This window comes from Pempheris klunzingeri, chromosome 9 (genome assembly GCF_042242105.1).
Source record: "Pempheris klunzingeri isolate RE-2024b chromosome 9, fPemKlu1.hap1, whole genome shotgun sequence".
Classification (NCBI taxonomy): domain Eukaryota; kingdom Metazoa; phylum Chordata; class Actinopteri; order Acropomatiformes; family Pempheridae; genus Pempheris; species Pempheris klunzingeri.
In genome coordinates, this window is record NC_092020.1 from 4,723,056 (window position 1) to 4,795,144 (window position 72,089).

At 42.7% G+C, this 72,089-nt stretch overlaps 3 protein-coding genes across 4 annotated transcripts; 2 read left to right on the plus strand and 1 right to left on the minus strand.

The window, feature by feature from the left end:
• The first annotated feature begins 329 nt into the window (after positions 1-329).
• On the plus strand, positions 330-6,898 carry zc4h2 (zinc finger, C4H2 domain containing). The gene is made up of 5 exons (XM_070836479.1): positions 330-452; positions 1,191-1,362; positions 1,589-1,761; positions 5,641-5,803; positions 6,156-6,898. The coding sequence occupies exons 1-5, from the start codon at positions 400-402 to the stop codon at positions 6,267-6,269; spliced, it is 675 nt and encodes a 224-aa protein (XP_070692580.1). The 5' UTR covers positions 330-399; the 3' UTR covers positions 6,270-6,898.
• A 2,676-nt stretch (positions 6,899-9,574) lies between these two features.
• LOC139206880 (ankyrin repeat and SOCS box protein 12-like) lies at positions 9,575-13,669 on the plus strand. The gene is made up of 4 exons (XM_070836478.1): positions 9,575-9,758; positions 10,112-10,435; positions 11,284-11,812; positions 11,910-13,669. Exons 2-4 carry the CDS (start codon positions 10,151-10,153, stop codon positions 12,053-12,055), a joined length of 960 nt encoding a protein of 319 aa, XP_070692579.1. The 5' UTR covers positions 9,575-9,758; positions 10,112-10,150; the 3' UTR covers positions 12,056-13,669.
• LOC139206878 (rho guanine nucleotide exchange factor 9) lies at positions 12,995-56,241 on the minus strand. Of its 2 annotated transcripts, XM_070836475.1 has the most exons (13): positions 56,032-56,241; positions 53,047-54,705; positions 50,580-50,706; positions 50,376-50,482; positions 30,311-30,490; positions 28,234-28,434; positions 25,878-26,057; positions 25,291-25,523; positions 24,074-24,203; positions 22,948-23,079; positions 20,625-20,868; positions 19,817-19,885; positions 12,995-17,753 (listed from the first exon to the last, which is right to left on the minus strand). In XM_070836475.1, exons 2-13 carry the CDS (start codon positions 54,631-54,633, stop codon positions 17,578-17,580), a joined length of 3,366 nt encoding a protein of 1,121 aa, XP_070692576.1. In that variant the 5' UTR covers positions 54,634-54,705; positions 56,032-56,241; the 3' UTR covers positions 12,995-17,577. The 2 variants fall into 2 exon arrangements, with proteins under 2 accessions (XP_070692576.1, XP_070692577.1); XM_070836476.1 differs by lacking the exons at positions 53,047-54,705; positions 56,032-56,241 and adding an exon at positions 51,562-52,159.
• Between the last annotated feature and the right edge of the window lie 15,848 nt (positions 56,242-72,089).

Genomic DNA, 72,089 nt, shown 5'->3' on the forward strand with positions numbered 1-72,089 from the left:
TTTCTGGTTTTGAATGCAGGACTTTTACTTACAGTATTTATTCCTTGTGGTTCTGCTACTTTTCCAGAAGTAATCTGATGTGAATCATTTCAGTAGCTAAACATAACATAACATAATATAATATAATATAATATAATATAATATAATATAATATAATATAATTTACTTTATGGGGGGAGGGGTCACTCTCTGGTGGGGGGGTTCACTCTGTGCTGCTGTTCGGTCGCACGCCGTGTGAGCCAGAGGCCACGCGCGTCCGCACACGTAGCCACGGTTTCACTTTGCGGGCGCGTGCTCCTGTGCGCGCTCACAGCAGCTATTGTGTTTGTATGAACAAGGAGACCACCGGGGCCCTCCGGGTACTGAGCTGGAGACTGAGCCACAAGGGACTGCTGCACCATGGCGGACGAACAAGAAATAATGTGCAAATTAGAAAACATCCTGGAGATACGGTAAGACTTGTGTGCGGAGATAAACTGAACGGTTGTCAGCTCTTTGACACGTAACGTTGACGTTACCGAGAAATGTTATCTTAGCTAACGTTAGCCGGCCGAGACTGACTCCCCCTGGCTTGGCTTTTGTTACTGAGCTAGCTAATATTAGCCGGTCTGCCGCGGACCCCGTCTTATAACGTTATAGGTTTTTGCTTTGCTGGTTTTAACTTGTTTCGGACAGGGTTGGCGATAAATCACCACCGATAAGACTCGGTGAAGCGGTAGCTGAAGTGCTTACTGGGATCACACATGCATCAACAGTCCAGATGTGTATCAACAAAATGCCAGATGTGCGTTGCTAATTATTTCTGTGGGTAAGCTAGCTACTTAGCCAGCAATCCTGTCGGTCTGTCGTTAACTCATTAAACACCGGCGATGTCTGTATGTCCTAATGCCATGCTTTGTTACTGCGTAACAGATGTGCAGAATACATGATTGTATCAGGATTTAATGTATTTATTTTAAGGCTGTAGTAATTAGACATTGTGCTTAACATCGATGCAGAACGTTAATTAAGATATTCGTAATTGAGCGTACATTTAAACAGTGAATCTCAGATGGACAGATAAACAGTGTGTGGTGCTTTATACCTTGTTGCTTTTGTGAGAAAAATCGTGTTTTTTTTTTGTTTTTTTTTCCATCTGCGAGGCAAATAACCTGACAGCTGGTGTCTTTTGTCTGTGCCACTGGCTGCAGGAACAAGACTGTCCAGATGCAGAAGATCAAGTCTCGTCTTAAGATTGAGTTTGAGGCTCTGGAGTCTGAGGAGAAGCATCTGAAAGAATACAAACAAGAGATGGATCTGCTTCTACAAGAGAAAATGGCACATGTGGAGGAGTTGCGGCTCATCCATGCCGATATCAATGTGGTGAGCGCCTGCTGCATTCAGAGATAAGCACAGAAATCTCAGTTCAGCTGTTCAACTTAGTAACAGCATTGAGAATAACAATGTTAGACCAACATTACATAACAAGGATATCATGAATGTAATTCCAGTGCCTGTATTATTTTCAGTATACTAGATATAAGCACAAATAGCTTATACCAAGCATATTACACATCTATCTCTGAAAAACACAATTCTGCCCCCTCAGATGGAGAGCACCATCAAGCAGTCAGAGAACGACCTGAACAAGCTGCTAGAAACAACCCGTCGTCTGCATGATGAGTACAAACCTCTGAAGGAGCATGTTGATGCCCTCAGGATGACTTTAGGTCTACACAGACTCCCAAACCTGAACGAAGAAGAAGAGAAGCTATCCCTGGAGTCAGTATACACACACACACACACACACAATACATGCATGATACATTGAACAGATGCTGCTTGATATTGTTTACAGTGTGTTTACGTCTGTGTTAGGTGTCTAGTAGAGGGTTGTACAGCCAATTATTAAAGATCAGAAAACATAAGAGATTATTACTTTTTTCTAGGAAAGTGGAAATAATACAACAGCTACCAGACAATACAAACACTCAATGGTCACTGTCACGGTTTATTTAAGTTGAGCATAGCTCGCAGACTGTTTGCAGCAACAGAGGACATTTCAGTGTGCACTGATAGTGTTACTGAAAAGAATGTGTACTGTACAAAGTCCAAAGTTAATCAGACTTCCAGGAACATAACCAATTGTTGTTGTTTTTTTGTAATTTTATCTGCAGGCCGTGAGTAAGTGTAACAACACAACACAAAATTGAACCTTGTAGTACACCACATGTAATCAGTGACACAGAATCTTGGTCCAGTCAAAAAGAAAGTCCCTTAAATCCTGATCCATTGCTACGGTCTGTTATAAAGATACTTTTATGTACTGTATCAATTACTTAACTACAACCAAGCTGTAGTAGCAGCGTTAGGTTGCAACAGCACTCAACAAAGATATAATATCTGACGGCATTTGTTTCAGCGACACTGCTGGAGCGATTTAGCAGAATCCAAACTGGAGATTTATTATTCATGTGTCAGTATAATTCAAGTCTTCCAGCAATGGAAGGTAGTTATTAAATCAGCATATATGAAGTAAAAGTTTTTTGCAAGGGTTGCAAACAAGCAACCTTAAGATATCCATACACAACCAGAAGACAGAGCGCAATCTGGTTGTTACAGAATTTAAAAATGAGGTTGAAAAATGTTCACAGCGCCACAAAACAGTCTCACATTTGACATGAATCAGTCCATAGAGAGACATTGGCTTAATGTAACTTGCTGTGAAGGACAGGGACTGTTTATAAAGAAAGTTGGGTGGGACATCGTGGATCATATGTCCCTAACTTTATCTTAGAAGGTTATGAATATTTGGCTGTCAATAGCTGAGAAGACAAGGACACTAGAGGGAAATGGGTTCACCAAGCAGTCCGTGTAAAATGAACATTTTGGACTATGCTTATTAGTAGATACATTCATTACAATAGGTTGCTTTTGTATGAATTTTTTGATTGAGGAATGCCTTCATATACTCATATACTCTCTAGTGCATTGAATAGATACTTTGTATACCTCTCCAACAGTCATGCTTTAAACAATGAATGACTTATTTAGATATTTCTATTTATTTATATAAAAAGATATATTGCTTAATTTTGACTTTTGACATTGACGTTATCATGTTAGCAGCCAGAGAGGAATATTTCTGACCATTTTAGATATAAGTGTGAACAGTACATTTCAAGCGACATATGCAAAAAGAAATTTAGCTAAATGTACAATTAAAGACTATATACTTGAATCGAGGGTAAAATTACATTAACATTTACAGTTATATGCAAAACTATTTGACGCAGCATAATGTGGATATTAATAGTAGCATCAGTCTTAGTGGACGATATGAGCAAAACTTATCCTGTTTGCAGACAGAGATCAGCACATTTCTGCTTTTAGGTTAAAATGCAATTAAAACAAAGTGGTGCAACGTTGTGCAATAATGCACAAGTAATAGCAAACATGGTTATAAATAACAGCATTAATAGTTTTACTGACAGTTGTGCTGGGTGGTAAACGGTATTTGAAGGTGGGCGTTGAAATGACAGGTGGTCGTTTGGTGGTGAAGCTTTGGATCAGATGTTCAGGTCAGATTTCTCAGATGTCAAGGACGAATGGCAGTTCAGTTGCCTTTAATCCATGTTGATTAATTGATTTTTTTTTGTGTGCAGGCAACATCGTGGAATTTGGTTATGAGGCAGTTAATTTCCTATATTGCCTTAGAAGGAATATTCTTTAAGTGAGGGATAATCTTATGGTCATCAGTGGTCTGACTTTAATATTCATTTACTGGTCTTTATGTTTGTTGAACAGGTTTTCATAGCCCCAATGTAACCTGTTGACAGTGAGGTCTTTGGATTATCTCAAGTATTTATTTTTTGGAAAAATATATTTTTCAAATGCCATTTTGATGTTTTGAACACAAATCAGTGGGATGGTATGTTTTTGTGACTTGCGTGAACTGACCCTTTAAGTGCCTTAAATTGTAGTCGTGCTAATAGCTATTAGAGGCTGGCTTTAAAAACATTTCTTTACATTTTGTTAAAAAATGTCAACACTCTGTCTGTAAATCTATTCAGAAATTCAGGTCCATCCAAATTGTCCTCCATTTGTCCAGCTACTGATGCCCGTGAGCACTGAATCCCATTTTAAGCTACAACATTTCAGGCACATGAAGGGGGGCTGACAGGTAGACTCTTGGCCACATGAACTGCAGTCTGACATCCGTCAACGGTGGATGATATTGAGATAGGGCGGTTTACTACGAAGCAAATCTGAGATGATGGTGCTAGAATATAGACATGAGGTCAGTCTCAGTGTTGGTCTCGGAGACTTCTGGATTTTATTATCCACAGACATTTTCTGTGTAGGAAACTGCAGGAGGTGCAGCTCTCTCAAGCTCCAAACACAGAACAGTGCGACTGTGACTAGTTTATTTAAGGTTTGGGGTGTTTAATGACACCGTGGATCACGTTTATGTTTCCAGGTGTACGTTGGTACGATCGCCCCTGTGGTCCCTCATTCACAGGTACAGCTGTGAAGATGCGTCACTCCTGCCCACTTTCGGAAAGTCTTTCTAACTTGAGAGTTCATTGGGAAATTTGTAATTGTGATGTTTTGTAATGGTGAATTTGATGTAATTTTCCACTTTGGTTGGTTAGGATATTTTATGTACTGCAAATTGAATTTTTTCTTCACAAATAAAGAGCTTTGGTTGCGAGGAAGTGTGCTGGGCCACTGCTGTTCTGCACGCTGACAGCATTGTTGGCAGCCTGGCTTCTCATTTCGGCTGTGAACTGTGTGGAAGCTCAGATGATGAGTTCTTTTCTGTCCAGATGGTAGCAGTCTCTCTTTTCCTTCTTGGTGGCGTGCTCCTTGATGTTCCCCGAGTTTATGAGATACTTGAAAAGTTGAGGCTCATCACTGTTGTTCTTCAGGGGTTTTTCTTAGAAGACAGAACTCATCACAGACAGAGATTCATGGTGACGTCCGGGGAGATGTTATAAATCACTTGCATGTCATGCTGCCAGTGAAGTAATTCTAGGGTAATTTTACCCAACAGTAATAGTGTCCACTGTAATTGTTTTACAAGGTGTGATGAAGCAACCTCGGACAAAATTACATCACACCTCACAGGCCTGTGGGGTGTTAGACACATTTGAAAATACTCTGTGAGTGATTTCAGCATAAAAATGAGCACTCTGCACCTCAGCAATAGCAGAAAATCCAACTGAAATAGATTAACTTCTATGAAAATAAGAATGAATCCATGTAGTCCATATTAATTAATTCAATTACTTGTATTAACTGGGATTTCTTAAATGTGAATGCTAATATGGTGATTATAGGCAAGCTCTAATGTTTGCTGGTTTGTTGGATTATGGTTATAGGAAATACAACCCATTTAATTTGTTCATGAATCCTCTGATCGCAAAAGCTATTTTGAGAGAAAACAGAGTGGTTTTTACTTTAAAAGGTACGTAAAAAGAGGATGAGCGAGATTGACTGTGGTGTTGTCCAATTTAAGTCTCCTTTGTATCTGGTTTTGCCAACTCCACATCTCTTGATACACATCGTAGATGGGATAATCTCAACTGTGATATGATTCTCAAACTCCAAATAGGAATCACAGCAAGCCAGGTTTCTCTCTTTCTTTGCTTTGAACAGTTACTTTGAGAAGCAGAAAGCAGAGTGGCAGAAGGAGCCGCATGAGCCCGCCATCCCAGAATCCCTTGCTGCCGCTGCAGCAGCAGCACAGCAGCTTCAGGTGTCCAGGAAGCAAGATGCACGCCAGACGGCCACCTTCAGACAGCAACCCCCACCTATGAAGGTACTGCTGTAACATTTTTAACTAACATTACAACAACAGAGGGTGGATGGTCCCAATACCAGAGCAGCCATTTTCAATCAAGACCTAAGTTACAGTTAATTAGGCTGCACTCAATAGTTTGTTTCTCATTAATGAAAACACAGTGGGAATTTCCATGATGTAATTTGCTCATATTTGAGCCATATATGGAGAAAATTGTAGGAAGACGAACTCAGACACCACCCCAAAGTTGAGTAAATAAAACATTAGGCTTAGTCACATACGCCCAGACTGAGATGCACACTTACTCGAAAACGCAGCAAGAACATCATAATATGAAGTGATTGCTCTAAATTTCTCCCTCTCTCTCCAGGCCTGCCTGTCCTGCCACCAGCAGATTCATCGTAATGCTCCCATCTGCCCACTGTGCAAGGCCAAGAGCCGTTCCCGCAACCCAAAGAAGCCCAAGAGAAAGCCAGATGAGTAAATCCTGCTCTACCCTCCGCTTTAGTAAGGTTTAAAGGGACCTGGCCCAATAGACTCATCTAAAATCAGCCGTTTACATCTCAGTGTATGGCTGAAATAACAGATCAGTACTTCAGGACAATTTCCACAAACAGTCCCCACTTAAACAAAATTGTCTTAGTACCTTTTTCATAGCTTGTCCACGATTGACAGAGGATCTGGTGATGTCATTCTGTTTGTTTTGATCAGTGCTTTGGATGTGTTTATATGTAACTGTACGACTTCTATAGTAGGTTTACTAGCCCCTTACCATGTAACGGCAATAATGCAAAAAGGAACTTGGTAAAATGTCCCAATAATTTTACCAATGCTCCGTTCATTTATTGCCGCACATATATTGTACTGTACTTCTTAATTTTTTTGCAATGCATGCGTGCTTCCATGGCTGTCTGTTGTGTAATTTTTGTGCCAATATAAAAATCAAATAGGTTTAATTGCGAAGCTGAATTAAACACATTGTTGTTTTAATGTTTACAGTGTTCAAGTGACCACAAACTGGAGGAAAAAAAAGGGCCAGACTCATTTGCTCTCGATAGTGTTGTGTTTAACTTTAATACAGTGATGAGAAAATAAATGGCTGTTTTGTACTAACCTTGTTAGCATGTCCTTTTTTATACTCAAAACAAAGGCTAGACATTTGTTTGTTACTTAGCAGTGTGATCATAAACACAACTCTAGCCAAGCAGGGGAACGGAGGACACCATCATCATCATATGGATCAGTGTTTACTGGCAAATGGGTGGGCTTAGCCTGTGTGTCAAAATAAAGAGGTAATATGTTTGACTCCACCACAGCACTGTATTAATGCTGTGTCCGTCTTGTCTGCAGCTATCTGTCTGAGAGAGGACAGCGAGGGCTTGCTAAATGAGTTCCAGTAGCGTTTTTGTCAGGGTAACCCCTCATTTCATCTGTTGCCAGGGCAACTACACGTTCCTTTGTCGTTGCTAAGGCAACCCCAGGTTGCTGTGACCCGCATATTTCCATCTAAGTAGTTCCTCCCAAATCCAGAGAGGGGCATCGAAGGGCTTTGGGAGATTCTGCACAAACTCCACCGAGGAGCACACCACATTACGACAGAGAAAGAATACTTTTAATCCTGAGAATGATCAATCTGCTCAGGAGAGCTGACACTAGTACTAGCTGGCAGTCGGACACATGTGGCTTGTGGTTTTAAGTCACTTACTCCAGAGCTCCAGTGCGTGCTTAGTCTGCCCTTCAGTGTTTGGAACTGCAGTTGTGTCTTCTTCCTCCTGATAAAACTTTTCAAGGCCAGAGCAGCCTGCTGCTGCTCACACACACTGCAGACAGCTGGATCATGGAGCTCCACCTCCGCAGCCTGCCACAACACACACACATGGGAAGAGGAGAAATATGGCTCTTTTTTTAAAAAAATAAACCATGGCATTTTGGTAAAACTGAGCAGCACATGAACGTCACCTAACCCGTCTCATCTCCTCCTTCAAAGTTTTGAGCCTCAGCATTGAAATGAGCTGAGGGGGGACGGACCGACACCCCAGGCTGAGGGAGGCTCGGCCTCTGTCTGGTGTTGAACGCTGTTGGAGGTCACCACACCCGCTGTGAACTCTTGAGCCGCCCCCCGCTGCAACTCGTCTCTCGGACTCGGTCCTCCTCTGCCTCCCTCCGGCTCCTCCGTGTCTCCTCCTCTCCTCCTCTGGCTGCTGCTGTTTCCTCTGGACACGGCGAATCATTCTCCTGCAGTGGTTTCTTAGAGCTTCTTCCTCCTCCTCCATTTTGTACAAAATAGTTTTTAGCTTTCTGGATGAACATTTAGTTTGTGACGCAGCATGTAAATTACACGGTTGTTTTTTTGAGGGGCAAATTAAGAGTCACAGCCAGCCGTTTTCATTTAGCAAAACTAGACCTTTTGTACACAACACAACATTAAACTAGAAATAAGTGGCATTAACAATAACAGCCTTCCACTTCCCAAGCTTTTACTCGCCTTCTTCTCTTGATGTTGACTGCAGCTGCACTTCCTGCTTCACTTCCTGATATCGGCGCGTCACTACCGCCACCTGGTGGCGGACCGGGGGACTGGAGGGGGAGCACATGGACATGATTTTGATCGTATCCAGGATATTAATTATTTATTTATCCATCATAGACTCAATTATTTGTTTGTTTCACATATAAACAAGAGAACGTGACAAGAACTACTGTACTAAATCCAACTAAAACAGTGTGTATCACCAAATACAAAATGTGCAACACAAAGATACCAAAACAAAATGTGGAATATTGAGACAGCATTAACATGTGTGCTATAAAACAGGCTGTAGTGTTTTTTTAACCCACAGAGGAGAGGTATAAACACAGGGTGTAAATACATTCATGTCAGCGGTCTTCATCATCAATAATAATAAGGCAGGATTGGCTGCACAGTACGTTATCTCCTTTTCACATCCATGGAGTCACCTTTTTGATACAATATCACATGACTTTTAATCTATGATAATTATTGCACTCACAAGCAAAGTGTTCTTCCTGTGCTGCTGTGGCAAATGATCTCGCTCTCAGGACATAGTATTAGCTCTCCACATTCAATTGTTCCATGTCTGTGTGCTCAAATGAATAAATAAATAAATAAATAAATAAAGAGTCCTCATGTATTTGTTTAATGCCAGGAATCTGGACTCGTGTGCCATCTGGTGAAAGAATGCGGCGTGTCACAGGCTCCCTTCTAAACATGGGACTGTATGAAGACATGGGAGGGTTTGGCAGAGGAACAGCTGACTGGCTGCTCCTCTGAAGCCTCTGACAGTCATGCAGCTGACACATGCTAAAATGGCTGCCCGGGTGTGAATCCGGGTGCAGACAGCCTCTCTCGCTGATTATTTGGCTTTAACATCACATGGTAAACAACAACAACAAGGCAGTAGTGGGCTGTTGTGTCTTTAATATCTGTCTGACAAGCTGAAAGGAAAAGTGGAGGATCATTACAACACGCTTCACCATGGAGACGCAGGGACTCAGACGTCTCCAGTCCATCATTTTTTTTTCTTCTTGTCTTTGTTCAGGAAACAGGGACAGACAGTCGTACTCACCAATCACCGACTGAGTGTCACATTTGTATCACCTTTCTAATTATAAACCTGAGCCTGGACTCTCCAAGAATGGAAGTTTAGCTAGGCCCATCTGTGGCCTAAAATTAGCCCTCACCCTACCCACCCCCACCCCACCCCCCTCCAAGAGAGGAGCTCTGGCCCCCCTCTGTCACACACACACACACACATGAACACACACACACACACATACATGAACCATACTGCACTTTTCACATCTCAGGGCTCCTGAGGAAGCATCACACACTCCTAGCAGGACCTTTCTCTCCTTCTTTCCTCCATGTGACTTATTATGGAGTTCTGAAAGTCTCTACCTGCTCTTCTCCACTAATGTCTTTGGGAATAACATCAGCGAGCGGCTAGAAGAGGTAAGTGTCTTGTTGCACTAACTTCCATTTTGTTTTTGTCAATACAAAACCATGTTAACTTTGTTTCCACTGAGCAGATCCCGTGCTCCTTCCATCACACGAAACATTTTCACGTTTTTATGTCTGTATTGCCGTGATCCCCCTTGTGTGTGGTAATTATGTCATGTAAACACACTGCATTATGATACTACCGCATGCTTGTGGTAGGAAGCTGCATTCTTTTACTTTCATGTAGGAATCTGTAAAGTTGAAATAAAAATCCTGCTTGACAAAAACAACCCACAAGGACAGGAGAATGTCAGCGGTGCACTGGGTGTATTATCATCTTTTCTCTGACATTTTTGCCACGGCAGATGGAAGGGCTTTGACTTGCATCCGCCTGGGGTTACATTATGGTTCTGGGCCAAGCTGTCAACATGAGTTTGATGGACATCTCTAAGATCTTCTCCCTGCTGCAGCCAAAGGAGGAGGATGAGGACAACGAGCAGTGTCAGGCCCTGAACAACGCCGTGAGCGGAGACGACGCGGGTCTGCTCTCCGAGCTCCTGTCTCAGGAGACTTACAGGAGGTCTATCAATGCTCGGAGCGGGTGGGGGGTCCCAGTAACCCCCTTACGCACCGCTGCTTCTCTGGGACACCTGAGGTGCTTGGAGCTGTTGTTGGAGCACGGTGCAGAGGTGAGATACAGAGAGCGTTGAGTTGTACAGCTCTCAGATTGGAGCGGTTTCATTCATTTCATTTAAGGCCAAAACAGCTTCCTGCATTCTTTGATAGTGCTTTAGATTATAGCCTGCAAGTTACTGTGTAAATATTTTTTACATGAGCCAAGTTCCCTGTACCAAGGAACCACACTAGTCCTTTTAAATTACTGAGTACATATTGAATAATTCCATGTTCAAATGCTTAAAAGAAAAAAAAAAACTTTACAATGAACTTTAATATACCTTGTAAGTGCACCCCTGGGACCATAAACATATCTTATAAAACTCTACATTGTTTTATAGCCGTAGTTATCAAAGCACATTTCACTTCCACGGCTAAGCCCAATGCTTTACTCTCTACCAACTAGAAGAATGTAAAAGCAGAATCCCATTTTAAAAACATCGCAATTTCCAAAAGTACGCTTTTCGTGAATATGTCGTAATTCTAAACCCCGTCGTTGCTGTCTTGTTACCCAGTAATATAACTGATTAAATGGGCACTCAGTGATTTAAACATACGAATAGTATCATTTAAAGAGTTTTTAAAAGTCCCTCTTGAGCGCAAAATTGTTAACCCCTTATTTCCTTATTACCCTTTTGTCTTCTTCCCTTGTCTTTACATGTAGACTCTCAATAAGGACTTTATTAATACCTTCTATACAATAATGAACTACACAGTAACTTGTGGGCTGTAATCTCAAGCTCTTACAACCAAAAACTGGTAATGCAGCTTTAATGACACTAAGTGCACTCAAGAGACTCTCTTTAGTTCTTTGGTCTGTAAGTGTGACAACATGATGGTGTACTGCTATGTTTGAATCCAGATTGACAGCCTGGACGTGAAGGCCCAGACGCCTCTGTTCACAGCTGTCAGTGGGAAACATCTGGACTGTGTGGTCGCCCTGCTGAAGGCCGGAGCCGACCCCAACGGCAGCCCGCACAACAACTGCTCCCCGGTGCTGACCGCTGCCCGGGAGGGCGACCTGGACGTGCTCCGAGAGCTCCTGCGCTTCGGAGCTGAGGTGGACGTCAGACCCAAAGTGCCCGAGTGGGCCTCTAATGCCACAGCCTGCAGAGGGTCCCTTTATATCTCAGCCATTTATGGACACCTGGACTGCTTTAAACTGCTCCTCCTCCACGGGGCCAACCCCAACTACAACTGCACTGATGAGAAGATGCTGGCCAGGATAAAGCAGCCAAAGACAGTCTTGGAGGTGTGTCTCCGTTACGGCTGCGGAGTGGAGTACATCCAGCTCCTCATAGACTTTGGGGCAGACGTGTATCTGCCCACGCTGATCATTGACAAGACGACCAAGCAGAATGAAGCTCTGGTCCTGCTGCTCAAAGAGAGAGGTGAGGCACTGATTATGGTCCGACCGTCGCGCATTTAAGTGTGGAATGGGTCTAAAAGTGTTGATCCTTGACCTTTCTTTGTCTCTTTCTACTCTAGTTTGTCCCAAAACACTGATGTCGCAGGCTCGGCTTGCAATCCGAAGGTACATCCCCTTCACGAGTAAGGAGCCCGCCATTGACCGTTTGGACATTCCTCTGATCCTGAGGAACTACCTGAAGCACGACACCACAGAGCTCATATGATGCCCACAGTCATCAGAGTACACGGCCAGTGAGGTTTGCCTCATCGATGTGACTGGATAATCCATTTCTTCCTCTGCCATATTTTCCCAAGACAAGAAAACTGGCACTCACACAACCAACCTCAGCGTGGGACTTTTTTTTTTAACTGATCCCTTTAAAGATCACTGCACTGTCCCAAATTTTTGTTTGTTATTATTTATACATGAAGAGCGACGCTCAAGTTTAAATAGACGTTTTAGCTCGACAAAGCTCTTGGAAGCATCTTTTGTCAAATCCAGACTGAGGATCCTCCTGATGTTGGAAAGCCTGCCCCGTCCATCGGAAGTGTAGCACCACGGTCGACCACTAGAGACCACAGTAACACTGCTTATTGCTCTGGTCCAAACATGAGGCCTCTCATTGGCAATTTGGAACATCTATTAATGTCTCTTTGCATCTGCCTTTTTCACAGGTGACACTGCACAACCGAATAGTCTCACTCCAGTTATTCAGACATTCAAACACAACTGGAATAATGCGCACACCCACACACACACACACACACACACACACAGTGTCTGCATCTCACCAGGACGTCTTAGATCCTGCCTGAAAAAACAGTCTCGCATCTGTGGACTTCAAAACATTGGGAAGCGGAGCGATCAGCAAGGCCAGCTGGGAGAACACATTTGCATGAGTCTCATTATTTATTGATTTGATTACAGCAGCAGAGTTATTTGCAGGCTACAATTTGCGGTTGGAGGATTGTAGAAAATGTTCTTCATCTGCGACTTGTGACCAGCAAAACCATCACATGCCCTTAAATCTTTCCTCTGCAACACATCGACAAAGTAATGAGTCAGCGGTCGGGAATGGGGCCTACAAACAGGAGATGATGTCACGCCACAGGAAGCCAAGCACAATGCCCTCAGTCACACATTTTGACGCCTGGACGCGCAGTTCTGTAGAGGTTTTATTTTCAACAAAAGTACAGCTATATCAGATATGGATTTATTTTTACAGCAAAGTACAACATATTCCCAGTGCTTCTGATTACATCAAAACATATAATGTACATACAGTTGACATCTCCACTCTCCCATTCACAGTTTCTGGATTGAATAGGCATTATTTTTCAGGTTTTTCATTTCTACAACAAATAATCAAAACTCAAAAGGCCAGCAAGAAAGAAAATGACAAATGTTTGCATATGGTGACAAAGGATATGGATACTGTGAGTAAAATGTTCTGTGATAGGCAAAGAATCCAGACTTCAAACTAGATGGTAATATACAATGAGTAGATTCCAAAAGTGGGATGTCAGTCTTCTGTTAAGCTTGTTGTCATTGAACACCACATGGATATATGGCTCATTGAAGACTCTGTTGTACCCTGACTGTTCTGAAACAACACAGGACTGCATAACCAACTGCAAGGGGTTCCTACTGGAGATGCTGCTATGCTAAATGATATGAGTGAGCGCGGTCAGCGGCTCATTTACACCCTGGACTAAAAGGAAATCACATAAATCTGAGCAACCTCTGTTGACGGCCGGCTAATTTGGCTGTCTCCGTTTTATGACCGGAAAAAGAGAGAGAGAGAGAGAGAGAGAGAGAGAGAGAGAGAGAGAGAGAGGGAGAGAAAAAAAAAGGAAAACATCTTCAACCGCAGAGAAGGCTGTCCTCTCAGCTCTCAGTACAAGGTCAGAATGATATTTAGATGAGAAAATATATACACCCTTTAACAATGTGGCCAAAATGGTACTATTTAATACTGCATTCAATAAATACAAGTGAGGAATTAATTTGTACTGTCAAGTCATTGTACTTCAAAGAATCATTTCTTAAGTAGAAACAAGAGCATGATATGAATTGTAATGAAGTACTGTGCGTGTGTGTGTGTGTGTGTGTGTCTTCAGGATTATGTTTATTTTTAGCTCATCCCGAGAGGTTTCGCATTTATTCAGCTCTTCTGCTTGACTACAAATCTATACACACACAAACACCCATGATCAGTGTTAACTCCTATTTGGTTCACTGTTGTCATAGAAAAATTATACCCGTTTTGCCTCAGCGGTTAATGGCGCTCCAAAAGGAAAAGAAAAAAGAAATACCCAGCAGTTTGGACCGTGACAGTGTAGGTTGGCATCAAAGAATAATGTTAGAATAATGTGACAGTTTATAGTACCCATTATATCTGGGCAAAAAAAGAGAGCATCAGTGCCTTTCATATCACCTATCAGCAGTTCAGTCTTTGACTCAGCATGAGGGAAGGTGTTCCCCTCTGCTTGACAATAAATAAAAACAGAAGCTACAACCTGTAATGAGCAGTGAGCAGGAGACAGGTGGACAGAGAAAAGAACTCCCTTTAGTGAGATGGTATGGGTTCACAAATGAATGGTTCCGTGTGGTGGAAAAATCCCATTGGAAGTTAAATGAAACTAAACAATCTGCTAAGAGTTGTCTTAAGTCTCATGCAAAATATTGGATGCCACAAGCATGCATTTACCTGGTACTGAGGTCTACCGCACGCTAGAACTGGAACAACATTCGTCTCCAACGCAAAATACCAATATCCAAATATATGATCTGTTCTTTTTACATTATTTACAGTGTGTAGCTGATAAAGGTAAAATAGATGATTCTTCTTTTTGATTCATAACTCACTGTTAATAATATACTTTCAAATGTGAAACCTAACTTGACTAATGAAAATCTGTGTCCTACTACATATTCAAATTAAACCATCTGTCAGCATGTTCAGTAGATAACAATAAATGACTTCTATGTAGTTTCTAAACCTCTGAAATTAGGAGTTACTTCTTTTTGTGCAATAAAATTAGCGCTATGTGAGTGTGATATAATATAATAAGGTGTTTCAGTCAGACAGCACAGTATCTACTCATATGGAAAAGGCCTGACCTCTAAGTTTCTGTCCGAGTGAATCTCACGCACTGGGGAACGAGGAATTCCCACTGTGTATGACAGAGAGAGAGAGAGACAGAGAGAGAGAGAGTGAGAGAGAGAGATGCAAGTCCCACACTGAAGGGAAAATACATGACTAATTCAAATCTGCCTGTGAAACTGAATAGATAATCACTAGTGGAATGCTGGAAGGCACTGTTAGATAGCATCTCTCTTCTCCGCAGCAGAACGGGCCAGCAAGTGCGCATGATTATGTGTGTATGTGTGTGTGTGTGTGTGTGTGTGTGTGTGCGCGCGTGTGTTTGCCTGCATGCTTGTGTCTGTATGTCGGTGGTGGCGGTGGCGGCAGCGTGGAGTAAGGGGGATGGGGGTGGGCGTAGCACGGGACCTGAGGTTATCATGGCCTGGGAACCATATCTTTTTGCTGTGCCAGACCGAGGAATTATCTTCCAAAACGATCTCACTGGGAGCCATCTCTACAGACACCAGCAGCCAACTCACCCATTTCTCAACTTTCTTTACTGAAACAAAACATAAATTACACAACATACAAAGCAACTCTAAGGTCTTTTTTCCAATAGGTTATAAGGCCTATAAGAAGGCAAACAAATGACATAGAACGATATATAACTCTTTCATATCACGTTGTAGTGAATAGTGAAGATATATAATGATATATCACATTGCACAAGTTGTCATACTGTATATGTACTGTCCATCAGGTGATATAATTCAACACAAAATGTACTTCTGTATCCGAGGTCAAAATATGATCACAAACCATGGACAGATGTGTCACTTACATTCCAACTGTAGAAAAGAATACACCTTCATGATGTGTGCGAATTAGTAGTTCCTCACCAGCAGATCTTCTCTTTTCTAACACCTCTGGCGCGGGATCTCGCTCGCTGCAGCTTCGGGGGGACATTGTTGACTAAACAAATCAATCTGATCGGGGCGCAGTCCTTTGTAAAATCACTTAACAGCGTCGAGCTAACTGCCAGAACATGGATCAGATCTGGAAAACAACGTGACGTGGAGGAGTGCCAAGATTTGAAGCTGGAGTCTTTAGAGAAGCATGAATCTGTCGGAGGACGCCGGCGTGCTACAGATTAAATTCACCTTTTCCTCCCCATGGTATTGGCTCACACTTCCGCAGTGTGCTGTCTTTCACTACTGATTCACAACCGACTGCGATGGTTGCCGTGTTCATTTATAACTCTAGCCATTTTTTGACCATCTCCCCTCGTGCTGGTAAGAGCTCTTTCTAATTTCTCACACTGTGCATCGCTGCTACTCAAATGAGAAAAAAGTACTCATCAGACTGAATATGTGCTGTGCTTTTTTCTTTACAATGTGAGCAATACAAAATAATTAAGTCAACCGAAGAAGTCTTTTCTTTTTTTTTTTCTTTTTTTTTACAGCTGACGTGGAAAAGAGATATTATTTTAGACCTTGGCCAATGCATCAACTTCACTTTTAGCTCTCAGTGGATTTCCGGAGGTAGGCTGTGCTCTTTCCAAACACCCAGTGAGCTGCCAGCACAGTGCTACAGGGGTGGTCTCTGGGGAGAGTGGGGAGGGGCTCTGACACGAGGCAGGTGGACCGTAGCCTGCCTATCTCCTGATCCCAGCTGCTTCATCTGAGCAGCAAGCTCTCCGTCAAATGCAACCCACAGCCCCTCTGCGTGGTCGGTTACGAATACCCTGTCAAAAGTGGTTGGTGAAAGGATGTAAATATTCTACTGATGTTCCAACTATCGATTTGTTCCCTGACCCATCATGTCGTGGCCAATGGCAGCTTTCCAAAAGAATGAAGCTCTTCCTCTGAGAGCCACTGACTCACAGAGGCGGAGCGGGTGGGTGGAGAGATGGAGCGGACGAGAGAGGGATGCAGAGAGTGAGGGAGACGCTGCGAATGTCAGACTTGGCAAAGAGAGGGCTACTATATGCAAACAGCTAGAGAGAGGACTAAGGAGCGTTGAGGGTGACGAGGAGATCCAGACGCAGACATCAGTGGAGCAGAGATGGCCTGACCGGTCTGTGGTCAGTGGCGGGATGGATCTAACTCAGAGATGATGCTGACAGTCGAGCTTCGCAGGTCCTTCACACGCCACAGCCAGTGGCCGAGGCCCGTCGTTATTCAACCTCACATTCAGAAGAATGCAACAAGCAATCTCACATAGCAGCACAGCAAGATCTCAGCTTTTGGACACAATCATACAAGTGGAAATGCCCTGGGTTGGCCGTGTACTTCTTCCCAGATGATGAATTAAAAATGAAATAATATAACAATCTCAATAACTCCAGGACATTCAGATGGCGTGAATATGCAGAATCCGAGGGAGAGAGTTCATGACAGTCGACTCAGCTGGAGAAGCATGATAACTAAGAACGTTGCTAACATATATCAATTGTAAAGTTTTATTTTTTTCTCAATTTCTCAAGTCTTCAGTCCTCTTGCTGCTTCCAATCACACTCTATATTAACATTGGTCCTTAACTTCGAAGTCTCTTGTGTATGTGTGGTTTTCGTATTTTTCTTCATCATGGGACATGATCATCCAGTGTTTAGTGCTTCTAAGAAAAATAGCTGGTCCTTCAGAAGAGTCTGTGTTTCTCTATTTCTTAAATGGAGCTAATCTACTAAAATTCTGCCAGAAAGGAGCCTGGCCTCTTTTGGATTGACTGAATTCAAAAACCTCTCCTTGTGCCATGTCCTCCGTTACCTCATACTGCCCCGCACTGAGGGGGTCCTGGGGGGGCGGGTATGAGGGGGGCGTGCACCTGTTTACACCTAAGAAGGCAGGTGCAAAAAGAGCAAGAAGGGGATGCGAGGGGAGGGAGACAAGGAGGCAGTGCAGGGCACAAAGCAAAAGAGGAGAAGAAGGGAGGCAGATAGCAAACAGGAAACACTGTCAGTAATGTATCTGAAACACACACAACAACACAACATCAAGTCATGCTTCCAAAGAAAACAGGCACATAGACATACAAAAATGAGCCGTCAGTGTTAACATTCCCGCATATTAAACCTGAGATATGATACAGTATGATCATACGATGACAGCTGAATTGGGAGAAGAGTGGAATTCAGCGCTAGCAATGACACAAGGGAGACTAAAGATGCTATTCAATCAAACGCTGTAGCAGGCAAACAAGAGAACCAGCAGATTACATTCGATACAATGATGGAACCAGGCATTTGGACAAGCGACATTGTTCCTTCATGTTTGTTGACAGCACATTTGTTTGAATAGCACCCTCGACACTTGAGAACACAAGAGTGGCAAAAATAGAGCCAACAGAAAGCTGTTAATATGCATTTAACTACAGTCTACAAAGTCGTTTAGCTACAGTCTACAAGCATCACAACTATGCTAGTGCAATTAAAAATTAGATACAATCAATATTTGGAGATGAAATATTCAAAAGTTGCCATGGCATCTTAGAAAAACAATGCAAAGATGAGAAACAGTGTCTTTTGTTAACGGGTGTTTTGCCAAACACTGTTTTAGCAGTTAGAAGGGTTTGGTCTGTTTGTGTGTTTGTGGAACCTGTTTATCTTGGATTGTCAAGATAATGCTTGTAAACAGATTGGACAGTGACTGCATGCTCCAATGCCAACGTTAATCACAACACCTCCCAATGCTGCTTAGCAGTTGCCATGGCATCTTATTGTGCTAGCTCTAAGGAAAACTCTAATGCATATACCTTTATCATTTTCAAACCATGTCCATACAACATGGCCCTCTTTCTCAAGATGAAATCTATAAATGAATCTGAAATTCAAGAGAGTACTTCACCTTGTGCCAGCCATGTACACATACAGCACTTAGAAACACACAACATTTACTTCTGACAGACATCTACAGGGATCCTAACGTCAGAGAGAACATTCCAGTAGTGGTCATTGGTTAATTAATACTTTTATGGATGGTCATGCTTATTGTGAAACTGGCAATAGCAAGAACATCAGTAATGGCAAATGTACAAACATCTAGCCTCGCACTAAAATGGCTAAATCTTAAAGGGTGATTCCAGCAGTTTGGACATGTGGGTCCCCTGTCTGATGCTTTGTCAGGAACTATCTTGAATAACCTGCTTGACATGTTTTTCTGTTCAAGAGATAGCCGGTAGCCGCTGGAGATTTAGTTCGAAATATCCCACTTTCTAGCAGAGTTCGCTAAATCACACGTAACATGATTACCCTGATGTTTCTCCTGACTTCAAGGTGTCATGTTGTTCCATTGTGCCAGGTTACACAATGGGAGGTAGCGGTAAATAAAGAAGTAAACCAACTACAGAACACCTCCACGCATCAGAAGCAACTATCAACCAAAACAGGTGCTTTTGGTTTATACTTTGATCGGAGTGTAAATGAAAGTAATACCCTCCAACAACCACCCTAACTCAGTAAAAGAAAAAATGCAAACAGTTGTCTTAGGTAATATATCTTTTCCAGGCAAGCGTGACACGGGACCCACATGTCCTGAGCACTGAGCATCTCCCTTTAAACTCAAATACTTCATGCAAACAGCCCTCTGTCTTTTCATTGATGCTTAACAGCTGCTTTACAACTCATATCGTCGTCCTCGTGTACGGGCTGACAGACATTTAACTCAAAGGAAAAATATTGAAAGCAGTATAGCAGGAAGACATGAATCCACTTGACGTTTCTGGCTTACTTAGTACACAGATATCTAGGTCCATTCATAAACAAAGTAAGCGTGTTTAAAAAAGGTGTAGAAAGTAAAAAAAGAGAGCAGGTTAAAGGGAGAGTAAACAGCGATGAGAAGACAGAGCACACCAGCGAGGAAAAGAAAAGGGAAATCACCTGATATCTTCTTGTTGCCTCACCTTTCTGTTTGGTCACCTTTCTCACTGTCATGGCCGCCTGTCGCTTCTGGTACTCGGAGATCTCGAAACCTAAACAACAAACATTTATGTGTAAGTGGAAATTTGCCATCATTCAGTGAGCCTAAACAGGGCCATGAAGCTCCCTTTACCTTTATCTTTTCACTATCATGTGCATGTGTGCCTGGCTGACAACATTTTGAGCATGACCCAGCCGGTCAGAGCTGATTGTCACGCTCACTTTAGAACAACTGTGGATTGTCCACACCGAGGTTTGTGTCAACAATTCAGTATCCAACAATTCTGTTCCTGAGTTATGGCAGTGAATAAAAGCCAGAGAGAATATTATGACGCCACAGTGAAGTTGACCTTTGACCTTTTGGATATAAAATGTCATCACTGCATCATTTTATCCCATCGGGCATTTGGGTGAAATGTTGTCATGATTAGTATCTTGATGAGTCTTGAGTTGTGGCCAGAAACATGTTTTGCAAGGTCATAGTGACATTTGACCTTTGCTGATCAAAATCTAATCAGTGCATCTTCGTCCAAACGGATGTTTGTGCCAAATTTGAAAAAATTCCCTCAAGGCGTTCACAAGAGTGAGATGCACGGACATACAGATGGACGTACAGACAGACAGACAACCCCCAGCCATAATGCCTCCGGCCACGGCTGTCCCTGGCGCGGAGGCATTAAAAAGTCACCTTGTAGTGTGCTGCAGTAACTACAACACATATCTGAAGCTCCATTGCCCATTGTGAATGAAACACTTTCCAAACAGGGAGGTGCAGAGAGGTGTGTGACTAACCGATTTTCTCATCCTCCTGCACCATCTTCCTCTCCTCGTGGAAGGCCCTGAGCCAGCGGATCTTCTCCTCTGGCTTCTTGGCCAGGAAGATGTGGATCTCCTCGCTGTCTTTGTTGCACAATTTGAAGGCGTTCTTCACGCTGACGTTGAAGTCATCGTCACGCCCATCTATGGCGTCCCGCACCTCGTAGCGATCCATGTCGATGCGGCCCTTATAGTACAGGATGTCCCGGCGTATCAGATCCTGGGGAAGAAGTGGGGAGGATGTCTGTTAATGTGTGTGTGCTGAACCTTGGAGGTGTCAACAAGCATCCTTCCCTTGGTATCTTGACAGTCTGTCTTATGCAACCCCTTCCATCTGCTGCCCAAACATACAAACACCTTCCACACACATTGCAAATGCCAAATTCTGCCTGGCACTTGTCCCACAATGCAGAAAGCACCATTTCACCGGTGGAAAGTACAGCCGTTTAATAGGTACACCTGTACAATCTAATGCAGAACAACAACACTGCCATAAATTCAGTCTTTGTGAAGCAAATACTGGTCAGATTCTAACCACAGTTTGTGTTTGTGTTATTCTTCTAACTTTGACAATCGGGTGTGGTTGATCATTAAGACAGCATATTAATCACTTGGTCTATAATCTATAAAATGTAAGAAAATGTCCATCCCAGTTTCCCAAAACCTCGGGTGAGGTCTTTAAATAACTTGTTTTGTCCAAAACCCCAAAATGTCTCAGTTTACAACGGTAGGATAGGATATATATTCATTACAACAGAATATGCATTTTTAAAAAATATATCTTACAAAATACATATTTGTATGAGTGCTGTTGGAGGGAGCCTGAGAACTAAGAATATCATTGCCACTGCTTCACTGTACTTGCAGTGCAGACGACAATAAAGAGTTTGAACTAGCCTCAGTGTATAAGATACATTAGTACAGACAAACACCAGTACATGAAACTAGAATGACTGTGATTAAAAATGGTGCCGTGTTGATGATTTTCTCCTTCAGCTTCTACATTGTTCTTGTTCACATCAAACTGAATAAGGGTGGAGTGCCAGATGTGAAGTTGGTGAATCGGCCAAATGGCCGGGCCTTTTGCTGTTGGAGCTCCCAGACTGTGGAACATTCTGCCTACTGAGATCAGACAGGCTACATCATTAGCGTGTTTCAAATCCCTTCTTAAGACTTTCATTTATAGTAAAGCATTAATGAATTTTTAATATATGTTGCTGTGTTTTATCATTTCATTATTGGTATTTGTTTTGCTTACTGTTACTGTCTGCTGTTCTTCTTTTGTGATTAAGATCCCAATTATCTTTTGATAAATTCATTAATTTTTGGCCCAAGAAATGTCAGAAATTTCCCAAAGAATCTCCCACAGCAGTTCGCTCACCACAAGGAATAAGATGACCACATAAAAGACATCATTGTGACCACTGCCTTAGGACCAAATAACATCCACACTATAAGGTCAAGGAAGGTAAAAAGAGAAAATAAAGAACAGGCATCTTTTAATAAGCGTGCAGAGACAAATCTGCATCCGTGTGCTGATAAGAAAGAGATGAGAGGGAAAGATGGAAGGCTACATGCAGCGTGTTACTAACACACCCTGAGGGCTGCCATTACACATGTTGTGCTGAGGATGCTGGAGAAGGATGTGTAGAACAAAGACTAGAATTTATAATTCAGTGTGTCTTGGAGCAGGATTTATTTAGTGGACCAGAACGGCTAACACACGTGGCGATCTGCAGAAATACTGGAGTTCATTTCTAGTGTCAGAGATAGAAAAAGGGAAGACGAGGACAGAGGGAAGGCAGTCTATCTGTATCCCTTTGTTGGTTTTGTCTATGTCTGTTTGTGTAATGGTAAAATTATCGTTCCTCTGTGTGTACACGTGTGTGTCCGTGTGATGATGCAGTTATTCAGCCGCTGTGTGTGTTTGTGTGCAAGTGTCTGTCCGCATTTGTGTCTGTGTCTATGTGTGCGTGCATTGTAAAGTCTCGTCGAGCGTGAACATCCATCTGACAGGAGAGCACAGCCTCGGTGCATTAGAGCCCAAACGACCACAGCTCCATTTTGTGAAGGTGCCGAGGATTTGAACACATCTTCGCGGAGTGCTGCTCCGTCTCATATTATGTAATTTGTTTGCAGCTCTCGAGTAAGGAAGTCGTAATGTCTTCAAGCATCTCCGTCACCAGCCATGTGATACATAACTTTCAAGAAGACAGACTGAGGGTATGTTCTTGCTTAACAGCTTGTTCTCAGGCTTACAAAAAGACAGAAAATGAACAAAGAGAGAGAGTGAGCTTACCTTCTTACAGAGGACCAGCTGGTGATCAAAGAGGAAGAAGACTCGCTGCTGGCTGCGTCCATACGGCTGATAGATCCATGACAACTCCCCAGTGTAGATGAGCTCTGAGCTCCTGTCCAAGATATCATCCCCCTAGACACACACACACAGAAAACACAGATACGCAATGTACAAATGAGGAAGATGTTCAGAGAAGACAGAATAATGGAATTGATGAAAAACAGCCAACAGCTAAAAAGAAAAAGAAAATCTTGGTCAACTAAAATTCTGCCTGCTCTTCAATCAATTGACCAGTTGATGGGGGTGGGGGTGGGGGGGTCACTCCACTGCTACACGAATACATTCACTGCACTGTCAACACACACGCATTTCCTTCTTCTGTTTCATGTTCCTCTTCCGCTGTGTTTTTCTTCATGCGAGGGATGGATGGTGAAGAGGGCGATTACTCCACGCTACGCTAATTCTACGCTAACACTGAAGAAGCACAAGAAGTGCACAAAGAAGAACAAGGAGCAGATGAAGAAGCGTGTTTGTCTTCTTGCGAGGTGGGTGGAGAGCGGGGGGCAGAAAATTATTCCAGCACAACGCTATGAAGAAAAACCTGGAGGAAAGCAAAAACTGTTTTCTTCCTCTCCCCTGTGTTCTCCTTCTTCCACTCTTTCATCTCAATCCCTCGCTTCGATCCAGCACCAGTCCTCCACTAGTGGTTAATCACAGAATTGTACCATAACCAAGACATGAAGAGAAGTCTTTTCCTTTTATGAAAGTAACACCAGCGATTGTCCGACCAATGTATATATATATTTTCCATTTCTGCCAAAACATCCCCCCAAATCCTACATACCTCACCTTCAAGAATTACAGGAGTGACTTTGGTCATTTTAAAAGCATACACCCACATTAAATTAGGTGATTTCCCAAAGTAAACATGAAGTTTGTAAATGTACATGTAAAACTGTCTACATTTAGTGATAGATGTATGGAGTAAAATGTAAGTTCTTCTGTCCCAAGGCAAAATGTGACTTAACAGATGGACTCAACAGACCAGACCAGATATTTCCAGTACAAGATGATCAGTAGACATCAGGTGCTTGGTGATTCCTCCCCGGTCTGTACATACACATACCTCCCAGTCCAGGACAGAGGCTTGCCATTGGGCGATCTTATCGATGTTCTCCAGCCTCCGCTTCCTCTCGTTGATCTGCTGAGTGACGTTCCGCATTACTGCCAGTGCTGCTGCCACGTATCGATAGTCACTAAAGACACAGTACATAAATAATTACTCCTGGGGTGTTAAAGAGAAAAGTTATTGCTCTTGGAGATTGGTCTCTCTTTAAAAACAGACAAACAGCGTTGCAGTAGTGAGCGATACAGAGTGGCCTATTAAAGGACTGGGGTTATAAAATCAAGTAACAGCAGTAAGTCTGCATAAAAATCAAAATAACACACCGCTATTTAATTCTAATCAGCCACTTTCTCTATTCACAGTTAACCCTGACTGCGTCTATGCTTACTGAGCTGGATTTATCCTTCTGGCTTAGATGTGCTACAGATCCAGTCCTCACTTTGGAAGATAATGCGTGTGTGTATGTGTGTGTGACAGCGCTGTGTGTGTGTGAGTGTGTGTGTGAGACAGAGAACGGGCCTATATCTGGCAGATTCTCCACAGTTCCTAACAGTCAAACACTGTGATCTGGCAGGCTTCGCTGGCAGAGCTGGCACCTGTCCCTCTCTGGCTGAGAACGCATGGTTTGTGAATGACCTGGAGCTGGCTGAGACACGCTGAATCACTTACACCATGTTTCTGTGGGTTTGCACGCATGAGTTTGCACATCTGGATGCTCGCGTATGAGCCTGTGCATGAGAGATCATCTGCGAACGTTTATATTGTGTACTGTGCTTCTATGCTGTGCATGCAGTGTGTAGGGAGTGCTGATGCTTGTTTGTGTGCCAACAAAAGCCCAAATTCGCATTTAATCTGCAGTCTATTTATATCCAGAGTTGTATGCAGTGATCCTATGGCCATGCATTGAAAAGAAAATGATGATTATGGATTGCATTACTGAGAGCATATATTTTCAATACTATTGATATTCCTTGATGAAATGTTTTCCTCTAAAACATTCACAGAAAGCTGGGAAAACAGTGCAAAACAACATTCGTTTCGATTCATGCATGTATAATCACCGCTTCAGTAGAATAAACCCAACACCTGCAACGGCTGCTTTGCAACACAATGCATCTGGAACACAGTGATGCATCAGTAATGGCAATAAATGAACAACCATGAAAAAGCAACACATTCAGCAGATTAAATGTGACCTTGGCCAAAATGTACAGTACCTGTGCTCCTGCGCAGTGTATTTAAGAAGCTCAGCCAACTGGAGTGGATATTTGCAGATTTTCTGAACTGGGGTGAGCAAGAAGCCGTCTATGGCAATGTCAATCATTTGCTGGAGGAGGCGACAGGCCTCGAAGAAGTGCTGGTACCTGCCATCCCTCATCAGTTTGCTCAGCTCCATACATGCATCCAAGTGGTTGTTACAGTATTCTGAATAGATCCAAAAACCATCTTGCTGTGGAATAAAGGAGTAGAAAGACACATGATGAGAGAGGAAAATACGAAATGAATTTTCAACAAGATATGTTGGAGACAATAGTGCCATTGTGTACAAATGCTACATTTTTTTTTTTAGAGCCGTTTTCTCAAGATCAGTACTTAATTATCTCGTTATCTTGAGATGAACTGTTTGCCAGTGACTTATCTCCACAGCTTAACTGTTATCTCAAGATAACGAGATAATTAAGTACTGATCTTGAGATAATAGGCCGAACTAAATTATTAGCAATTATGACTGCTCTCAGCTGGACAGCGTGTATGAGTTGTTTTAAAACAGTGTTAAAAGAGGAAAAACACTTTTTGGACTCACGTGTTCTAAAAAGCATGGTCCAATTTCAGAGAGGTGAGGTTCCTCTGTGTTGTACTGTTTCTCCAAGTCTCTGACAAAGCCCATCTGGAAGCGGTAGATGTCCTCGATGTTCCCGAAGATGACCTTCAGCTGGTCATCATTGAACATGTCCACACGTTTCCTGCACTGGCGCAGGTAGCCCTGCAATAATATGGGTTACAACTACTGTGAGGCTTTGAGCCTGGAAGTGCCCGGTCCTGAACTGTGACATAGCTGCAAGGCTAAGAGTCAGAAAATGCTAAAGAAAAGTACAATGTCGGCCTTGGTTTGTTGCATCTCATCATAAAGTTTGGAAATTTTTCGTAATCAACACGTTAAGTCATTCTTTAAATAGAATTTGTTTGAATCAAAATGAACTGTGACTCTTTGGAAGCTTCTGTAGAGCCAAAAACAATCTTGTGTAGGTCAAACTGTGGCCCCAATTTGTCAGTTCAATTCTTGTGGTTAATTAAATGCCCTGAAGCTTTGGCACATTGGGAAAAGATTTGCTGTAAGAGGTAGGCTTTTGCTATTTCACACTCCACTACCCAGAATTCTCTCTGTTGTCTTTGTAAAATACACATGCTAAGCCTTATTGTTTTGTTTCTTTGACTATGCAAATAATCTGAACTGAAGCAGTATCTTAAAGCGGAGGGTCTTCCGATTTAAGAATGACGTTAAATATTTTTTTTAAATAATCTATGGTGCAAGACAAAACAAACTATTGTGTATATATTTTTTATTTTACATTAAGAAAGGATCCTACCTCTATGATAACATCCGTAGCTACTAGCACAGCTATGCTGCGATTAAGAATCAGGAAAATATCAGCAGCTTAGTGGCATTTTTACTTCATGTGCACAAGGACTCCACTACACTTTTGTCCTCTAAGTCCTTAAAGCCTCTACTTTTAACAAGGGGAAACACACAACTTGAAAATAGTCGTGACAAAGTATCAATCTCATCTTTGACCGGCTTGTCCATAGCGCTTTTTTAAAATGCTGCATACTCTCATGGGCAAAAACTGTAGAGGTGAGAAGGTGAAATTTACACACTACACTGCAACTATTTTTAAACATTAAGCTTCACCCACAATACAGACAAAAGGGTATACAGAGCATTAAGGAGAGATGATTAGATAAGCAAGAATTTGTACTAGAAAATCATGTCCACACAAAGTCATGATGCAGAGGTATTTTGTTCTGTATCCCTACATGACCGCTATGTAACTTGCACTCATGCAAAGACTGTGCTGGAGACAAACAGCCTTTAAGAAACAATTGCGTCACACGAAAAATAGATTCTGCAATTTTACTTTAACTGACTTGTATTTTTTGTGAATTTGCGTCTACATTTTTTACAGCATCAACTGGAAGACCAACTGGTTGCAATGAACTACTGCACTAAACAGTATGTTATGTTGTTACATTGTCTACTAGCATCAGAACAAACAGATGTGTATGAAGCTGTTGGTTATAACTATGGTCTCTTTCCTTTCTTAAATAAAACAAACATCTAGCTGGTTGGTCATGACAGAAAATTGTAACGCCAATTCACCAGCTCACATTATCTTAATAAAACAATCACAATAAAATATTTGTTTCTGTTGAGCCAGCTATCATGTTGCAATGCTTTCTCTTTTTTTATATCAAGACAGAGACAGGGGAGCAGGTAATGTTACCTCTGTGACACTCACAAAGACAGAACTGTTCCATGTTAGATAAAATGTTCATAGAATGAATACTAGGATACAAAGTGGACTAACACTATACCATACCAAACCAGGCTAGAGAAATAAACAATTGACATTGACATTGTTAATATATTTAAATGTCTAATTCTGAATAATACACCTACATTTCAGATTCAGATTTAAATTTGGGTGTGTCATGTTTTGAGTCTTTATAAAAGGCTCAGTATCCTGTAAATGAAACAAATGGCAAGGCGTTTGTTTGATTTTATTTGGTGTGAATTCTAGCTTGTCACTTCGGCATGATTCATAATATAATGACAAATTTAATCTGGACTGGATCCCTCCAAGTGTGGCAGCTGCCACTACTGTGTACAACAGACAAATTGTGTTTTCATATCTAACAAAAAGCGAATTATTTTTGGACTGTTTGGAAATCAGAAAAAATATGCCTTGAATGAAAGTGTGAATGTGGGAGTGTTAGGAATTCATACTAGACCTTTGTGTAGCATCAAAAGCTGCTTCTTCTCAACACATTTGTGTTCATTCAGTTAATTTACCTTTGCAATTGTCTATCTTCTTTGCATATGCCTCTGAACAGGAGTGTGAATGTATGTATGCTGGTGGATGAGTACACGTGCTTAGTACCTCACAGATGTCCTTGAGGTGTTTGATGTAGTGTCTCTCTGTGCTCATGATCTCATTGATGACGTTGGCTCTCATCTGGTCTCGGTTCTGAAGGGGCGAGCCCAGACACAGGCAGTCATTGGTTGGGTCCAGGTGCCCGTTCTGCACCTCGCTGGTCCCCTCAGCTGGCTCCGCTCCCCCATCCTCCTGGTTCACCCAAAGCTAAGTGCAAACACATTCACACACACACACACACAGCCACACACACACGTGCAATTGAATAAGACATGTGCTCAATTAAAGTGTGTAGGTCTGATGAAAAAAGTATTAGTAAACAGATACTTGATATTTATATCACAAAATCTTTGCCACGTAAGTGGAACTACTCACACCTCATGAGCATGAATGCACACGCACGCACATACGCACACACACACACACACACACACACCCACGCACATACATGAACACACTTCTCACACACACAGAGCTTCATTTAGAGGGTCTCTGGTAGTTTGGACATTAAGTAAGACTGTAGGTCAACCATATCAGAAAGGTGAGGGACAAACTGCCAAACACTCCAGAGTTTTAAAAAAAGCCTCTTTCTGAGACTGGAGCCCAGTGGAGAGTCAATGCCCAACTTCGGCCCTGTGTGTGACTCAGAAAAATCCCCTTCCTGCACATACGCATGCATATACACTCGCACACAATCTCACAATTTCCTCACATATGCATGCACTCACCAACTCGCACACGTACACACACAAATTCACACAGTTTTTTCCCACTCTCGCTCATAGAAAGGGCCAAGTGAGCGTGGTTTCAGATGTCCAGCAGCCAACACCTGATGACACACAGTTTGCCAAGAGAACATCAAAGAACCGACGGGTAGAATGCCAAACACAAGATGAGAAATGCGGCGCCACAGACAAGCAGAGTGACGGGTGGTAGAGCACTAACTGCAGACGAGAACTACTTGCGCAGCATTAAGACTGAGAAATAGTCAGAGTCAATAGTAAATTGAGTACTGAAAAAATAATCAATATCTAAAATAGAAGAAAAAAAACATGAACGTTAACTTGAATAATGATTCCAAAATCCATCTAATTCTACATGAATACATTAGTAAAATTTTAGTACAGGCCATTAAAAGACATACATAATTTTACTTTTGACTCCTCAGTTCTGCCTCTCTATCGACCCTGTTGAGGATGATGTGATAACGTCATGGGAACGTTAATGTTTGGTAATGTTGAGGGTACGTTGTGTGGACAGACTGGAGCGGGCGGGTGGGCGGGCAGGCTGGATGGGTAGATGAAGCTGGGAAAACGCACCTTTGACGTGGTGTTTTGGAACCGTGGAGTTGCTATGGGGTTGATATAGAAAACCTGTTTTGTTTGGGGCTGAGGAGGGTGGGGTTCCACCTTGGAGAGAGAGAATGACAGAACAAAAAGATACTTTTTGGTTGACAGTCAGTCAGCCTGTCTGCCCTGCCCTCTCAGGAGTGAATATGGAAGGGTGGACAGGTGGGAATGGCCATGGAAAGTGTCTGGGGGGGGAGGAGGGGGGTGCTCTGCTGTGGGAAGCCTCTACTTTAAACAAGGATGCTAATTCTTCCTTAAATAAGTTAAGAAAAAGAAGCATACAGTAGCAGCATCAGACCTCTGTGTTGGGTTTAGTTCAGCTCAGATATGGGTGAGATTATATAAACACGATGTAAAGTGAAGAAGTTGTAAATTTAAGTAGATTTCAAGGATAGGAGTTGAAGGTGATGCCAAACTACAAAAGGGGCTCATCAGCAGCTTTGTTTCGTTGTCCCTGAACACCCGATAAAGGCACTTAGCTAGCTCTTCTCAGATCTCTTGAGTGTTAAATATTATTAAAATATAACATTTTTCAACCGAGTGTATCTGCGTGTGGTGCAAGCATATCAATGCGTGAGCTTCGTGCATGTGTGTTTTGTGTATATATGACAGAACACCTTCCTCTTTGTATTTATCAGCTTATGTGCATATGTTCATGTGCCTCCATTTCTGTTTGTGTGTGGGTGTGTGTTGTGTCTATGGTCGCTGGCCAGCCATGGCTGCAGCTAACTCACCCGTACAAAGCTGGCAGGGAACCATCCTTCCTCCTCATCAATCTGGCCCCACCACCAGTCCTTGTTGGAGGCGTCCAGCACCTTGATGACGTCACCGGCCTTAAACGCCAACTCCCGGTCCGCCATGGTCACATGGTCCCATACCGCCTCAGCGTTGACGATTGAACCTCCACTTATCAACTGGAGAAAGAGGAGAGGAGGGAAAGACAAGCTATATCTTATGCTTTATTCTCATTACATGAAACCACTGTTGTGGAAAACACCAGTGAAATAACATGAACTGCACTGCAGACACAGACCACTAAATATGGAGCCACGTGATCTAAAACAGCGTATAAATCAAATTTGAAAGTGATTGTAATTCAGTACTCAGCCTCATTTTGGCCTCGATTTGTGTGAATCCTTGTTGTTAAACCCACTCAGATTACTAATGGATGCAAATACACACCCTCAAAGCCAGGGCCCACTGGCAGCTTAGGGATTGCAATAAAACAACACAATAGCCAACACAGACCACAGTACAACACACCAAAATACAACAACACAAAAAAGGCAGAGCCATTAGAGGAGAAACAACACAGCATTCAGAAGCACAGCACCAGTCTCAACACAGGGACAGTAATTGGCCCATTATGACATTAGAATAATTACATGTGTTAATGTAATATAAATCCTGAGGAGCAAACAAATGTGAAGGGATAATCTCCCTTCCTTCATGCTGTCATCAGGGCTTGTTATTTTATCTGCAGCAGTCTTTGACAAAACATGGAAGGATGACTCATCAAATCTTTTCTATTGATTTTACCATCATGAATTAATAATGTGGACATTATGCAACACTAAAATAAATGTTTAAATTGAACAACTGTGTACGTGCACATGTGTGGAGACTTATATGTATGGGATGTATTGTCTATAAGGGCAAGGAAGCCTGTCAGGTGATCAGTATTCTTTAGGGGATTTGGAGAGGCTAAAGGTTGTTCTCATTAAAGGACAAGAGACAGCGGACAATGTTCCTGAGAAGGACCTGAGTCTGACATCATCCATCTACCAAACAGCCTCATCGTCCATCACACTGAGGACTTCGCTTTGTTGCGCTGAGACGTGCACACACACCCACACACACACACATGCCTACACCGCCATGTGCAGCAACACTTTTAACTCTGTATACATTAAACTCTTGTATGCATCTATGGCACAGCTCCAACTGTTTGTTCCAATTGTTCTCTCCAAAGTAGTGTTCATCAGCATTCTCCAGTCCAGAGCTAACCATGCATCCAGTCCCTGGGGCTGTGGGCAGAGCAGCCAGCGCTAACCAAGCCTGACAGGAGCTGCTTAGGCTCTAGGTAAGGAGTTATCAAAAGCCCGGAGACTGGGATGTCACATGGATGGACATTAAATTAGTTTTTCACTTGCATTAGGGCTTTGGCATATGAATATTCCACAACAGTTATTTTCTAAATGGAGCCAGTTATGTTTTCTCCTTCAGTCCTTGAAGACTGCATTGCCTCTCACGAAACGAAATCCCTGGATGTGTAAAGCTTTTAAAATGCACCTCATCTCTCCAACACAAAAATGCTGTTCCACCTATGTGCTGTTGCAGTGTGTTTGCGAGAATGTCCATGAGAAACAGCCGATTGTGGGATTATTATGTGTGATTGTTTGTATTCATCCAAACCCCCCTGCGAAGATCTGAGCTCTCAGACTCAGCAGCGACGTTGCCCCTTCAACCTGTAGACAAGTCTACTTCCCTGACGCCTTACTGAGACAGCTACAGGGGATATAAGCCAATCAGGGCAGAGGACTGAACATAAGGAGGGACGTCCATGCCTGGAAGGGAAAGAACAGCCGTCGTCATGGCGACAGATGAGGATGCTTCACTGGTATTGACAAGATGATGGGATGAGGCAAGGACAGTTCAGGATGCACCAGAATATTTTTCCAAATTTAGGTATGTGTGTGTGTCTAGGTGAGCAGACACACACAAAGAGTGGCCACTGACTAACTGCAATAGTAGCCTGTTACTAATATTAATATGACAAACCAGTCACATTAGAGAACCCAGTAGCATGATTTCCACGTCAATGTAAAATGCAAAGCTTCATAGTGTGGGCCTCTGCACGCAGGTTTCAAATCAAAGATGTTATCGAGTAGGTTGATTCAAACAGGTATCACATAGGGCCTGGAGCTGGGGTAACAATAGCTATATCTCAAAGCTCTCCACTACAAGAAGAAAGGAGGATTACCGCAAAAACATGTGTCACGCTGCCATGGAAACAGGACAGATGAATAGTACTCAAAAAGATAAAAAAAAAACATTGTTGATTCAGGAAAAGGAATCTGATTTAAATAATTTATTACACGAATGGATAATCACAACACACACACACACACACACACACACACACAGGAGCAGCTAGTGGAAGCTAAATCAGTTCTAGTTGACCGTCACCATCTGACATCAGGACCTCTGCCTGAAACAGCACCCACAGAACAGATTAGCCTTGGCACTGAGGTCTGTCTTGCTTCTTGCTCCTTCACTGTGATGTCTTCTTGCCCTAATCCAACCCCCCCACCTCCCCTCCAGCACCACTCCATTTTCAGCCCCATTCACTCCAAGCACAATCTCTCCAGTCCCCATCAATCTGCTATAACATAGGCAACAGACAGAAAGAGCAAGGGAGAGAGACAGATAGAGATCCATCCACAGCCAATGTTCCTCCCTGCTCAGTTTTCTCCTTCCCCTCGTCCCTCCATCTCTCTAATGAGATCAGCACTGCCCTCTCCAATACATTGCATCCTTTTTCCCTCTACATGTCTGAATACATTAAAAGCATTACATAATCAATCTTCCCAATTCCTGCCTTAGCACAACCTCACACCTAGCTAGATCAAATGGCACACAGCATATGCACAAACACAGCAAAGTCCTGCCACAATGCTCATCATTACCTGTGTGTCTACCGGCTGTAATGACCTATGTCATCATTATGGTTACACTGCAGTTACAACATCAAAGATCAGAGGGTGAAACAGCCCTCTTTAAACCGCAAAACCTGTATTTGGGTCAATGCAAATGAATGCAGAGGAACACATCCCTACACATGGACATATATGACAATGCTTTCTCTTTCATGTTCTCCTCCAAGCATTGACATGAGGACTGACAAGGAAATATGTACGAATAGAAAGCCGATTCACTCGCTTATATCATCTTTGCAGCACAACACATCAGCATTCACTGCACTGGCAGCTCCACTGCATTCCAACATCCTCCTCTATCTCTAGCCATAGCACATCTGCACCAAAGCACCTACAGCATCCCTGAGCAAACACACACACACACGCCTTTAGCTGAGCCTTACCATGTTTGTGGCATGTAACTGTTCAGAGAGTGTATGCATGGAGAAGTCCGGTTCATACAATCATGATAAATAAATCTCTTTTGGAAGCGGTCGAGGTGATGGTCCTCCGCAAGAGCTGAACCTGCGATGTCGAGTAACAAGGTGCTGTATTCCAGAAAGAGGCTTCTCTTTCCGACGCACCGAGTGAGTCTCGCGGTCCGTCCTCCCTGTGTCTGCCAACCCTGTTATGTAATACACTTATACCCTGAGTCTGGGAGCCAATCAAAGATGCTCTGCCTAAAACCGGTGAGAAATACACACACAGTCCCACACACACTGTTGTCTCGCTCGCGCACACCATCCGCACATTGACACTTGTGACTGCACAGCATTTAACAGAACTCTATTAGGAGGCACCTGCCCTGGAGGGATTACAAATGTGTGAACACTGGGGACGTGCGCACGGCTCTGATTCAAAGAGGAACCACAGATAACACCCACCCGGGCTACCTCGCGCACACATATAACTTTGCATGCTCACATGCTTACACGTGAACGCAACACCTGTAACCGGCACCGTGTCAGCACTGCTAGCCAGCTGAGCCGTAGCCACTGCAGTACACAACGTTATGCTGCCATGTTTACAGGCCTTTGGGGGGGTCTCCTGTGGGGTTCCCCGCTAGGAACGATGTTTATGCTTTTGTACGACAGTGATGAAAACACCAGCCCACATGCCACAGCATGTGATGGAGGTATCTGTGTTCATAATGTATGGCCGCCGAAAATCTACACCTAGTCTACACCTCCAATACAACATTTACCACTTAACTAGGCGCACACAAAAAACACACAGCACTTAGCCTTGAGTGTGAGAGAGCACATACAGTACCTTCAAAAAACCTAGCCAGCCTGACATCCCTATTAATAGGACTGTCATGGACGGCTCTGGGATGGGCTTTTAGCATATCTATTTCTGACATTCATTCAACATTCATGACACCTGCCTCCAATCCTTTATTAGATTATGCCACTGCATGTGGAAAAAGGGAAATGGGCATTTTTATCTCCATCTGACATTCCTTTTCACTTGGAGGACATTTCATCTGTAAGAAATGTGCACGTATGCTGATCAATCTTTTATTAGTCACTGTTTAGTGACCAGGTGAAATAACGTGTGGGTTTCAGAAACAGGTGCCACATTGGAATGCTGCAAACAGGAGAAATGTGAACATTGTGGGCTATGAAATGGGAGCTGAGATTAGCAGCATCTAAAATGGGGGAAACCTGGAGTGACAGAGGCCCTCCTTTATTAGGCCTAGCCCTGCCTGCTATTGGTTACTTTCAGCTGAGATTACAATGATCCTCTAGAGTCTGTGATCAGCAGCACAAACCTCTCACTTGCACTGCTACTTGCTACAAATGTCACATTAGCCTCAGTGGAGAGATCACTGCTCAGCTATTAGCTGCCATATTGTGGATGTGGCTACAGTGGATCACAATAGTCCTGCAAACAAGTCCTGACGCAGCAGTAGGCTGTTGTTCAAAAAGACCATCAGATCCATTTTACATCTAAAAATCTAATTATTACAGACTAAAATTAAAATCCATGCGCATAATCCACAATATACAACATGGAGGAGAGAGGGAGAGCGACGTAGGGGGGGGGGGGACATGTTTATATGCGGGGGACATGAATTTCCAGTCACCACAGAAAAGGTAAGAGCATCACAGATCTGTATCCGCACAACTACGACCACCACCAGACAACAGTAGCTACCACAAACGGTGAGAGGACACAAGACATAACGAAGGATTGGGGAGGGGGGTAACAGAAATACATTATGTTGTACCAACGTCATTCATTTCAACGCGTAGCCGTGATGGAGCGCCGGGTGTCCCCGCTCTCGACCAACGCGCACTGCCTTTCTCTCCTCTCCTGTGTGAAAGTGCGCTGCGCTGCGAACCGGGCCCCAAGCGCAGATCCATTAACGAGTACCGAGGATGAACATCAACAGCACGTTCACAAGCACCAGAACCGCGATCACCGTAAACACCGCGCAAGTCTGGACATCCAAGGCCATGGCGCAGCGCTGCGGGCCGATGCTGAGATGCGCTCTCAGTGACGGGCGGTATTCAGCTCTCTCGTCAAGACACGTAGCCTCAAAGCGACCGAGAAATCCACCATTACAGGCAAGAAATGGAAAAAAAAGATGCCCCTACGCCTCTTCACACTACGCGATGTAATTCATAAAGGCACGGGAAGAGATGCATCATCCTCACCATCATCATCGTCATCAGTCTGCACCGCGATTTCTCCCCGCTAGTCAACACCTGCCGGTGTTTCGCCTCTTCCCCTAAACCAACCGACTCTCAGGCCAATAGATTCTCAAAGCAAACAAGAGAGAGGCTGTGCGCAGGCTGTCCGCAGCTGCCGAGCTGCCTTCCGGTGAGTGGGGACCGCAGAGAGAGCGGCTGTGAGGCTGAGAGGCGGTCCCGTATTAATACTGATCAGCGCTCCACTGCCAGACTGCCGGCATCGGCCATCACCTTACAGGCGGGGGAGGGGCACAGCCAGCTCCTCGCATTTATCATTAACAGCCCGTGATGAAGGGGAATAAATGTCAGAATAATGGATGCACGTTCCTCAAAGTGATCACCATCTTATAATTTTATTGGCATAATGTCGGCCTTTTCTGTCACTTTGTCTGTGGCCACGAATCAATCAGATACAATGTGGCCCGCTGATCTGATAATCAACCACATGTCCACCCCGTATCACCACCAGACAAACATCACTGATGCAAGCAGCAGTCACTACAAGGTGCCATCCATGGGCGTGCAGAAGTATCTGCATGGTCAAAAATGTTGAATAAAAACATAGTTTGGAACTTTGTTTGAGTGGTTTAATTTGACATTTCTGCACTTTATAAAAAGGCAGTTGTAGGCAAAAGTGGTGAGAAGTGGCGTCAACTTTGAAGGTAGAACTAGAGCACAAAATATGTTTTTCTTCTAATATTACACTTTGCACTAATTATCATTATTGTAATTATGGGGGCATTTTTTATTTAAAGACTCCTCCAATTTAACATTTAGCACCTCCATAGATTCCAATAGATAAAAAAAAAAAAAGGCCACACCTGATGCAGCAGAGAGCAAATTATACTCACACGGTCGTTTGGTCAAGCTCAAGAAATGCTGAATCCTGCATTTCCCATACAGTAATTTGAAACTGTATTTTAATTTGACCCTGTCTACCAGTAAATACCCACATCTTTCAAACTCCTCATCAGCCAGTTTGTAATGCAGGTTTTCTGATATAAATATGTAATCCCTAGTCCTAATGACAGCAGCGGGAGTGCTTTCTCAGACTTGGTAAAGCTCAATAAGACCTGATAAGAGCCGCAGAGGACTTACATCTGTTTTTACAGGCTGAGTGGTACTCCTGACTTATAAACTGATCTGGATGTGCAGAGCCGTCCTCTAATAACTAGACCCTCTATATTGTAACAAGACTAAGATCAAGTGCATGTTACGCTTTTTTTGGATACCTTTTAATTATGACCGCTGATGCAAGGACACACGCACACTTGCACACAAACTGGGATTTATACACTTTAAAGTCCTTTAAACAACATTCAGAACATTAACATAGCAGCAAACAACTCTTTGCTGTATAAACATGGTGGAGTAGTGGCATCTTGAGCAGAGAATCAAGTAGCACTCCTTCTCTACGTGTTGTATTCTGAGCTTCTCCGTCCTTTCTTTTGGTAGCCACGACGGCCACGCGTGCATGTTACAGTACATGTGAGAGTTGAAGCGCTAAGCTGAAGGCGACCTTCCAGACTTTCCTACGCTGAGGAAACCACATTGTTTGGCTAAAAAGGTCTCCACTGCCTTCTCTCCACTTCATCTACTCCTCTAGGAGCTCTGACCCAGACTCCTCTGATTCTAGCGCCCCGTGCCACTCTGCCTCGCCCCAGAGATTGCTGCTGCTGGATGCAGCTGGCCGCAGCAGTGGGATCTAAACTGTAAAAATCAATACTTCCACCAAGGACATAATAGCCAAGATGTACATCCTCATGCTTGCCTAGTGTACTTACCTCATCGCTTGACATTGTTCACAACGGGTAACTTTATTCTGTTGTTAGTTGTTTGTCTCCTGCACATTTGTCTTGGCCTGAGATGCTGGTGCTTTACTGTGACTGCTAGTGGTTCTGAATCTCGTACATAGAACCTTTGAAACATAGGTAAGGTAATGTCCTAACAGCAGTCTGGGCGGGTGGGCCAGACAGAGGACATATCCTTGGATTTCAACTAGTTTTTGAGTGTCAAACCTCAAGGGCACCTCAATCCCACCGTTGAGGTGCCCTTAAGTTACCCATCTAACCTCAAACTGCACTAGTGGAGCTGTTCAGTGTCCTGCAGATCAGATTGTGGTTGCAGAGCCAACCTCCAGATGTGAAGGAGTGCAACTGTGTAAATGCAGAGCAGAACATAATCTGAAATAAAACATGGGGCTCAGAAAACCCTAAATAAATACAGGTGCAAGAAAACCACGGAGGAAAGCTGAAACGTGCACAGCTCCAAACCTCAACTAGAGGGTTGTGTATCTGCAATCCTCTAAACTAAATAAACACTACAGTCATTTGTGGAACAGGAAAATACATTCAGAGGGACTGAGGTTTGCCCAGAACTTATGGTGAATCTCATTTCCAAGTCCCCAGGAAAAGTGATGTGTGGTAATGTGGTAGTCATGTGACACCCTGGGCCCAGAAAGCCATTATGACATATATTCACTTTACAAAAGAAACAACTGTAAAACACAGAAATAATTTCCAGAGCATCACTCACATTCAAAAATAACCTAAATGGTCACAGCCAAAATAATTTTGGCCCAATATGATTTTAAAGGTCACGAATCAGCTGCATCAAGGCATCATTCCCTTGAATTGATCATTTGTGCTCACAAAGTAACAGGGATACATCCTTGTAGCCATAGGAACTGAAGCCGCAGGTTGTTGTGAATAATCTGGTCAGTTAGAGAGGACGGAGGCTGGAGTCAGCTTGAAAATATGCTGTTTACAATAAATTTTAATGGCCACCCAGCTGTGGGGCAGGGAAAGAGTGTCAAAATATCAGAAGAAACTGCTCAAATCCTGAAGCTGCCATCCCATATGCTCAATATGTTCCAAACTGTCACATTTGCACCAACATACGGCTAAACAAACACCCTGCAGTTGCTGCTGCCTTGGTTAGCTTTTTACGCTCAGGGCCAACGTAAACAAACGTAGTTGCAGGTTGATTTGTGTATGGAACATACTGGACATGGCATAGATGTGCTTCAGGAGTGTTCTGGGAAGTTTCTGTGTATTGTTTTGCCATGAAACCGCTGCTGGAATCCACTGTAACCTCTCTGAATCTGTGAAAACTACTGCTGACATTCTCCACAAAGGAGCAAGTCACCCTCCAAACCTGCAAGAGGTGAGCGTTTGGTCTTTAAAACAGTTTTTGATGCAGTATTCCTTTAAGGCTCAGTGGTGTAAGTGGTGTGAGTGACAGGACAAAATGGCTCCGGCTCACATCTGACGCACACGTTTGCCATTGGCACTCGCATCGTTATTTTGGCTCCCATGTTCACTCCCCTGTGATACTTAAGGTGAATTTCGTATTACACATGAGCGCATCCCAGCCTGCAGCACTTGTCCTGGTGTCTGCCCCTTTCATTGTTGCCAGATTATGAAGAGAGCACAACAACATCATGACTGAATTCATACCGGAGAATCACTTCAGTTCAGTCCCCACGTTCCCACACCAGGCACCACCTCGACAACCATCCGACACACAAGCACAGACACAAAAACCCTCTCCGAACTACACTGTCTTCACATTCAGCTGAGAGCTTTGGGATGGATCAAAAGACCTCAGAATAAGTTTTAAAAAATAACACCAAAGGAGAGCACTATATTGGTATTTTTAAAGCCATAAATAATTTCCAGGGCACTTTCTGCACATACATGCTGATAAAAGCAATGGCTCCTGAAAGCCAAGCTTTCAGTGAGTTTCAGAGAGCTGTATGAGGCATCACAGCTGAGATATGACAACCGTCCTCAAACAAGCTTTTTTTTTTTCTCTTGTTCCATGCTTGTGTGTGTGCATGTGTGTGTGAAACGCAGAGTGAGCAGATTACATAAGCCTGCCCTACCTCTGTGGGCTCCCTCTCCAATCTTCCTGACATTTAGACAACAAAGGTCACATCTGAAAGTCTAAATCTGCACAGACACCAATGCTAATATACTCATACATATACAAAAGAGAGGCAGAGTTTGTAAAAACAGGGAATATCTGCCACAGCAGAATCACATGTTAAATAAGACTGAACTTAAACTTACTGTACGTGAATAACATGCACAACAAGCATGGATGCGTCATTATGGTGAGAGATTTGTACTATTACAGTATAACTGTGGTTTGACTAATGTGAGGCCCATTCTGACATCAATGTTTTTGGTTTGAGGCTACTGATGGCTGATCTACCTTCACATCTTTTAATTTTTATGGCAGCTTCTAAGAAGTCAGATTTCTGGAGTTTGACAAAAAAAAAAATTCTTAGCACAGTGTAAAAAAATGTCCAATGGAACATTTTTCTGAATATTGGGGTTTCAGAATAATGTGCCATTGGTCAGTTCCAATATTATAGCATTATACTATTAAAATGACCATTACCAAAAAAAATCACGAATCAGCTTTCACTTGGCACACTTTCACACCAACAATGACTGTATAAAAATGTAGAAGAAATTGCCAGTTTGGAATCATTTTAACTAAAAAATTTATAATGACGTCATTAAATATGACATCAGCTTCATTAAAAAATGTCAACAAAGGTGCAAATATAAAAAATGACATTCAGTACAGCCCAATCAGTTGCAACAAAAATTTAAAGCTTAAAACAGGTACCATTTACAGCAGCACCCATGCATTACTGTGTATTGCATTGCATTGTCGACATGATCATGTTATTGTGCCCCCACCCAAACTATATATGCAAGCTTCCACCAAACCTCTAAGTTTTCCCAGTGGAAATTGATGAAGATAATGAATTGATGAATGAAGATACAGTTTGCAGTGTATGTTTGTGTATGGGTTGTGAAGCCTTTATTCCATCCATGCATCCATTTATCAAATTTCTTTTCATTTATCAAGCTAAGGGTACACAGTAAAACAAGGTAAGCAGAGCAACGTAGATCACTCCATTATCTCATGGCTCTGTCTCAGATTGTCTGTGCAACTGGGTATGTCTGCTGTACCCTCAAGGAGAGATGTCTTCTTAAACACCTAAACTCTCTTTTAATGTCTATGAGGTCAATCCTCGCTCTGCCTCACCCGTTCATGTAAAAAAAAAAAACGAAACGATAAAATGTCTTTGTTTTTTCAAGTTATGTTAAAATAAAACTGACATGCCCGTAATCCAAAGTACCACTAAAGGGAATACGAAGCTTTAACAATCCGAATTGGCCAAATCATCCAAAGTTGTGTCTTTTTAGTATTCACTCTTTGTGCTTTAACAGCCACTGTTCCTTGCTGAGCTGTCGCAGATAGTAATTCAATGTGGGAATTTGGTACTAGAAAGATTGTGAATGTAGAAGATATCCACTAATCACACTGAAGAAGTCCATTAACGCCATCTGTACTTTACAATTGATCTTGTTCCCACATCTCTTGTGTTGAAATTGCTTGAAGAGGGGATCTCTTTGCAGCCAGTATGGATGGGAAGAACGATCAGTGACACTTTCAACACACATATGAGTATGTGGGCACTAAATTAAGAAAAAGGCAAACCTATCCTTTAATCATCTTAAAGAGAAACTTCATTTCAGCTCTTTGTGTTTGAAATCACATCCCTCACTTCTTCTGTCACATTTAAAAGTGAACTCTTTGCTTTGTGGATGTGTACTCTCTTCATCACCAAGGTCTGTTTGTCAGACCAAGGTTATCATGTCAATTGCTGCAGCAAAGCGACGGTCACCCTCACTTGTGAAAATGACCCTGAACCAGTTCCACAGAAGCAGCTGCTCACTCCCCACTTGATTGGGGCATCTTCCCCCACGAGAGAACTACTCCTGTGCACATCGGATACCACGGTCCAATTGAGCCAAAGAGAGAAGATTATCTGCAATAGCAGAGGCTGATCTAATGTCATCAACCTGGACGCTCTCCAGAACTTGAGTGTGCCTCAATATCCTGTCAATGAATATTACAAACAGATGCGAGCACAAAGCAAATCCTCGACACCTTCCTTGAACAAAGTTGATGCAATGGTGCCGAAAAGCCTGGTGTAATTATACCCTTATTGCAGAGAACAATTCCAAATTTGTGCCTCAGGGCTATATCTACTAATAAAACTTAGCAGTGCACCGATAGGATGTGGATGGGACGCGCTGCTACTTTAGGCAGCGACCATTAGCTGGATTGGATTAGGTCCAGTCCCAGTCGAAAGTGCTTGGATCAAGCTCTCTAAGTTTAATTCATTCATCTCATCTCTTTCTGCAGATTTTCTTTGAAGTTCTTTAGAAAGACTATAAATTTCAGTGGTTGCAAACAAATCTGTTTGTGGTCAGTCAGGTATTTGGCTAATGGGAGGCAAAACCCACCACGCCCATTTCCACTCCAGTCTGCTCCAATTCTTTTGTTCCCCTCCCATCCCCACGACAACCACACTGACTTCCTGTTTCCTCCCAGGCCTTCCAGCCACAAAGCATCCTAAAAATAAATCGCTGGACTTTTCCTGAACGCACTTTTGTCACCATTGTTCAGACGTCAGCTGTTTATTCGTTCAGCTCAATTTGGCTGTCAGTGTGAAGGCGAGTCAGTGGGTCAGAGCATAGAGAATTTTGAGAAATAGTATGAGATGGATGAGATAAAAGAGGTATGTCATGCCAAGTAGGCTGGAGAAATTAGGGTTAAATACATCACAAGTGATATCACAACATTACTAGATCTAACAGCTTCAGGAGAACTATTCCCACTCATTCATGACATAGCCATGGGACCAGTAAACATGAATTATTGTTTGCAATATCTGTGTGTTCTGGAGACTGTAGAACAAGATGAATCTGCCCTGCGACTGTGTTCTTTATGTCAGCCCCCAGTGAGTCTGCATAATGTTGTGAAGTTCTAGCAGGAAAGTGAAGACACAAAGTCTTTGAATAAACACTGACAGAATTTAGGGTACATAAAGCCTCTAGTGGAATAAAATCAGGCTTTTGAAGACAAGCTTACAGATGAAAAACCTAGAGAATTAAGCTAATTTAAGACACTTCTCACCTTTTTTCCACACTTGGTCATTACTATTCGACTTTGATAATTATATTTTACGTGCTGAGGGAAAGAAGGTTAACAGTGGCATTATGTGCACACAATACAGAGAAGTCCAACTCAACATTCTCCCCCTGTACCTCTATCAAAAATCCAAATGATATTGGAACCACTGGGGGTGAACCGTCAGTGTTTGCTGACAGTGCATACTTGACTTGCTTCCTAAAAGTTGAAGGTTGAAGGAATAGAGTGATATTTTTTGAAAGTGCACACATTTGCTTTCTTGCTGACTTTGTTTTAAACAAACTGTAAAATCGACACGTTGCTTTATGAGGGGTTATTTGCAGGACGGACGCTGTAACTGTGACGTCAGTGCTTTGACGTCACATCACTTTCCAGCTACACTGTGCCCAGCCAAGTAATAGAAATTATGAGCGTTATAATAGAGGATGTAGCTTGCTATTTAATGAGCTTTGCTGGATAATCACATTTTTTCTTTAGGACATGACCAGACTGGTTGCTTCCCCCTGTCTACAGCGTCTATGCTAGTATTAAGATGAGTGGATACTGGCTGTTGCTTCATATCTATCATACAGACATGAGAGTATCAAGCTTTTCATCTAACTCTCGGAAAGAAAGCCATTAAGTATATTTCCCAAATATCACACTATTAAAAAAGTTGAGTGTGTATATTCATTACATTAAGAAATACAAAAGGTGCTATGATTCTATTGTTTTCTATTCTATCTATATTTTTACTGCAATGCATTCCATCTAGATTACTGCTATCAATTTGATTTCAACATTTCCTTCTCTTCTCTGACCAGTGGGCTTAACTCCATTTGCACATGCTGACTCCTTTACATATCTATTAAGACACTCCCTTGATTCATCTAAAAAGTAGAAGGTGTATTCAATTCGTAAAATCTGAAGAATCTGAAATATCTGTAAGATTTCCCATAGAGAAGGAACATGGCCTCTGCTAAAAGACACTGTAACAAGCTCCCCAAAGACAGCAAAGTAGTGTCTCACAAACTGCAACAAAAAGGAGGCATTAAGCAACTGTGTTGAAAATACAGACTGTTATTTATTTATGTTTCTGTTCCCCATTGCTGCCAGTGTGTGCTTACATAAAGCACAAAGATTGGCCATTTGAGAGCCCAGCTGTGACTGAGGGATAAAATCGAATGACCTATGCTAGGATTTGGTTGGTTGCCTAAGCCCGCACTGCTTCACTGTACTTCTACTATGCTGGTTGTGAGTGCACTGAGCGTGTTCGCTAGTGTCACCATTCATCACAGCACTGTCAGTCACCTGCGGCCAAAACACTGAGAGGTAAGAGCAGCAGCGTCTTCCAATTCTTCCCAAGTTTTCTGGCTACTACATTTGCACATTTGCATGCAGTGCTGGATATTTGTTCGGTGTCTCTTTAGGTGCAGAGTACTGTATAGTTAGATGTTTTTGTAATATTTCTGGTGACGGTTCTCACATCAGCTGAGAGAACGCTGTGGTTGGCTACTCACTTATTGTAATCAACCATCATGCATACTGGATGCCACAGATGTGTACCTCACTATAAAGGGGTGGGGGGGTGGGTTGGGATGTGAAACTCTACAGCTCCACCTGTCCTCTGAGCTGAAATGATTTTACATTCTCACTGCTTCCACGCCATGAAAGTTCAAAAGCAGAACATCGGATTGAAATGCAAAACTCTGCAGTGAAACGATATTTGGGTGCAGAGTTGTTTGGCATTCTGTCTTTCTCAGCATATTACTTCCTGTTGGTAGGTCAGTTCCTGCCATCAAAGGCTTAATAGACTTCACCTGATATAGCGCTGTCCTGTAAAACATTCACTAACAAGCATGACATCTAAAATATATGACTGCACACAGGCATGAATGCACATAGGTACTTGCATGCCCTCACACGCGCACACAAAAACACTTGCACACACAACAGGTCACAGGAAGCAGGTGTTTTCACATGCCTGGAGCGAGGCATGGGATGCACTGAATGTGGGGAGATGAGGTGAGGGAGCGGAGAAAAAACAGTAGGGGGGTGAACTTGATCTGAGGAGAGGAGAAAACACAGAGGGAAGTGATGGAGGGATGACGAGCTCTGAGGTCAGGAAGAAAGGAAGGCGGACGGAGAGGGGGAATGAGGAAGAAGTACAAGGAGCGAGGGGGGTTGCATAATACGTGTATGTGTGTGCTTTCTCTGACGCCACATGTGGTGTAGCAGGGAGTCATGGAGGTCAGAGGCAGAAAGTTAAGCTAAATAATGTACACAAGAAGTGGCAGCTGCCAGAAAAATCCAGCCCATCTTTCACAGAGGCCTGCAGGATACATTCTAACTAGAAAAACACTGTAAAGGCAATTACTGTAGCCTCTGTCTCATTATTTTAGGGCAAGGACAAAGTGACCAGAGCTGGAGCTACATATTCAATTCAGGATATAAATACTCAATTAATAGATAAACAAATGTGCAAACAAAATGTGTAGCAAAAACAAGATGTCTTTACAAGATTACAGCAAAAGATACACTCTATTAGTGAGATGCCTATTTATAGTTCTAAATGTATCTGCTCAAATAGGAAAGGGTGTTCAAACAACCTTTAAGTAAATGTGCACTTGATTACAACAAAGAGTAACATATATTGTGTCAACTAATTTCATCAGGATGCTGCCATTACCTGCTACACCGGTAATATTGCTCTATGTTGCAAAGATGGTTGTTTCCATCGTTGATGTAGCAACAGGTCACTTGACTGACAGATAGTGAACTGAAAATGATGAATGTATACATGATTTGTGGGAAATTTCCAAGTGAGGCAGATTGAGTTGGCGCAATTTTAAAGAGACAGCCAATTTATGCAAAACACACATGATCCCCAAGACAACAGCCAGCAGATATCAGCCTGTATGTTGACAAAGCAGCAAGATGACAACCCTTAATCAGGAGCTGAATAATGTATTGGCACCATGGGTGAGTTTAAATACTTGCCAGCCCGGTTTCCTCGTTTTTTTTTGCACCTAATGTCACCATTAGTTACATTTGTAGAGCATTTCTATCCACTATGAGAGCTAACCATGAATATAACAGCAATGTGCATAGCCACAGCCAAATGATGATGGCCAAATGAGAGAATATTAATTTTGAATGGATGTAGGAACAATTATAATTTTTTTCTTCATCATCAATCATTTTTGTATTTTATGAGCTGCTGCTGCTGCTTAAGTTATTAAATTAAGCTACTTAAAATTGAATGGCAATCTGCCAGTTAGGTTATTAGATATCCCATGTAGAGGGTTTTAGCCTACAGGTGGCGCAAGAGACAGCTGATGCATGGTCCAAAAATTTTTTGTGGTATTTTGTGCTCAGTAAAATTACAACCTGAATCCCAATTATTCAGTCAGTGTAATTAATATAACCAAAAATCACACATTTACCTCAGTAGATTGCAAATTGATTGCAAATATGGATCTGAGAATATATCGAGAAACTTCCAGGTGCCAGTTAACTCTGGCAGACCTGGGCCACACAACCTCCTCTCTACAATGCAATGTACGGCAGAGAGGCAAGGTAAGGTAAGGAGGTTGTAATGAGATTTGGAAATATACAATTCAAGGCTATTATAGCCATGTGAAAGCTGCAAAAAAGGAATGGCTACACATATACACACATAAAATCTCTCAGTGAAAGACAACTTTGACACATTTTAGCCTGTGGGGCTTTTGTGGGGTGTCTGCTCTAAGATGGTGTTGTCAGACAATAAAGGATCATCATATTACCTAACACATGGTGACATTCTTCTGTGTTGAGTTAAGACCATAAAAAGTCTTTACCTCAAGATAAACCTGTCAAATAGCCATGAAATAAACATTGTATTACACAAACAGAAGAAGCTGATGACTGTGGGTAAAATCACCTAAGCAGCATGGGAAAACTATCGCAAATGATACCACTGATACTGGATAACAAGCACCGGAAAGCCTTAGGCCTTAAATGGTGTCATAACAAAAACCACCACATGTTGTGACATTACTGAAACAATCCACCAATATAACCCGACTGTCCTACTGTGCCAACAGCATAACATAGTTGGATAGATGACGGAAGGATAGAAATACTGTCCCTGATGAGGTATAAAACAGAATGTGCTCCAAGAAAGCACTAACACAAATCTGTACATGCACAGGCATGCATGATCTGACAAAATATGAATGCGGAGATACTGTAAAACAGGATACACCAGTGAGCAAGAGAATTAACACACAGCACTGATCCTCCAGTCCCTGGGAACATGCAGCCATCTGAAATAAAAGTGGAAATGGCTTTTGTAGGGAGCAAAGGAAACCCTCTCAACAGTTATATAAGAGAAAAGGCCCTGAGCCTATCTGTCTCCCTGCCTAACACACACACACCATGTAAGCATGGAGTTGCACGCCTATGCATACAACAACAACACACACACCTGACAGGCAGAAACCCATTCTTTGGAAGAAACAGCCTAGGGAGGCTCTGACACAACCACCTGCTCAGATTCAGTCAGCGGCACAACTATTTATCAAAGCCACTGCATCCTACAAAACAGAATTAGCTGGTGGCTGCAGTAAGTCGCAGCAGATACATGCCTGTACCTTGGCAGGGGTGCGATGTTGAATGAACACTGATAAAGGATTCTAGGTCGCCTGTGGCTGAGAGTGCGGACTGTACATACATGCGGTTATTTTGAGGAGGACCTATTCCCGTGGTTTGTCTCTCAGGGCTCTAAAATAAAGCCCGGGGTGAGACAAATGCCACACATTCATAGTGTGCTTGACTGAGATATCACTAGCCGGTGCTATTCATTCCTCACCAAATAATGAGGTCGTCAATGCAATGACTCATATGCCCTGACAGATGAATTCTGAATACATCAGCATGTGAAGTGTGTGTGTGTGTGTGTGTATGTGTGTTGTGAAGAGGATGTATCACAGAGGCTGAGGCCTAGCAGGGGGATACAAACAGAATCTATGTGGATGCGGTTGAATTAACATATGTGTATAAAAGTGTGTGCATAAGTAGATGTTCAACTCGAATTTGTCCTTTTTCATCACTGCCCTACTATTTTCCCAACTCGCCACTGCCTGCTGACTCATGCGTTCATAATAAATAGATAGCATTGCATAATATGATTAGGACCAGACAGACCTAGGTTAGCCCAAACTTAATCATAGAAGATTTCTGAGAAACTCTTAATCTGCATGAAGTCCATAATAAGACAGTCTCCCTTTCTGACAAGTTGACAGCAGAGCTTCGGGCACAGCATTAGTAACACACAGGAAACTGTCCTCTCATCTGCATGGGAATTAACAAAGACTGCCATTGCTATGTGTTTGTTAGAGGAGAGGAGAGGAGAGGAGAGGAGAGGAGAGGAGAGGAGAGGAGAGGAGAGGAGAGGAGAGGGCAGTGACTGGGGGAGAAATCCATTTAAATGAAAGGGAGAAGAGAGGCGTCAGCATTAGCAGTTAATCCACTGCAGTGAGAATGCTTTCTCTCTGCCTGCGGCCTCTAGGCTCCAGTAGTCATCCTAACAGGAGGACTGTAACATACACTGCACTGTATCACAAACAACAAACAGATCCAACCCTGACATGAGATCCATACCAAATAAACTATGCATGACTTACCAGAAATAAGACAGCGAGACATAGATTTAACGTGACCAGCCATGTGACTGCGTTACAGCTGCGGTACCATGTTATGTCATATTGTGCGTATAAAGTGTGTGTACACACACGTATACATATGCTCAAGACGCAGTCATATATCCCAGCATTTCAGGCCGCTAAAAATGAACTCCCCTCACCATTTAAACACACACAAGACATTTCCAGTGTTATGAATCCACGTTCCCTACCCCAGGGGAGGGCCAAGACACAAAAGTGCACATACAAAGGGAGCATCTCTCTCTTCCCCCCTCTGTTTCTCTCCCACCCCTTTTTCTCTCTCTCACCCACACACTTTCTCTATTTAGCTCACACTTAAAAAGGCTGCCTAAAGATAGAAGCAAGAAGATGAACAGGAGCCAGCGAGTGTCATGGCAACAACGTGCAGTGGCTCACAAACACTATTTAGACCAGCAAGAAAAAGTTATAATCAAAGCCTAAAAGCAGTAGTATCACCTCTTCAAAGACATAGTTTACTGAATTCCAATGCAAAGACGTGCCAGGGCTCAAAGCCCAGGGCTCATAATTCAACAGCTGAGTAGACAGCATCTCTCATGAAAATGGACCACTTATTGTAAATGTTGTAGTTAATCCTCACTGACTCCTTGTAAACACAAGGATATTGATATTTATTGACATATACATATACATATATATATATATATATATATATATATATATATATATATATATATATTGATGTCTGAGTTTATTGTACCTACCCACAACACTGTGCAGACTCATTCTCAAATAGCACTGAACACTACATTTCTTGTATATTTTAGTGGGAAATATTCTCATATACTAAATGCTAATTAATATGTACTTTTGAATGAAACAGTTGTGAAATATTATGCATGTTGAACTTAGCATGTGGGACTCAGAGGAGATTCACTTCAGTATGATGAAATCACAATGTAAATGGTATTAAGCCCTATGCATTGCAGTTCTGTAGGTATAGATGTTGGACACAGCCCCAGAAATGTTCACTCCCCCATCAGGATATTTCAGAGAAACTCTGCATCTCCTTCCGCTAGAATCCCCCTGAGGCCACTTGCACATCAAAGCCCCGATTCTGAAATGCCTGGTTTCACTTCTTGACTACTATTACTCCAACGTACTCTGAAGCTAATTTAACACAACTGACAGAGACGCGTTACACTTCTCATAGATTCCAGCACACCAGGTATATGAGAACGGATCAATGTCTCTTTCTGCTGTTTCTTTCTATTAAAAAACATCTGCAATGTTGGGTGCCCAATTCAGGATGAGTAAAGGCCTAAGAGTAATGGATGACATTAATCCACATGGCCACCGCCTTCACGGATCAGCTCCTTCATAATAAGATGAAACACTGACCAGTGCCCTGTCATCTCCATATTATCCGCATCAGTGAGAGGTTATTTATCAGTCATACTCCTGCTCTATTATACATCCCATTATCTTATCTACATCTGCTCATATATGTGACAGGTGAACAAACTCAGTGTGACATGGATGTATGTCTGTGTGTGTGTGCATAAGCATTTAATATCATGATGATGGTATTTCTTTATAAATCTATACATACAGTGCTTTTTATAAATCCCTGTACAGGCCTTGAAAAAGCCTGATAGAAAGAGGAGTAAAAGCAGTGACTAGATCAATCTGTATTTATGTGTGTGTGTTTCTGGGGCTGTGTGTTCGACTCACAACATTGACCTGCAGTGGTTCTGAACCAGGTCTTAACAGCCTCCTCCTCCTGCAGCTACCAGAGCCTCCAGACCGCAGGCGCACGGACGATGACGACTGACCCATGTCTAGGGGACAGGCACAGACAAACAGATGATCAATTTGACAAACACACATCAATCAACAGCCTGCATATTAATGTAAAATAAGAATATGCAGTGGTACCTGACTGAGGAAGGAGCAGCGCCAAGGCAGTGAGAGTGCTGGGGGGTAGCGGCAGGGATCGGCACCGCTGGAGAGATACCCTGAGAGGGGGCTCTAACGGTGACACACCCGGGGGTCGAGACAAGGCCTAGAGGGTACTGAGTAGTCAGGACATCTCCTACATTCCATACAGAGTTACTTCGATGCACACACTCACACACAAGGTTGAATGCACACATCCCCCTGCCCTTCACGTTAAAAAAAATCTTCCTTACTGCCTTGTCCCCTTTTTTGTAGAGAATTAAAGTATTTCACATTCAGCAAGTCTATTCTGGTGCACTGGTCGGTGTGCATGCCCTGCAGCAAACCATGAGAGACTATACATCATGCCAACCGGGCGGTCTTGCAGGTTAAAATGAACCGACTCTGAGTTAGGGCAATGAGAGGTAGAGCTTATGGGAGCGATGAGGCAGAAAATTGGCCACAGAGAAAGACTGAGAGCGAGGGAGAGAGAAAGAGAAGCTACAAAGAAAGAAGAAAGAACGGGTGAGAGAGAGAAAAAGAGAAAGAGAGGGAGAGGGGGAGGTGAGCTGAGGGAAAAGCAGAATCCAGAAATACAGACCTCTATAAATGGGGCAGAGCATGCATGCATTGTTGCAGTGAACAGTGAGTGAGTAAATACTGGGTTAGTACTGGGCTGCCCTTCAAAGTCTGTAGTGTGTGTTTGATTCATTATGGGCTCAGGCTATATTTATCAGTGAGTTGGTGGAGACTATTAGTGAGACTCAGCCCTCCTACTTTCATTTTTTCAACATCAGGCTATGATATATGTGTGTGTAGATTTATATATATATATATGTGTGCGTGTATTTATATATATGTGTGTGTATATTTGTATCGGATATTTATGGATCTATGCCACTGGTGTTTGCCATTTTTATGTCAATGTTTATTTTCAGTGAAATTATGCGTGAATGTCTGTGCTTGTCATTTGACATCTTACACTGTGGTGCAGCTCCGTGGACTGTGTCTCCCTAGTAACACTGGTCTCTATGACAGAGCACGGCCTGGAGCGAGCTGCCATCCGTCTCTGCCCCGGAGAGTGTTGCATGGTGGGAGCAGGCCTGCGTCTCCGTCGGCATAGTGAGCCAACCTCACTATAATGGTTGTAGAGATCTCTGTCTGGGTTGGGCCTCCACAAGTCCAGTGCAGCTGAGGCCGGGCGAGGACGAGGCCGCAGGGGCTTGTGAGGTACAGAGGTCTTCTCTGTGCTAGAGTGGGACATGGCTGGGCACGGCTGTCTTACACTGCAGCCTGTCTGGCTGGCAATCTGCTCACACAGCTGTGATTGGCACAGAGACTCAGCAGTTTGGCCAAATTAAAAGGTGCAACAATGCATTTCTTGTCTGGGGAATTGGGAGGAATGTCTCTATAGATTCAACCAAACTCATATCCCTAATATGCAATACATCAGTAGCTCGTCACAAGTGTCAAGACTGCCCCTTGATGGCATTCACATTTCAGAGAAGAAATAAACATACAACAGACAGGTGGATTTAACAGTTTTAGGGTGGAGGATCTTACTTATCATCATTTCTCCTTAATTATTGCAGGACTGCACATTAACATCCTTCCAAAAGCACACATTCCCACAGTCCTTGCCCTTGTATAATAATCCCCTATGAAAGTGTGCTGAGTGTTGAGATGTCACATCTCATTTTGTCATTAGGAGTTGGGCTAACATGTCCTGACTCGTTGGTGTGACTAGGAGGGAGATGACTAATGCTTCCACTGGAGTGAGAAGGCAAGGGTGCCGTCATGGAGCGCAGACGTCACTGAGCTCTAGGGCTACTGCAGTCACACACACACGGCCAGCAGTCACACATGGCCAGTGTTATTTATGGGAAATAGGGTTTCCTTGCATGCTACATAAGGCTAGCTAAGCAGGAAAGGACAAACTTGTCTAACACGGTGTTGTCCACCATTGTAATTACTGACTGTTTCCTCCTCTCTCCAACAGATGGGGCAAAAGGACAACTGTAGATTAGGTGCCTTATTCATGTCCTCCCAGGCTGGTGTCTTGAATGTTTTTGTTTGTGCCTGACAGCTAATGAACCACACCTAGGACTTCTATCATGAGGAAATGACTAACAGCTCTGGTACCATTTACACCATCTACTTTGTTGTTGGTGATTTTAAGAAGCAAAAGAATGACCATGGTTAAAACAGTTACATAATGATATTTTGAGCATTTATGCAGTAATTACATGATGCATGCCTTTGGCGATGTTAATGATGTGGAAAAAGCCTGCAATGGAATGTGGTTATAGCATAAATGTGAGACACAATTTACATGATAATGCGGTTGTCTTAAAAAGAAAAACAAGATAGTAGTTTAGCAACACAAATGACTCCTTTAACAAACGCATTCACTAAAATTCAGTGGCCGGTAATTAACACGGCTCATTTTGTATTCAAAGTCACATACCTTAAATATTTCCTCTGTGGAATCTGATGCTGGCACACTATTGGTTGTGCTCTCTTTATCACCTTGTTGTGATTGGACAGTCACTTCCTGTGTCTGGTGGGAGCCAGGTGGAGCATCCCTGGAATTCTGCTCATTTCCTGTCTGTCCCTCTACCTTTTCCTCTGGACAGAAACAGTTTAATGGACCTTCTGTTTTAGTCTCTGTGTTTGGACCTGACTGGGGAATATGATTCTCTGCTATTGCTGTAGACCTGTGGTTTGTCTCTCTGTCTATATGTTTGTCTGTGCCCTCAGAACTCTTAAGGCCATTGACAGCTTGAGATCCTGGCCTAAAGGCTTTCAGGACCACCTTAGGGGATTGTCCACCTGTCACAGGTGCTGGAGCCTCGCTGTCAACGTTACTGGAGTGTGAGGATTTAGCGGTCACTGCTGGTGATGGTTTCGGCTGGGATTTTGGAAGCCTTTCACTGTGGAGTGTGAGGGACACGCTGTGAATGTTGTCCACTGTGCGCTGTGGGGCCCGAGGGGAGCTCATCTGAGTCCTCTCTCCCTCTGGAGGAGAGAAGGAGTGTGATGTTGTCCGCCATTTTCTGGCTGTCTCTGCTACACTGTTGAAAAACTTGAACAGACCACCAAAGTGCCCCTTGGTGTCGGAGTGTTTTGGGGGCGGTGGTTGAAAGTCTCTGACACTCTCAAAGTCTACTGAACCAAAGTCTGAGTCCATGGTCTTGTCCAGAGAGTGAAGCTCAGAGTCAAAGCTCCTCTCTGAGTAGACAGGATTGGCCTTCCCCAAGAGGGAAATCCTCCTCAGGTAACTCCACACATCTTTGTGCCTCCTTCCTCTACCCTGGTGGGTGCTTGGGCTACCTTTTATGCTGGGCTCCTCACAGCCTGCAGCTGTTTTGTTACAGTTGGTCGAATTGTTGTGGCTTCTTTTAGTATAGCAAACTCTGTCTGATGGTTTACAACCATTCTGAGTCACAGCCTCTCCCAGTACAGTGGGCTGGTGGCCATCTATAGGAGCTGTGAGGTCAATGTCTTCGAAGGAACAGTCAAATTCTGCTGTGTAGCCAGCATACGAGTGCCTCTTACCACGGTGTCTCAGTGTGCCCCTGCTGGACTGCTGCGGAGTGCCAATGTCGCGACAGAAAGATTCCTCATCCACCAAAGAGCTGCTGAACTTGGCAGTGGACAATTTCCCTGTTTTCCCTCTAAACACAGAGGGGGATTTAAGCTTCTTGAAAGAGCGAACTTTGTCAGCAAACGAGAGTTTAGGGATGGAAGCCTCCCCGGGCAGGATCATGGAGTGGGGTCTGCGCTCCAGCTCTGAGACAGCTCTCTTTCGGTTCAAGATCTTCCAGATGCCCCCAGTGGCACGGGGCCTCCGGTTGACCTCCTGTCTGTCCTTGACAGGGGTCTGAGGAGAGGCAGCCTGGGTCTCTCCCTGCCCCTCTGCAGGCCCTGGCCCAGTCTCCTGAATATAAACACTGCTGGTCTCATTCTCCACATCCAGAGAAACATTAAACACTCGGTTGACAAACCCATTAGGGTTGTTGCTCTCGGGGGCAGGGTTGTCCATCTGTTCCATCCTCTCTCATTCTACAGTGTCAGCTATCAGCTCCAGTGGACATCATGTCTCGGGCCTCTCTCTCTCAAACACCTGCAGGAACAAAACCACAATTTTATGCTGGACTCTGACATTAAACTGACTGCCTTGTCTTTCCAAATCATGCTTATTGCATTTTTACTTGTTCAGAGTGCCTGTAGATGCATGCCATACTTGCAAAATATATAATATTGGATATGCTGAGTGGATGGTCAGCTGCATTTTACCTACATGGGGGGTCAAACGTTCAAGAATAACAGATATGTAGTGCCACTTAAACACAGTCGGAACATTAGAGGTCTCATTTTGTGATTCACAGACAAGGGCCTTTGTACCATGAGTCAACAGTCACAAACACCCACCGCCTCCTCCCCCCATATTTGGTCCACATTATCCAAAGTAATTATTGGAGACACAGTCCCCGTCCACCATTTAAACCAGGAGGCTGTGTTGTCATGGAAACACTCACTACAGAGATGTCTGGTTATTTCAGGCCCGCTCCGGTTGTGACATCATCATAGCTCAGATAAGCTGCTTCTGAGGAAGAGGATGCTAGACTGCTACATGTTAATTACCCCCATTTCATAATCCCTTTAATGTATGGACGCCTCGTGTGTAATTGGGGCCTCCAGCACACGTCTTTGTTGCTACATGAGATCATAACCAAAGATGTGTTTCATTTCAGCTGGCCTTTTCGCAGAATGTCACAATTTAATTTAACAACGTTTTACTGATAAACCTTTTAAGAATACCATCTAAAGAAAGTACTCGGACATTTTTTTATTTTTTATTTTTTAAATGAACAAATGTCAGTTTAGCAGCGCAGAGTGCGGCCACACAAATTATCTAGTATTTATTTTAGCATTTTAAATGCAAAATGTGACGTCTCTTTATAGCCTAGCTTGTCTATAATATCCAGCTCTCTAATGACGGTAATATGAGTTTGTCCTTCTCTTGTGAAGCCTTCTTTGTAGTTGTGAGAACATAAACCACTAAAAACCATGAATTATTATTATTATTATTATTTTTGTCGTTCATGGCTTCCGTAATTGACACCGTCAGAAAACTTTAGCTAACTACTAACTCAGTTTCCAGTCAAAGTGACAGCTGTACTAGCTAACACTGACAGGGCAACTAAACTATGTCGGGCAGGGCGTCTCAAACTTATGTGTTCTTCTTTTTTTAATAACATGGCGTCATTAAAATTGACGGTGCAGCCGTTTAATTAGTGAACTTGCTTTGAGGTTCAGTTAAAACGTCGTTTAGTCTTAGTTACACTTACTAATTACCTCTGAAACTAACCAGTCAGGTTATACCCGCGAAAAATAAACTAGTCCCAGCGCATAAATTTAATACCCTAAAGCTTTTAGCTTCACTTACCCATAAAACCGTCCTCGGTTTAAAAGGGCATCGCTGCCGCTGTGCTGAAAGTCAATGAAAACACCGCCTTTGACTTCAGCTAAACGTATCCAGCGTATCCAAACTCAACTTATATCCATGAGTAAGGCAGAAGTTATGCTGCGGACAGCGACTCCCTTGTAGCTCTCATGACTTTGGGTTTTTTTGGCCACGGAACTTCGTGTCGGCTCTCATCGGACTGAGAGAAACTCCCGCAGAAAGCGACGGAGCGCTGAACTCTTGCCCTGTAAGCTCCTGCAGACGCAGACACTCTGATAAGTGATAAAGCTCTCACGCAGAAACACACACACACTACACACACACCCTATACACACACCCTACACACACACACACACACACGCATAGAGAGAGACAGAGAGAGAGAGTCAAACACACACCTACACACTAAGAAACACACCATTTATTTCAGAGTGCGTCTGCTTTAATAAAAAAAAAAGTTTAAAGCTGAACTTGTGATGAAGTTTAGATTAATAGTGGGTTGTTTGTTGTGTTTTTAATCCTGTTGTTAGTTCATTAAAACTCTATTTTCCATAGCTGTCACTGCATATATTTTTCCATGTATACACATAGTGTTTTCTACCCTATTTGCTGACGGATTCATAAAAGGAGCACTTATAACTTCTGAAGCAACATCGCTGACAACAAGTGATTGACTGAACTCTGGTCTCACTAGCTGATCCTCCTTTGGGATTTGCGTTGAATGTGAAAATCCTTCTATTGAAATGACACAATGGGGAAGAGGGAGCTCAGGGGGGGGGGGAAACTGAAGGAATTCACAAAAACCAAACAGCCCCAGAGCTCCATACCACCGTACGAAAGAGGAGATGGTGGAAGAAGGGGGCCTAAATTTAAACATTTCCTCTTTGTCCTGTTTTGGGCCCATTGTCATCGCATGGCGTTCTCCCTTCTGCACAGGAAGGAGTGGATCTGACATCAACGCTCTCAGGCTGACAATGCCAGGAAGTCTGTCTGACTGTATGTAAATATCTCTATGTGTCCATGCTTCCCTTGCCTGCCCGAGGAGCCGCTCTCCTGTCCACGGCCCTCTCCCCGGAGCGGCTCTAGGTACTTGAAGGTGTAGCAGTAGTAGTGGTAGCAACATGGTGATTTACACGCTACACTTCTCCCCATAACTCATCTGCAACTGTCACTGCGAATTACAGCAACGTCATCTTCAAATGACCTCTCCTCTGATGGAGCATCCTCACCTCATGGCTCCATATGGAGACCTAATAGACTCTTTTTAATCTATATACACACACTAACCTACATTTGTGGACTTCTGATCTTCACGTTTTGCCTTTTCTCCTCTATGCCGTCACTTTTCCCACATAGTTTTGCGTTGACTTGCTGTTTGTTCACCTCTTTCACTCCCCATTCCCTCACTTCTCCCTTCCCTCCCCTTTACTCACTCACTTCCTCAGAACCCCAAGCCGTCTTCCTGTTGTCCCCTCCCGTCACAAAAGACATCCTGGCTCAAACATGCCAAATGTTTCAGCTCAGATCTGGCTTATTCAGACATAAAACTAACCGCTTATCTTTAGAAAATTGATTTTGTCCAAGCGGCGTTGTGTGTGTGTGTGTGTGTGTGTGTGTGTGAATGACAGAAAGCGTGAAAGGGGAGAGAGAAAGAGAGTGATGAATGCAGGGAGACAGATTAGAGATTTATGGCCTCTCCACCAGCTGGGTCTGTCTGTGTCTGAAATGATAAGTTTTGTTGACGTTTGGCGAGCTGTGTACCTTACAGCGAGTTGACTTTGTTGCCTATTCAGCGTGAGTGTTGAACACTCTGAACAGAGCTCTTTGAAATGATGTCATTGCCTTCTCATTTTCAGAACAATCGACCTCTTCCTCCTCTTCCTATGACACGGTCCCTGCTGGTGGGTTCGCTGGAGATTACTGGAGACAAACACTTGTTGAGTTTAGGCCCAGCTGTAATTATTTCGCCAGTCTTTGTCAAAGCCGCTGAGTGAAAACAGGCTGCCGTGAAAAAGCCAGCCAGACAGGGAGGGAGGGGAGGAGGTTGGGGCGTGGGTGTGTGGGGGGGGGGTGCAGATATGTTGTGATATCAAATGAAAGGCTTAGTAAAGCCTGGGAACTGGATTTTGAGAGGTGTAACTCGTGTGAGACCAGCTGGGAGACCAGTGAACTTTTGTTTTCTGTGCAGGTGTTTGGGAAGATGGAGGCTGAAACACTGCTTGGCTGTGTAACGTTACTTAGATCAGGTGGCTGCTGAGTTTAGGCAGCTAGAGGGAGATGCTGATGACGCTGTGAGAGCGCGCTTACATACATGCATATGTATACACACGTACTTTATGGCTCCCTGTACGCTGCCACACACACACACACGCACACACACACACACAGACGAATGAACATTTCTGCCCACGTTTGGTATAAAATATGCCCAGGTAGTATTTGCCTCCAGTGGTAGAAGAGAGTTTGAATTACACTGGCATTCCTGACATTCCCTCTGCACTGACCTGCATACTTCCCTGGCCTGGCTGCACATGGCACTATCCCTTAAACACACACACACACACACACATCCTAGCAGTTTGCAGACACTTTGATCTTAGGCACAATCAGTTTGGGATGATCAATCAGTTTGGGCTAACACACACACATACGTGTGTAGCAGCTCACATGGCACACACATGGACACCTGGAATGGTAATGGTGTGTAAAGGCCTGAATGTTCCTGGTTGATGTGAAGGTTTCACTAAATGACTTATCCAGCAGCCATCTTAGAGGCAGTCAGTGAGAGAGATGCATAGAGAGAAAGAGTGAGAGGGACAGGACAGGATAGGGGGAGTGAGTGTCTGTGTGTGTGTGTGTGTGTGTGTGTGTGTGTGTGTGTGTGTGTGTGTGTGTGTGTGTGTGTGGAGCTTTCAGCTGGGGACTTTTAGCCACTATCAGGATGAATCTGAAAACAGGAAGGGGGGTTCCATTAAACAAGACCAGCGGAAGACAACCACAGTTCTACTTCCTGTTTTAGAGCAAGGGAGGAAACAGCAGATTTTTTAGGAATTCAAATCAGAATCAACACACCGGAAAGAACATCTTTATAACACATAAAGATGCTTTTATTTTGGCCAAATTCAGAGCATTCACGAGCTCATTGCTGTAGTACTATTTGCATTTTCCTCAACCCTATTTTTCTATGGGGTTTTAGTAAAGCAGTTTTTAGCTTTCTCTCGTAAAATCAAAAGTGGGATCATTTATCCCAGTTCTGTATTTGTGTGATCCGGCTCTGTATCTCGCCGCACAGGCCTTGGGCTGAGCTGGACTTGGCTGTGTTTGTGGGTCAGCAGCAGTGAGAGAAAAGCAGCCCGGCATACAAAACACCATTTCCGCTGATCTGGGTGCTTCCACCTCTTCGGAGAGCAAAGTTTCTGATTGGGAAAACCCAGGGGGACGGGGTGATGAGGGGTGGGATCATAGTCTGCGGAGTTGGGATGTTTAGCTAAGGAGAACAAAAGGAGATAAAACATTGCAGATCGTCCTGCTTCTTCTCAACACAGAGTGACAGTATTGCCGAGCGGCTGAGATCAAAAGCAAGATAGCACACAATTAGTAGTGTGATTGATAGTAAACTGGCATTCCTCTGACTGATTTGTCATTGAGAAAGTTCCTTTAGAGTTGTCTGTTTTTATCTCCTTGATGAATGTTGACCTCTGACCAAATGATTGTCTCTGGTCAGTGTCCTCTGTGCAGGTTAGGTTGTGAAAATAGTGGACTGAGCGGCCTTGTTTTTAATGGAGATGGAGCAATAGCCACATTATTCGGCCTATCAGTTATAACTGGATACAATACCTCCCCCTCCCTCCCTCCCTCCCTCCCTCTCTATTTCTCTGTCCTAGCTACAGCTCCTTCACCATGTCCTAGTTACAGGCGGAGGGATACGCATGGCGAGTGTGCATCTCTCTTCCCGTTCCTTTCACGCACATCCTCTGTCTTATCACCGCACAAGGGCGCACAGGAGGGAGCGAAGCTGTCATTTTGTAAGCTCACATAGTGCTTTAATATGATATCGAATTATATGTTCACTCATAATCCAGAGGTTACAAACAGTCTTTCTTCAAAAGTGAATCTGGTAACCCTATGGGCAAGAGGCCTATTTACAGACTATAGATTAAGATTGCATGTTATATCTTTGATTACCACAAAAACAGCCAGCTGTTTAAGCAGGTTTGAGACAGTCACAGCTCTAATCCTGCTCTAGTCATAGTCAAAATTCAGGGAAAGCTTACCAGATGATGGGAGATACTCAGAATCCACCACCACTTTTTGCAGGTGAAAAAACTGTTTATCTGAAGAAAGGGAAAGAGCACAGATGTATGAATGTACTTATTTATAAAAATGTACTATCTGCATAATAAGTAATGTCTAGTTGACTTTAATCCACTTGTCAAAACTGTCATGTAAGTCTGTAATGTAGCAGAGGCACAGCAGTCTTTGATACTATTACCATGGAAATAAGTTATTTTACCTGTTTACCTGTGTGTCCAGCCTGTGTTGTGTTTATAGCTAATCATATATTGCTTTGTATGTTGTGTTTCATGTTTCAGCACATCCGTGTCTTTTATTTCATTGTATGAAAGAATTCAACAAAACCATAGCATTGTACTTTTGGAGCATGCATGCACTTGTGTTGTTCTAAATGCGAACCCTCCGCCCCATTCAAACACACAGGCACACACTTCTCTCTGTTACGGTGATGTAACTTCTTGTAGAGGTTGTCAGTCTCGACAAATATCCAAAAGCAGAAATCCACCTGGGCGAAGAGAGACATCTAGTGGGACCAACTGAAACTGCTCTCTTTGTGTCCATACCAGCAGGATGTGAGTGGCAATTTTGTAGATTTATTTGATGCACGTCTTTAAAGACAATATAAGATATTTCTGACCTGCAAGATGCCTCTCACTGGAACATACTTTCGCTCTGCACGTTAATACTCAATACACATGTTGTGTCTGAAACCTCCTGTGCACCCATCTGCAGTTATGGGTCTCTTCCACATGATGGCACTCTGGCTCTGTCAAAGGACATATGCACGCATCTAGCCAGCTGAATAGTGGATTACAAGACAATCCTTCATTATTAAAAATCAGATATAGCGTACATTTGAGAATATTGTCTATTTCAGGAGTAATACCACGCAGGCAAATCCAGGTTTCAGGGGAATCAAACTGATAGAGTGAAACGGGAGGAATTGATCCAAAATGATGAAATGAAATTGACAAAATTTGCTAAGAGATTTTTAATTAACTACTAGAGTTCCGAGGCTTTCTTCACTCTCTCATTGAATTATTGGCTGCTGTTAGATAAGTCCAACAACAAACTACTACCAAACCTGATAAAGGGCTCTGCTCGTGCTTTGCACCGGTCTGCCTTTAGGTGCAGCATTAATGACAGAGATACCCTAAGGCTTCAGGCTGCTCTCTCTGTAATGTAGGTGTAGTTACACGTGGGGTAATGCTTTAGAACTGCCAGGGCATATGCGTTAACAGGAATCCTCTCCATTGGGATTCAGCCTTTAGCCGCGTGTCAATCAATGGACCATGGTCATACTGCTGAAGCTGTGACCACAGATACATTTTTTGAGAAAATGTGCCCTGGGCTAAAAAGTAATTTGGTGTGAAAGTAAAGAATTAGACCTCGGAGATGTGGCTACCATTAAAGCTAGATGTGATTAAAGCTACAGGCATCGATTGGGTCGCTGTTTCAAGGTACCAAGCCTCAGGATGTTCTGCAGAATAGCGGAATCACTCTTGTCAATTTCATGATTTTCAACTGTAACACTGAGATGATTTCATTTGCTTAGCACGTTTGCAAAAAGCTTTAGCAAAAAAAAAAAAAAAAACCCAGCTTGATCTCACACTTTAGCCATCAAGTTCCAAAGAATCGGTGGATGCCTAATTGATACAGGTTAGGTAATGACTTGGTTTAAATTAAGAGCTACAAGTCAAGTGGAACTTTCTCATTTATTATTCAGTGAAGCATGTCGTCCTTGCTTAAAGGCCTAAAGAGACAAGATAAGAGGCTTTTTAATCCGTATATGGGAGACGTACGTCCGTCTCAGCTCTCAGTTCCAATCAGTCAGGACGAGGAGAAATCAGCAGAGACAGTGGTCATGTGTGTTTGACTCCCACATGTGTTTATCCAGTTCACCTGGTGCACGTTCATTTATTTATGTGTGCTTATTCTGAGTACAGCGTGCGTGAGGGAAAAGAGGTATTCTGGTTATTAGGGGGAAAACTGTTGAAGAGGTTAGAGCTCAGCACTCCAAGCTGAAGCCACTTTTGCTTTCATGTTAGTAGCTGTCCAAGCCCAAAATGGCCAATTACCATCATTTCTCTGCTGGTGGTGGTAATATTAGTGAAATAGTCAGAGATAGTCAGAGAGAGAAAGAGAGGGACAGAGAGAGAGAGAGAGAGAGAGTGATGCTGAGGGAACCAAGAGCAGATGAGGTAGAGGCAGCAGAGATAAGCCAGAAAATAAAACCATATTTCCACAGCATGGAAATCAGACAACATCCACCATGACAGAAGGTGAATCCATCATCTGCAAAGGAAATAGATTCAATTAGATGGGTCCTTCTGGTGTGTGAATATACACAGAGATTGTTTTTATGGTAATAATGATCGTAATTGCAATATCTCCAAGTCCTTTCACATTGATTATGCAGTGTAAATAAGCAGAGAGATGCATAGTAACAGAGCACTGTATATATATATATATATATAATGTATAATAAATAAACACACACCCTTAAATCTATTTGAAAAAGGGAAAAAGGAAGAGAGGTTAAGAAAGAAAGAAAGAGAAAACCGATTGTGTGGTATCTCAGCATATACAAGTGTGTAAGCATGCATGCACTATTATTATTGAGAGCTAGATGAAGACTCAGTTTTCCCCAAAGACTCCTCCACTGATCTGTGTCTCAGTGTCTCAGTCTGATCTTTGCCAGGAGGAAAATGCTGTTAGAGCTTGAAAGATTGCATGCACATTATTTCTTATGGGAAATACACGATATTCACTTAGAAACAGGATGATGTTTTTATCACGCTCATTCTCACAGTCTAAAAAAGCTAATCAATCCGCGCCAATCACAGCCACGCACCGTGAATGCTTAAAAAGTAAATATCACTACATCGTTTTCAACTCTTTCAATTTTGATAATCCCCCCAAGGAACACGTTGCTTAACAGGAGACAACTAGTGCACATCATAATTTCCAAGAGACGAAAAAACTCAAAGAGCCTCAAACACCAAGCAAGGTCCAAGTGAAAGAGGTGACATTTCTCGGTTAGGTTAGATGAAAGATTTCCTTGTGTCTTTTCATCGAGGTTGATAATGCTGCTCGCAGTATTACATGTGGGTGACTTTGGTTGCTACTGAAAAGGAATATAGAGTCTGTTTTTTGACCTTTCATTCGACTGACGAGACCTTACCAACAGACTGACATCAATATCAGACTGTCTTGTCTGACAGGGAAAAAGAGAAGCACACCACTTTGTTGACAGAGTATGATCAGGGAGTTAATGTGAACAGTGGCAGAGGGGTTTAGAAACACCTGTGCTGGAGAGTGATGATGCTGAGAGGAGAGGGAAAAGGCACTGCAGACCTGAATGATAATATCACAGCAAAAGAGAAACATCTATCCAGATGAGATCTTTTTTTTTCTCTCGCTGCTGCTGCTGATTTCAAAGAACACACGTTGAAAGGAGCTGATCGTCCTCCTCGGTCCAGCCTCAACCTGGGGTCCTGTTAATTTCCATTGTACGTCCTCACATGATATCAAATCAAGCGCTGCTCGCGCTGAGTTTATTTTCATTTGATTAATCCTAATGCAGCCTTGCCCAGCCTGTGATGATAACAATGAGGGTTGCATGTCTCACTGCCTCCATCTGTCCTACCACAACATGTCTGGGAACACAACATCACCAGAACACCAGAACGGTTAATCTGCCTTATTTACTTCTCCCAATATGGCTGCTTTGTCACACACATCGTTTGTCCTCCAGGATAAATATTTCCCCAGCGTCGGTGCATACTAAATGTTGATTTATCCTCAGCCTGTTAAACTGGCCAATCTGCATATGGCGTGTTTGTGTTTTGTCAGGATGCATCCACTGTGACAATATATACTATAATTATCATCTAAGTGTGACAGCAGAGCTGGAATCCATTCATTGGTCTGCCGAGACCTGGGTGTGCGCGAGTGGACTCAGTTGTCATACTGTTGCTGTGTATTGAAGATGCCTCGTCTGACAAAGGGCTGGTTTAATGGGAGAACAATTTAATGTTGTCTGGTTTCATTGTAATGAACAAGATCTCGACTCATTTTGTTGTCCTCAAAGGAGAGAAATAAAAGGGGGGAGTCAGAGGGAGCGAGAATAAGAAAGAGATGAAGATCTGATTCGTTGTCTGGCTATTTATGTTGCTGAAAAAAAGAGAATTTGGATCAGGCCATTTAACTTAATGCTCTCTCTTCTTTGCTAACGGTCTGAAGATAATTAGTATTACTAATCAAAACACTTGTATCTGCTCTCCCCTGGTGTGTCATCCTCCCTCAGGGCCATTGTAAACTATCTATTGCTATGAAGGCCACTCAATTGTTCCTTTTATGTTTCCATTGGATATACACGAACGCAATCTAATGTATTTCCTATCTGCACCATTTATTGTTGCCACTCTTCAGTTTGTTGTTTTTGTGCGAGTCACCACCAAACATCACGTAAAAAAAAAAGTCAGATTTCGCGGGTTTGGATTCAAACATATCAACCAGTCTTTAGTGGATGAATGCAAACTGGATAGCATTAGCAGGAGAAACATGCATTTTAATATGTGATTAGTTGTCACTGCCTCAGTAATCCAGTTTATTGCTGTTTATTATTGTAGATTTGTTGGCTTGTTTGTAAGTGGCTGCAGCTAAACAATCAGAGTAATTTTTTTCAAATATGTGATTTATCATTTAGTCTTAAATGTCTGGAAGTTCCCATGCAGTCCATGATAACATCCTTAAATCTCTTGTTTTGTTCAACCAGCAGTCTACACCCCAACGATATCAGATTAGCCATGATATAAAACAGAGAAAAATCTGTGTAGCTGAAACCAGAGAATGTTTGCTTGATAAATGACTTAAAGGATTAATAGCTCATCAGAACTGTTGGCTACTCATTTTCTGCCAGTTGACTTATTGATAAATGGACGTATTGTTCATAAATGAGCTTTTACTGATCTGCCAGACAAAGTACACACTTTGAAGACATCACTTGGCGGCTGTGTAATTGTTTTGTATTTTTATAGGTTAAAAAAATTGATTATTCATGAAAACACAAGTCTACAGCTGTGATGTACTTAGGCACAGTGATGTGACACTGCTAACACTGGTGTGCACAATTTCATGCAAACCCATTCAAAAGGTTGTTGAGGTATTTACTGAGTAAAAAGCACAGGAAGCAAAGGGCGGCAACAGTATGGTTTCTGTTCTTTCTGTAACCATTGCAGTGTCTCTCTCCCTCTTGAAGTCGCTTTACTGTGGATTGGGGATATTGGCAGAGGGGAATGGTTGTGTTTGACTTCATATCAATGAATTACAGCCTGTCATGGATTTTACATTAATTAGTTTGTCCTTACCTGAGAGCAATGACTGGAATCCAGAGAAAAGAATAATTTTGCACATCTCTGATTAAATTGGGTCAAATTACTTTTTTGAGATATGAGCCTGGAGAAAATTGAGGAATTTTACTTTTGTTTTCACACTTAAAGACTCTAATGTGGTTGGAGCAGGGCCTCTAGTCTACTGGGTGGCACATCATGAAGTTACAGTTGCAAAGCCATTTGTGTATGATGTGAATTAATGAAATGAAAGTAAAATAAATGTTATGCAGCTGGGAAAGGTGTTTCTATTGTGCAGTACTTGTGCAGTTAGATTACTATGTTACAATGTTATCATTTCTCCATTACCCATGTAGTTGAGAAAGTTGATTCTATCGGATTTAGATTTATTTAAACCAGTGAAAAGTTCTTTTCTGAAAAGCATTACATTTTCAAGACTAAATAAGCACCAATCCAAAAGAAAGAACAACCCTACTTTTCCAGCAGCAGGCAGCCATTTTCATCAAACTCCAGCTGCTAGCGACTAACGACCAACTAGCTTGTACAACAATGTTAAACACTTTACCATCTCAAGACCAAGACTTTTTTCTTATAAGATGGTGAACACCAAAATAGAGCTAAAAAGAGGTTGAATGAAAGCATAATAGCAAAAAAATTGTGAAGTGGCTCTAAAATATCAGGGCTGCAGGTATGCCGCCCTGTCTTGGCGATTATAAACTTCTGTGCTTTGTGACTGAAAAGCGATGAATGCAGTGGCTAAAGGATGATGGGAACTTTGATGTGGCTGGCATGTCTGCGGTCGGCAGTGTTTATGCTAGTGCAAAGAAAGAGTAGCGAGCAATCATCTTTAACAGCAACAGCAGCTTCCTTTATGGTAATTGGAGACATGTCAATGTTGTGTTTATTCCAAGTGTAGGTATTGACATGGCGCCAAAGAATTAATTTACCTCACTTGAAAACATTATTATTCATGAGTCACCTTTTGCAGCAAAATCACTGATCATCCAAAAAGCTGTTGAGGGCTAAGCCTGCAATCAAAACAGAACAAGACAGCGAGAGTGGCTGTGACTAACAATCCCTGGAGAGAAAGCAACCTTGATGGGTTTCAGACACTGCTGGTGTCTGACAGGGTTGTTTGGTCTCTCCCTTGTGCCCCTCCTCATGAAACCTCTCTCAAAAAAAACCCAGATCAAACTAGCCTCACTGCTCCTTGTTCTTGATGATAGAAAATTATATCTAAATAAAATATGAAAGCATAGTCTGCTTGAAAGTTCTTGTGAGCCGTTTATTGTCAGATACATGTACAGTATGTGACAACTGAAGAGGCAGGCTGTATGTATTTGAAATGCAAAAAAAAAAAAAAAAAAAAAAAGAAGAAATAAAGCTAATTTGAAACCTCATGCATATTCAGATATTAAGGTAGGGCAGCCTCACTCTTGAAGATGTTTCAGAATGTTCCAGCTTTACTCATCTGTCACACACTTTGTACTGTGCAAGAACTCTACTGGGAGAGGGTTCATATGTTTTGCAAAAGACTTCTTTCAACACTTTTGGCAAGCGATCAGCCCCTTAGCCAACTCAGCTGTGATATGCCTGTTGGAACTGGTGCATAATAAGAAAGTGGTCTTAAGTGTGAAAAATATCATTATTCCCCATTTAACGAATCTTCTAAACTCATCACTACAAGTCCTACCATGGTGGAAAGGTGCTCCCGCAGCCACTGTGATAATGTGCAATATGCACTTAATGTGTGTGTGTGTGTGTGTGTGTGTATGCATAATTCAGCTGCACGTGTGTTTGCGCGCTCACATTTGTATGTACATGCGTGGGTGTGTGTCCCTACGAGACAGGATTAAGTGTAGATAGAGTTTTCAGAGTAGAACCAATCTCTTGGAGAGACAGGGGTCTCTGGGCTCTAAGCGCTGAGCCCCCCTTCTCCTCCTCGGCATTTCCCTCCCACTCCTCTCAGCACCGTGCTTAAATACTGTGAGGCCTTGGGATGAGACTTGGATAAACTAGTGTGGTCTCACGTTTGTGGTTCCCATCTAAACTCAGCCTCTTTTTCTATAAGTAAAAGAAAAAAAAGGGTGAGAAGTCTGCTAATGGATACATAAACAGACAGATACGGCTTGTGTCTGTCTGCTTTGCCGATCACAAGTGTCAATCTTTAAAAGCGGCGATGAAAGACTGAAATTTTGTGCGCAGCAGTCTCTGTTGAGCATGTGAAGGCTGAACAGAGACAGGGTAGAGAATGTCCCTGTCACATTCGAGGCCAGAAAACAACACTGAATACCTGTGATGTTTATGTTTTTCATCACCCAATGTCCGTGGGAGAGTGAAGGAACATTTTTTTTTTCTTTTGCGCACAGAGCAAAATTGCAGAGACAAGCAGACATTACCTTGCAAAGTCAAGACCCAACATTTGCGATGTGTATTGACATATTGATTTTCCTTGGCAGCTATTGGCAGACGGAGTAAGGAGGATGGGGCCATGTGTGCGGGTCCACGGGAGCTCGGTGAGATCCAGGCAGCATTATGCACACCAAGAGAATGAGGCTTAGCATATATTGAGTGTTTATGCTGCAGAATAGAAAGTGTGGAGCACCTTTGCTTAAACTCACTGACTGTTAAATTGGGCTTAACTAAAAATCCCTCTTACACAAACAGAAAGTGATCCAGGCCTTTTTTTTTTTACTCTGCATAAAATCTTTTTCTTGTGAACGATTTTGCCAAAACGCTATCTTTGCTTTACATGTAAATACACAGATGAACGTGTATACGACAGAGACGGAGAAAGCGAAGGAGTCTGGCCGATAGATGAAGGAGGATAATGTGTTGAAAGAGGTGATTTGGAGGAGAATGAAGGATATCCATTGTTTTTCTTCTTAAGGGCAGGGCACACATGGGGGACAGAGCTGGAGTGTATGTGGATTAGAGTGAGGCTCCGTCCTGAATATATAAGCAACACAAGGTCTTCTCTCCATTCCTCTTGTACAAGGACCATTACAGGAGTAGTGAGGCCGTGAAATATTAACACCTATACAGTATTCTTACTGGACACTTCTTTGATGTGAACAGATAACAAGAATAACATATGACAAGTATGTATCTTCAGTTCGCTCAAGTTTCTTGTCTTTAGTATAAATGGGTCAAAAGTTGAAATGGTGGTTGGTGCATTTTTTATGGGTTGGTTATGAGCAGGGATGGGGTAAAGTAGTGTCTGTCGAGGCATATTTGGATACAAGATATAAGATAAACATTAAAATAACCTGGCACGGAACAAAATGCTTTTTTTTTTTTACAATACAATAAAATGCATGTCCCTGTAAGGAATTGATAGAGATTTCATTGTGAATGAAATATCAAATAGACTAAATGATCAAACAGAGAAAAATATTAAATGCACAAGCAATCATCCATGTAGCTACAGAACCTCGATAAGGGTAGTGTTATTTTAAAGCTGCCTTCAGCTTTTACAATTGATGCAGTCTCTTTGTAGCAACATATACAGTCTCTCGTAGACCTGAAGTACGTCTGTGCCGTGCATTTGAATCTGCTCAGTGCTCTTGTTTGTTGGCAAATTACATCCTTAACACTGTAAATCATTGCTTTGGCTGTGTGGAGCACGCAGATGGCATGAGTGATAAGGAACATGACCAATTATGTCAAACTGTTACAATCCTTTTTTTTGAGTAAAATATTCAATGGCCAGCAGCTAAAATGAATGCTTTAGTATTGCAGTGTAAGGCTCAAATAGCATGTTTCCATTGTAACCACCCCCTCACTGATCCCTTGCTGATAAGAGTCAGAGCAAATGATTGTGTTTGATTTTCAGCCTGGAGTAGGCTGCTTAGGAGTGGTTTAAGTTCGATGACGAATGTTACTGCACACAGATAAAATGTGTCTCTGGACCGCTGCACAGTGTTGTTCAAATTTTGTGAACCAGGCTGTTAATCAAATGCACACAAACAAGGGTTTGAGGGAGGGCGGTTCTGATAAAAAAAAAAAAAAGAACATGTTGTTTTCCCCCAGCAACGCTGATAAAAATACATGTTCAAAACAACAGTTTGACATTTGTGCAAATGTGCTTATTTGCTTTCTTGCTGAGAGTTAGATGAGAGGATTGAAACCACTGTTTTGCTTGTACACTGTTTAGATGGTTTTTCTTACCCTCAGACAGAGCCAGGCTAGCTGTTCCTCGCTGTCTCCTGTCTTTATGCTAAGCTAAACTAGCGGTCTGCTGACCGTAGTTTCATATTTGCCATAAAGGTGTCAAAATGGTATCCATGTTCGGTATTGGTGTTGATCTTTTCAAGAGAATACGTCTATGATCCACAATGTCAAACTATTGCCTTAAGGCTAGAATCACAGTTCAGCATTGTTTTCACACTGTAGATAAATAGTTGCCTTGTGCAGTACAGCAGTCTGGCTTCATTTGAACCCCCATCTCCACTTGTGTCCCTGCAACAGAACATGCCTTGTATTTAAGCAGGGATGTGTCATGTGAAGCATTCGCACGTAATCCATCCTCTCATCTCAGTGCCTCCTGGAAACACACACACATATTTGGATTCACACAGTGACATAAGCCGAGAAACTCCCACCAACACATGCACTGGTAACACATTGCAGTTATGTTTCAGTTGATTGCGGAGGGCGGCCGGTAAGACACAGCTTACCCCCAACTGAGCAGGCATGACTTAGCCTGAGTTTTACAACCAGCCTTATTGATTTACTCATTATCTTCTTCACAGGCGATCCCCCTGTAGGGGATCAAAGGCCATCGCTCTATTCTATTCTATTCTCTTCTATTGTTGTTCATTCTTGACTTTGAAAGCATCAGTTGAAAAAAACAACGTCCACTAAAGTTCCATTTAGTAGCTTTCACTCATATGATATGATGTGATTAGAGGCAATGCTATTTCTCAGAAAACAACAAAAACAAAGTCACTACAAGGTCTATTTAGTTTCTGCAATCACATAATCTCCATCAGCAGATGGAGTTTTCCCAGTTGTCATGGAATTGTACATGCTCATTTTTTTCCTGAGCAGTTTAAGGACTTCTTGTCCACGTTGGCTTAAAAGATGAAGTTCTAAGTCCGATCTTGACCTCTGACACAGCAGCTGAGAAAACAATCTCTCCATCAGATGGCTGTCATCACGATCATAATAATGAACTGATCCAGAACAGCCACAACCTGTGGCTCTATTCTATTCTATTCGAACCCAGTCTAGGCTACAATTTTTGAAAAGCTCTCTCGAGTCTTTCTACATTCCAGTTTTTTTTCCGTTACGTTATCTGCGGATGCTGATGCATACGTTCTCAGACTCAGCTTGAAAATCAACGTGACATTCTTTTGTTTATGCTGATGGTATTAACAGTCAGCACAAATCACATCAGGAAGGAACTGTGTCATTGTTCAATAATTGGAATTATGCAAATAGTCACAAGGCAGCACTTTGTAATAACAACACTTATTCATAAATTTCTTTTTTATTATTGGTTCACTCTAAGGCACGGACCAGCTTTTATCATTTATGTGGCACTCATTATTTTCTGTCACCACCTTATGTTGCTTTTATTGTGTCAACTTGTAAACAGAAGGACATGAAAAACAAGTGCATCCTATCGAACAATGAGCAGGGAAACAAAGTTAACAGTCAAAGAAGCTTTTCATGCATAAGTGTTGATTTCTCTGGGGAGGATCAGCAGGCACTTTTTCTCTCCCTCCCATTTCGATCTACTCCTGCACCGCTGTAAAGTTAGGCTCTGAAGAGACGGAAGAGAAATCCATATGTGTCTCTGTCTGGCCATTGATATTCTCCTTACTCCCTTCTTTTTCTCCACACCTCCGTCACCCCATCTCTCCCTCTCTCTTGTTCTTGCTCTCTCAGTTGGTCCATGGTGGCCAATCCATCCTCACGCCCTCCACTGGCCAGGTCAGGACATCTAATATCCCATGGATTCACGCCTTCTCTCCCTCCCCGGCCGCCTGCATCCAAGTAACACCACCACCACCCATTCACCCACTCCTCTGCTCTGTCTCTCCTCTCCTCCACCCTAACATCAATCATCCAATCTTCTCCCTCTCTCTTTTCACCTTCTCCACCTTCTCTGTCCGCTGTGACATGTTTGGCATGTAATTCCTTCTATGTCCTTTTACATTTTCCTTTTTTTTTTCCCCTACAGTGCTGCTGTCATTCCCCCTCTAACCCACATGAAGAATACTCACCTGCCGGCGGAGAATCACATTATAGTTTTCCCGCCCACTTCCACTTGTGACCTCCAATTAGTCCCAGTATTCAGGAGAGCTTTATTGTCTTTATCATTTCTCTGGAACATATAGGGCTTTTGTAATACTTCCTTTTTAAATAAATATAGATAGGAAATTG

What these genes read in the sequence shown, in the direction of transcription:
- zc4h2 (XM_070836479.1), top strand. Translation starts at nt 400, where the DNA reads ATGGCGGACGAACAAGAAATAATGTGCAAATTAGAAAACATCCTGGAG. An exon ending in TCCATGCCGATATCAATGTG is followed by an intron (nt 1,363 to 1,588) that starts GTGAGCGCCTGC and finishes CTGCCCCCTCAG; the next exon opens with ATGGAGAGCACCATCAAGCA. An exon ending in GAAGAGAAGCTATCCCTGGA is followed by an intron (nt 1,762 to 5,640) that starts GTCAGTATACAC and finishes TGCTTTGAACAG; the next exon opens with TTACTTTGAGAAGCAGAAAG.
- LOC139206880 (XM_070836478.1), top strand. Translation starts at nt 10,151, where the DNA reads ATGGTTCTGGGCCAAGCTGTCAACATGAGTTTGATGGACATCTCTAAG. An exon ending in TGTTGGAGCACGGTGCAGAG is followed by an intron (nt 10,436 to 11,283) that starts GTGAGATACAGA and finishes GTTTGAATCCAG; the next exon opens with ATTGACAGCCTGGACGTGAA. An exon ending in CCTGCTGCTCAAAGAGAGAG is followed by an intron (nt 11,813 to 11,909) that starts GTGAGGCACTGA and finishes TTTCTACTCTAG; the next exon opens with TTTGTCCCAAAACACTGATG.
- LOC139206878 (XM_070836475.1), bottom strand. Translation starts at nt 54,633, where the DNA reads ATGGAACAGATGGACAACCCTGCCCCCGAGAGCAACAACCCTAATGGG. An exon ending in ACCTCAAGGACATCTGTGAG is followed by an intron (nt 26,058 to 28,233) that starts GTACTAAGCACG and finishes ATATTATTGCAG; the next exon opens with GGCTACCTGCGCCAGTGCAG. An exon ending in AAAGGTGACCAAACAGAAAG is followed by an intron (nt 17,754 to 19,816) that starts GTGAGGCAACAA and finishes CTGCCTTCTTAG; the next exon opens with GTGTAAACAGGTGCACGCCC.